This window comes from Camelina sativa, chromosome 11 (assembly GCF_030686135.1).
Source record: "Camelina sativa cultivar CO46 ecotype springtype chromosome 11, ASM3068613v1".
NCBI lineage: Eukaryota > Viridiplantae > Streptophyta > Magnoliopsida > Brassicales > Brassicaceae > Camelina > Camelina sativa.
In genome coordinates, this window is record NC_141890.1 from 40,325,587 (window position 1) to 40,395,268 (window position 69,682).

Consider the following 69,682-nt stretch of genomic DNA (forward strand, 5'->3'; position numbering starts at 1 on the left):
GGGGATTATGATCTTATTCTAACGATTTATTTGATTTGGATTAACACTCTTATGACTCTTGATTATGCTTGACAACAGAACCAAAGTTTGGAAAGACTTTGAGCCGACTCAACAATCCCCAAGTTCCTATTCGATGGATATTCAGATGATCTAACGTTGTCTCTAACTTTTATAGGACCTTAACCGGACTTGATTTTCAAGTCATGGGAATTGGTATATATTGGACTAGATCTCTACATTAAAGCCACAAAAGACATTGCACTTCTTCAAAAGTATGTTCCCCTCTCTCTTCCCTTCAATACTAAAAAAAAAAAAAAAAAAAAAAAGAGAATAAAAGATGAGATGATTTTGATAAGATTAGAGAGGTAGGTAAATTACCTGTGACCTCATTATTCTACTCTTGAGTCAAACGATCACACAAAGCTTGGAAGCGAGGAGTAGGTAAATTACCGATGACCCCAGTATTCGCCTACACCTTTGAATTAAAAAAAAAAAAAAAGAAAAGAAGTGAGAAAAGGGAGAGGAAAGGAATCATATGGAGAAAGTCTTGGCTTGAAGAGAGTCTGCAAGCCATTGATCGATTTTCCCATGGTAAGATTTCACTTTTTATTATTGCTTAATTTATGTAAAGAGATGACAATGAAGATTCTGGAGACTCTAAAGAATTGTGGGATAAAGGAGCGTTGATAATTCTCATGGTGGATTACAAATGGAAGTTCCTAATGTCAAGGCGAAGAAGAGTGCAAAGACAATATCCTCAAAGATAAGTGAATTCCCAGTATTTTCAAAACCTCTTTTCCATGATTTATTCTTTATTTGCTTGAGGACAAGCAAAGTCTAAGTCTGGGTGAGTTGATAACATCATTATTTTACTCATTTTAGCTATAGTTTTAGTATGCATTTAGGAAGAGTTTGATATGATTTCAATGCTTTAATGTCTATTATCAAGTATTTTAGGTTTTAAGAAGGTTTTACAGGTTTTATAGCAAAAATGACCAAAAGGCAAGGAAAATACGTTTTAGGAAAGATTCAGAGCTTTACAGTACGGTCAACTTTTGAAAAACTTCCAGAACTCACATTTCGACGTACGTGATATCTATGGAAAGCTGAAAGAGTCATATTTCTCCTCGAAGTGGAATCAATTCAATCCATGCACGCATCCGGAAGGTATTCCCGATTTACCGAGACGTATCATAAACCGATGTAAGGAGAACCATCAAGCCAATGGGCTTTTATTGAAGGCCTGACCAGCGACCACCACGGCGGCCCAGTCCAAGCCTTCACCACGTTCTAGAAGCTTCCTACGCCACCCCTTCCCATGCAATTAACAAGAGAAGACGTTTCTACCCTTACAAAACCCTAAACCTAGACAAAACCCTATAAATACTCTTCTAAACCCGAGGGTTTAGGGTATGCCTTCAAAGTGCCTCAAAGCAGCCCTTAGAGCCGACGACCAGAGAAGCAGCCACAATCAGAGCCCTCTCTCGTCCATCCTTGAAGCCTTGAAGTTCACCAAACTCTTTCTCTTTCTTTGTTCCATCTTTTGTTCTAGTTTTCATAAGGAAGAAGATCCTACAACTTTGTTTGACAATCATTGAAGTAATATCTAAATCTCTTTTCTCTATTTATTATTTTATGTTTATGAATTGTTTAAACCTTGCTTTGATGATTCTTTTAAACATGCTAGAGTAGTTTTCTAGTTGGGTTTAAAGGGATAATCAAAGGGGGAAGATGATCTTAGTTTAGGTGGCAATTATTAGGGTTTGTTAGATTTAAATTCTGTTTATTCTATGCTTTAATTCTAAGTCTTTTCTTAATGCTTTAAGTTAGCCTCATGAACTAACTATGATCTAAAGTGTGTGTGCTTTGCCAAAAGCTTGCATGTGTGCTTGACCTAGCTTAGATGTATGGGGAGACATAGGAAGCACATACCCCTTACCTATGGAATTCTATGGATTAGAATCGAACCTGTTTTAAATGCTTTGATCTATGTGTCGTTGCCTGCGACAGTTGAGTAACAGAGTGTAGAGATCTTAGACGGTTAGCTTGAGAACTTTAAGTTAACGGTTCATTAGTGTTTCGTAGTCCGAGTTTTAGATAAACAAACTAACCCTAAGCTTTCCTAGATAGATAGATCATTGAACCCCTGCGATTTCCCTTGATGCCCAGCGCTTGTTTTATTATTTTTACTTGCATTTTTTTTACGTTTATTTGCTTGCTACAACCGTGACACCCAAAACCCCCATTTTATATTAGTCCTAGCCTTACTTACTTCCGTTGGATTCCGTTAAACAATAACTCTCTCTCTGTGGGATTGATCCTTAAATGCTACTACAGATTAGCTGTGCACTTGCAGCCATTGTATGGTCTTTTTGAGGTAAAAGATTGAAGTGATAAAAACCACGCAGATCAACAGCGAAGGCGTGGCTCGAATGAGTGCAGAGTGACGAACCTCTCAGGATGGGTCGAGTCTGATTCCACGCTGTCGGTTGAACCTTGCTTGAGTCGACGATGGTTGAGAACGCAGGGTGGTGGTTGAACTCTCTAGGTTGCGTTGCAGCGCCTTCGTTTGACTTATAATTTCACTTTTTTTTGTTGCCCATACTCTCTTCTGCAGATTCCTGAACACCAGAAAACTAAAAACAAAAAATCAAAAACACAAGAATCCTAAAAAAAAAAATATTTACAGTGATACCTTTGGGACTTCCTCCCAAGTGAGCTTGTTTAAAGTCTCTGAGCTTGACTTTGCATACTCCTTATGCTTTGGGAGGTTCATAGAGAGGCTTCAGAGACCCCTCTAGAATGTGTTGTCTAGCCAGATACTCTTTAACATTCTGCCCAGGTTCAACAACAAATGAACTGCTCTTCTTCATTATCCCAAACCTCTTCCTTAATTTCCTTGGAGGAGAACTTCTCATTGTACCTTGGAGCTTCTTGATTTGCCCACTCATCTCCTTCACTATAGCTGTTAACTCTTTCACTGAATCCCTTAGAATCTGAGTATTTTGGAGTTCATACAAACTGTCAAGCGCGGGAGGACTTGACTCTTGCGGTTGGTGAGGTTTAGGAAGCAGGTCTTGACGCTTAAGGAGGGTAATGACTGCACTCGAGTTAGAGAATGGTCGAGTTACACTTTGAGTTTTCTCTTTGGTTACCAAAACCTCAGTTTATGCCTCATTCACACTCTCAAAGATGTCAAACCCGGCTTTATGATCTGTCTCTTCAATCATGAAGGTCTGCCTATCAATAGTTGGTTTCTTCTTAGAATCCTTGATGTCAAACTTCATCTTGATGTTTTTATTTAGATTGAGATCAATCATCCCTTTCTTGACATCAACGGCTGCTCCAGCTGTAGCTAAGAAAGGTCTTCCCAGGATTAGTGGATCTTTAGGCTCTTCATCCATTCCCATCACCACAAAGTCAGTAGGAATCTCAGCTTGTCCAATTTTGATGGTCAGGTTCTCTAGTAGACCATGAGGCAATCTAGTAGTCCTATCAGCCAATATTAACCGGAGGTTGCATGACTTGTATTCGTTGAATCCTAGCCTCTGAGCTATAGATAGTGGCAGGAGGCTTACTGAAGCACCAAGGTCACATAGGTACTTTTTGAAGGCTAGTGGACCTAGAGAACAAGGCAGGGTGAAAGAACCAGAGTCCTCTAGCTTCTTTGGGATAACCCCACATATTTCATGCACTACCCTCTCATCTTCTAGAGCCTTAGCTTGAGCTCCTTTAGCTATCTCCTCCTTCTCTTTGGTCCTTTCTGTTACCAAATCAGTTAGAAAATTTTGATATTGAGGCACAAGTGCAAATGCATCAAGCAAAGGCATCTTAAGTTCAATCTCCTTGACTTGGTTTTCGAACAAAGCTTTATACTTCTCAGTAAGCTGCTTCTTAAACCTCACTGGAAATGGTAGAGGTGGCTTGTATGGTGGAGGAACGAATCTCACAGGTTTATCCTTGGGAGCAGTGGGTTGTTTAGTAGCTTCAGGATCAGATTGCTTGGCTGACTTAATTGGATCCTTGAGCACCTCGACAGGATCCTTAATCTGAACTTCATATTGAAGAAAATCCTCCCCATCTAAACTCTCATTGTCCTCAGTGAGCTGTACATCTACAGCTTGGGTGGTGATGGCATGGATTGTAGCATAGTCCGTGGGGTTTTGAACTGATTTTCTAGGTAGTTGGCCAGTTATTGGGGTAAAAGGATAAATAGTCTTGCCTTCCATAAACTTCATCTTGGAGTTAAGAGCTTCAAACTTGACATTCAGATCATTGTAAGAACATTCCATCCACTGAATGAGTTCAGCAAACTTCTTGGTAGTATCCAGAGAACCACTAGCTTGACCTTGAAGAAGTTGTTGCATCATGTGCTTCATTTCTTGATTTGGAGCTTGAGTAGGTATAACCCTTGTTGTATCCACCTTGATTTTGGACGTAGTTGACTGCTTCAGACTGCTCACCCTTCCCATCCAGAACTTGAAAAGGGTCATCCTCAAATACGAAATGGACAGTCTGCTGCTGGCTTAGCAAGAGGCGGTCAAGCTTGTCATTGACATTTTTAAGGTACCTCTTGTACTTCTCCTCAGACCCCTCGTCGCCTCTAACTGTGCGGTCATATTCTTCATTGTAGTTGCCGTTAGACTGGGCGAGATTCTCAACCAGTTGCCATCCTTCATCAACGTCTTTGTTCACGAAGTTACCGTTAGAAGCAGTGTCAAGCAACATGCGAATTTTTGGAAGTACTCCATGGTAGAGAGTGCTTAGCAGTGACTCGTTTCTCCATGGTGTGGATGCTGACAGTGATAACCCTTGAAATGGTCCCAGGCTTCACAGAATGATTCTGAGCTCTTCTGAGTAAAGCTAGAAATGTCATTCCTGAGACGTGTTGTTCTGGAGTTGGAGAAAAACTTGGCCAAGAAGACTTTCTTGCAGGCGTCCCAAGTGGTGATTGATCCCTTGGGAAGGTTTTTCTCCCATTGATGAGCTTTGTCTCCCAGGGAGAATGGGAAGAGGCACTACTTGTAGCCATCCTCACTCACGTCTTTGATCTTGGTGAGACTGCACACATAGTCGAACTCGTCCAAATGGTCTAGTGGATCCTCCATAGGCAACCCATGAAACTTGTTTCCCTGGATCATGGAGATCAGACTGCCTTTGATTTCGAAATTGTTGTTCTGCACGGCGGGAGGGACGATTCCAGCACACTGAGTATGAGTGTTCGGTGCATTGCCAGCACCAATGTTTCGCGGTCTCGGATTTGGTTCATTCTGTTGTTCCATAGTGACTGGTGCGGGATGATCAGTGAGATGACGAGCTAGTCGTGGTCGTTGTAACCGATTGATGTCGTCGATAGCAGGAAGAAGGTTCTGATGACCTCTTGATCTGTTGTGCATGCAATGTTGCAATCAACACGTTCCCTGAGATGCAAAACAAACAAGCAGACAACCAAAACAAGTTAGTACTCATAATGATAAGTGTAATAGAACTTAATCTTGCAAAACTTGAAATCTTAAATGTAGCAAAACGATTCCCAAATGGTAACGACGTCCAAATTGATACTAGGCTTTTTGTATGTCCTAGCAGGTTCAATTAACCTTATGCAGTTGTAATACTTAAGGTGTCAATCCAGTTGGGAAACTTTACTAACAATTAAGATGCAATCAAGAAATCACAAGTCAATTGTGATCAAGTCTGGCACTAGTTGGTCAGACATTTCATCGAACACTTTTTGGATGCGGAAATGTCTAAAACCCAGTTCCAATTGATCAGAGAGAAACTAGTATTTCTAACTCTAGTCCAGAAGGAAATCATACAATCAAAGCTTAAACACTCTACATCCTAAGATCCTCCACCTAATCTATCCCATCCTCAAGAACTACTACACTACTCAGATCCGAAAATCATCATCAACAATACAAACTCAGAAAATATTGAAACAAGCATTCTTAGATAGATTAAAAAGTGAAGAACAAAGTGTAAAAGATATCAAATGAAAATACTGAACAAACTCAAAGGTGTGGGAATAAAAAGTTTGAGAACGTTTTTTTGTGGCTAGGGTAAACCTATTCGGAAAGAAAACAATATGAGATCAAAGATAAGATGTCCCAGCAAAGACTTACCAAAATGTATATATAGTAGTCCAACATGGAAAGCCCTAAAACTTAAAACGACAAGGTAAAGCGTCGGTTCGGTAATCTCCTGAAGTGTGTGAAAACAAACGTCTTTCTTCCTGACATGTGCGATCGAGTCCATGCGCGTCGAATGGAATGCAATGTCATCATGGCTCGGACGGACGGCTGAAGAGCGTGGCTCGAACGGACGCTGGGGACATGGCTCGGACGGACGTTGGGGAGCATGGCTCAGACGGACGCTGGGGAGCATGGCTCGGACGGATGTTGGGGAGCATGGCTCAGACGGACGCTGGGGAGCATGGCTCTGACGGATGCGCTTCCAACGTCTCCTCAATACCTGAAATACTCTGAAATGCACAATGTATGCAAGGATGATGCAAGAACTACCTAGACATGCAAAGTTATAGAAAAGACTTAGAAAATGATGTAAAACAATCAGTTATCCTAGCTAAATGCATGATAAATATATGTTGAGGAGAGACAAAATATAGACATATCACCAGCACCACCGGCCGCACAGTCCTGGCGTAACAGCCACACATTCATAACCGCTCCGGTCATAATAACCTGACCCATTGGTCAACACATCCAAAAATCGAGATTAAACCACCAACATTCTCTCGAGTCCTACATTTGTCGTTATGTTTATACTCACGTCCTAGGCATTGCTTGATCCCAACTCTTCCACCCTTAGGTCGCAACCTTCGAGCCATACCGATCTCACTCTCAGACCACCGTCTTCGAGTTATACCGTCTCACTCTTGGACCATAATCCTCAAGATCTCGGTATCAGAGGAACTAATCATCCCCTCATGAGAACATCATCTCCTCTGCCACTCTCGGAGCCCACAGCCCCTGGAGCTATCGGTATTCTGGGAAAACCACCATCCCCTCAGGAGCAACAATCCTTAAAGACTATAAACATCTTTCGACCAAAGATACTTCCCGTGGTACGAGTATAACATTACAATGTTACACCTACCCACTCAACTTCTAATATCCAACTAGATTACCCACATAGAAATATCTGCTCCAACTGCATATGACCACCTATCCACCTCTCTAGGCTCGATACCTCTCGAGATGGATCTAGTACCGGTCATTTACAACTGCTCCATCCTCCTAACATAAGATGGAAAATCCTCAACATACGCAGCCCTCGACTACACCCCGCCACATGCGGCACAACTAGAGCCAGCACTGGTACCCCTCTCGGTAACCACTCCAATAGCACGTCAACAGATCCGCCAAGCGATCATCTCGACCCTGGGCTTCACCCGCTGCAACCCCACATCTGGGTTTCCAGCACATCTGGCACGCTCAGCGACTGAAACCAGCAACTCAACCACCTTTAACCACTGATCTTCCAAGAATAGAGGTTAACAAGCATAGAACAAAACAAAACCACACAAAGAAACATAACAATAACTCACCGTGGAATCTCATTGAAGACTCGAAGAGGATGTTCTAGGACTCCATGCCATACACAATTGACTAACTCACATAATGAATCAAGACATGCAATCCCAACATCAACAACAGAATCCTAGTGAACCAAACCTAGAACCATAAGGGCTCTGATACCAAACTGAAACGACCTGATCCATTTTTTTTAATAATAAATAATAAATAATAATTAAACTACAACTAGTGGTCTCATACCCACTAGCCATCTAACCACAATCACAACCAACAGCGAAAATAACAAATACCAATATCCAATAAATATCTAATAATAAATAACCAATATTCAAAGCATAACCGATATCCAATAACCAAACAACGTTTCTAATGACCCAACTCTAGCAACCTAGCAATGCCAGACAACAACCAATCAAGTCCCTAGAACACTCTCCTCTTCATTTCCTTGATTCCACGATCACACTTTGTCTTTACCTGCACCACAAACACAAATTGAGATGCATGAGTACTTGATAAACACTCAGTGAGGCAATCCTCCCATCTACTGGGCTATACACACAAGCAACTGCAATTCCAATGTTCCAAACAATCAACAAACAAAGCATACAAACCAGGAAAACAAACATCATCTCGCTGGAAGGGAGGTGTCGACCGACACTGGCTCTTGGTGTCGACTAACACTACCCCACAGTGTCGATTGATGCCGCTTACCTGGTGTCAATCGACACTACCTCTGCAACTGCGTTCCGCACGAAGCCGAGAGTCGAATCTCGCTCCCAAATCTCCACCGAATCGTGCAATACTCAAAACCCAAGCCAAGTACGTCCTTAGGAACCTGTAGCAATCAATCCCCAACAAGAAAACACACAAAAACAGCAACAAACAAGCAAGAACAAGGAATCATAGGCTTAGATCAACCATGGTCATGTACTCACCTCTTTGCAGGAAGTTTATGAACCACAGCAACAAATCCAACCCTCCTAGCAAGCTTCTAGCACCTTCCTATCCTTGCATCTCTCAAGAAACAGCAAGGAATCTCACCAATCTCTCTCACAAGCTCAAGAACCAAGTTTTCTCCCTTTTCTCTCCAAGACAACAAAGCGGTGACAAAACAAACTCTCAAACTCTTCTTGTCGTCTAAACCCACTTAAGTAACCCGGTTCAACGGTTTCCTAAAACCAACCTGAACCAAATCGATCAAAAACTCAATCTGGTCGAACCAGAAACCTTGGTGTCAACCGACACCACCATGAGTGTCGATCGACACCCACGCCCAAAACGCAGAGTTTTGGTTCGCGGGCGTTACACATACTAACAAACCAAACAACACATAAACAAGCAGATCAGAGAAATCTCCAGCTTAGATAAGCCATGGTCATGCACTTACCTTTGCCAAGAAGTTTCTGAACCTTAAACAAGCAAGAACACGCTCCTAGGAAGCTCCTACAACGATCTCAGCTACAGATCTCTATAGGAAACGCCTCCAATCACCCGAAATCAACAAGAACACTCAAGAACACTAAGGGAGCTTATTCTCTCTTTCTTTTCTCTTTAAAACGGCTAAACACGACTAATGAGACATAAACTCGTGTTAAGGGTTTTCCTAACCCCAAAACGCACCGTATAACTTGAAACTCGTCTGTGAAAACCAACCTTGCATCGACCGATGCACTATGTGCATCAACCGATGCACTATGTGCATCAACCGATGCAATCCCCCAAACCGGGATTTCGGTTCACGGATGTTACACCGTTTCACTGGTGTCGATCGACACTACCTCTGAAACCGTAATCCGTACGAAGCCGAGAGTCGAATCTCGCTCCCAATACTCCACCAAATCGCCCAATACTCAAAACCCAAACCAAATACGTCCTTAGTAACCTGTAGCAATCAATCCCAGCAAGAAAAACGCACAAAACAGCAACAAAACAAGCAAGAACAAGGAATCACAAGCTTAGATCAGCCATGGTCATGCACTCACCTCTTTGCAGGAAGATTCTGACCAACATCAACGAATCCAACCCTCTTAGGAAGCTTCTAACTCCTTCTTAGCCTTGGATCTCTCAAGAAACAGCAAGGAATCTCACCAATCTCTCTCAAAAGCTCAAGAACAATGTTTTCTCCCTTCTTCTCTCAAAAACGTTAAACGGCGACAAAGACAAATGCCCAAAACCCTTCTTTTCGTCGACAAACACTTAATATCTTGGTTTAATGGTTTTCTCTAAACCAAACCAACCAAAAATCGACAATTAAGTCAATATGGTCGAACCACAAATAAGTGGTGTCAACCGACACCACCTTAGTGTCGATCGACACCCTCCCCCAAAACGCACAGTTCTGATTTGCGGGTGTTACAAATAGAAGAGGCGAGGTTAAAAATTAGGATAGGGAAGAAATTTTAAAAGATAGACTAGAGAGAGAGAAAAGGAGAAAGGAGAGAGAGAGAGAAACGCATAGTGATATGAAGAAGAATCAAGAAGAGAAGAGAGACATAGAGATATCAATTCCTCAGGTAATCCCTTCCCTAACCACACAATTGACGTCTGATATAAAAAAGATAAAATAATTCACAAAAGAGCAACTTGGGCATGACAAAGTTCATTAATTTCTTTTAGAATTGCAGGTCCAATCGAGGTTAAGATGCCATTTTTTTTAAAGCTTTTAGGGTTGATTCAAGAAGAAACATTAATGTTTGTGTAAATTGACTCACCTATTCTTTGTTGACTTAGTTCTTAAATGAAGATGATATTGAGCAGATTGCTGTTTTGGATAATAACATTTTCTTTTTTTCAAGGTTTAGTACAATAAATATTACTTACTACTACTTTTAGAACTTTCTATGTGAAAATTATCATTTTTTATTTTCCTTTCGATCTTAATAAATTTCAAAAGTTTCATCTTATTTATGTTAGATTTATGAGACAAAAGATTGAAGTGGCTAAACTTAAAGTACTCTAAAAGATCCATTAAGAACATTTAAAATGTAGACATCAAAGAATAATATGCCTTACTGTTCTAGAAGATTTGTGAGTAAGAAACAAATCAAGAACTAATGGTTTGTAATCCTTAAACTTATTTGGTAATAAATTTTAAAATCTATTCAGAAACTAAATTTATGAAATAAAAAAAAGGGAGATTTACTCAGATGTTATACATTTTAGGTAATATTACCAGAATCTACAAAAAAAAGATTTTAATACTAGAATATTTCGGGTATTTTCAAAATACCCAAGCATGCCCTTGTTTTATGTTACCGGAAAAAATGTAATTACAAAAATACCATTGCCACGTCAGACGCCACGTCAGAAATTGCTGACGTGTATTAAATAACTCAGTCGTAACACGTTACAGAAGTAATGACGGCTGAGTTATAGGTATGTTGCAGCTGATTTATGCGAAAAACATTTGAGTAAGAGCGGACAGCTGACTTAAAGCATAACTCAGCCAAGAGTTACGGCTGACTTATTAAAATCTGGCTGAGTTATGCTGTAACTTAGCCGTTCTTACGGCTGAGTTTTCACCCGATAGTTGAGTTGTCAAAATTTTGGCTGAGTTATCACTACGACACGGCTGAATTAACTTTTTCCGGGTGGCTGAGTTATGAAAAATGACTGACTTATGAGATGTAGTTACGGCTGAGTTATGGTTAAAACCTATAACTCTGCCATGATAGGCTGACTTATCGTACAACTCGGCCATTTCACGGCTGATTTAGTAGCAAAAGATTAATTACTAGAATATTATTCAGTTACGGCTGACTTATTAAACGATACAGCTGAGTTAAATATTTTCAGTTGATGAAGCGGCTGAATTTGGCTGCCACTTTTTTGCTTTTTAATTACTGTAATGTTATTCATGTTGTGACTGAGTTATAATTTGTTTGATGGCTGAGTTTTATTTAGGCTGAGTTATAATTTGTTTGATGGCTGACTTGCCACGTCAGACACATCATCCATGTCAGCATTCCATGTCATCATCTTTCTTCTCCGGAAATACGAAACTTCGTTCCTTCGACTCTTGTTCTTACATGGTTTTTACCTTCTTCTTCACCTTGTTCTTCTACTTCTTCTTCACTTTCTTCTTCACCTTGTTCTTCTACTTCTTCTTCACCTTGTTCTTCATTTTCTTTCATGGATCCAGTTCCGGTACTAGTTGTTTCCGGTAATTGGGTAAAGAAACAAAGTTATGTATTTAACACCGACAATAGAGGGTGTATAATTGTGCAGATAGATGGAGGCACAACACACGACAAGCTTGTGGAGCTTGTTCTTGAAGACTACGGATTGGACGCGTTTAGCCATGAGCTAAACGCATGCTCTCGATGTAAACAAGTTGGGCACAATGCGAAACCTTGTCCGATGCAGTATTATTGTAATACATTTCTTTTATTTTGTGCAATAACTCAGGCGTCAAACATTATAACTCAGTCGTCATATTAATCGACGAGACCTTTCATTTTCCGCCTTCAGACTATTCCTTGTGATAACTCAGCCACAAAGCATTATAACTCAGCCGTCATATGAATTGACGAGACCTTTCGTTTTCCCGTAAATACTATAACTCAGCCGTCAAGTAATATAAATCAATTGTTTGCTTTCAGATTATTTCTTGTGATAACTCAGCCACAAAACATTATAACTCAGCCGTCATATAAATCGAGGAGACCTTTCGTCTTCCCGTAAATACTATAACTTAGCCGTTAAGTTTTTTTTTCGAGTTGTGATGTGGAAAATCGAAAATGATGTGTATTTTAATTTGCTGATGTGTATTTTTTTTTTTAATCAATATCGAAAAACTAAACCAAGGGATAAGTTTTAATTACACCAAAGACACTAAACATTTGAGCAATTTTTAGAAGATTGTTAGATATAAGGAATAAACCAACTTTTAAATAACATTTGAGTAATTTTTTCTAAAAAAAATTCAAGTATCATATGATGTAAATAATAATAATAAAAAAATAATATTAAAATTATCAAAAACTTATGAATTGATTCCAAATAACATATATTAAATTATGAATCGAGAAAGACAAAGCAGGAAAATATAAAAAAAAAATAATATAAAAAAATTAATTCTGCGGCATAGTGCGGATACCAACCTAGTTAGTTATAAATTTTCGTTTTTTTCCAGATTTTCTATTAATGCAGAGAAATTAAAATACAAAAACATACTTTCAGGCCCAGCTTTTTCAATGAAAAACTCCGTAGATTGGAGGTGAAGTACCAAGTGATTTTTCCAAAAATGTGCAGATAACATTGCATGGAATCATAAGCGGGTTCGTAAAAGTGAAGCATTTGAAAAAATGAAAGCTTTTTATAAAATGAATAAAGAAACGGTCTGTGTTGGACCGTTTTTATAAAAAGTCATTTGACTTGACTAAGACTAGATGTGTCAAAATGCGTTAAGCCGATTCATGTCATTGCTATTTTTCTAAACATGATTTAAAAGAACAACAAAGACCAAAATTATAAATAATAAATAGTTATATTTGGGGGTTTTTTGTATAAGGATAAATTGTTGAAATCATATCCTTTTATTTATTTATTTGCAATATCAAATATGTTCCGAACCAGATATTTTGGTAACGCCATTTAAGCTACATTCCCATTCTAATATAAAGCGGGAAGCAGACCTCCAATATAACGTCCGTGCTTGTACTCATTTCCTCGAAGAGAGTCTAGGGTTCCCTGATGTAACAGAGGTATAGTGTTACTGTCTAGTGGTCGTAGCAAATCACATATGTATGAACTATGAAATACATTTAATATCTAGTCATATTAATTGTAATTATATATATTGTTAAACAGCAAAAGTTCCGGAGCCGGTTTTTATTCCATTCCGATATAAATAGTGCCTCCCCATCCCAAAGAGGAATTGAACTCAGGACACAAGGGAACCAACCCCTTTTTAGTACCACTAGGTCACCACCTACTGTATTTAGTAAAATTTTAAATATATTTAGTTTGATATTTTCAGTTTATTTTATGTGTTAAGATAAGTTTGGTTTTTGGTTTTAGAATAATCATAATATAGATTATGGTGTTACCAAAAAAGTTCGTGACCAAAAAAAATTACAAGTAAATAAACATAGTCAACAAAGTGTTTACTAAAATCAAAAATTAGGAAAATATAATACTCTCAATAATCAGATTTTTGCATTCAATGAAAATGAAAGAAAATAAAATTCTAGTCAATATAAAAACGAAAAATAAAGATGGCAACAAAACTATGAGTAAGTATGCGTATATATATACTTGAAAGGTATATAAACTATAATCAGAACATCAAAAAGTAAATCCAAAACTTGAATCTTTACAGTAGAGGGTTGAGATAAATAAAACGCCTTGGGAGATAGAAAGAAATGGCTTCTTCCTCTCATTGTTTCTTCGTCTTTTCAATGGCACTTTTGTTACAATTTCTCGTAGCCCCTGCTGCTTCGGCCTTGCCTTTAAACTCCACACAATACATCGACAAATTATGTCAGATGTCATCTATTGACGACAAACCATTCTGCTGGCAAACGTTGACTGGTTTTCGTTGGGCGAAGTATGCCGGAAGCTCGGTAATATCTAACCCATAATGCAAACATATCTTTTCTTATTTATTTGGTATGAAATTTAAAACAATTTTCTTTTATAATCTAAAGGTCACACTTGCAGAAGTCGTGATCAGCGGCCTTCTCGTATCCCATGTCCAGAAGACAATGCGTTTTGCACTACTCACAGCACAAAAGGAGCCGAGTTTGAAGGCACAGTTCGGGACGTTCCACGATACCTATAGAACTATGGGATACTCTCTCGGAAAAGCCTTTCAAGAACTCAGAGTCTCTCCACGTACCGCAAACCATGATGTTATGACTTGTACCGACCAAATCACCCAAGTGATGAATTTGATCGGTAAAAACCAAGACGTGTCTTCGAAGACTCTCATTGACATGACAATGCAAATGAAGAAGCTCCTTCCTCTTGGTGTTACAGCCACACAAGCTATCGGCGGGTGAAGACAGAACGCGAAGATGAGAACATGTACCATTCGGCTTGTCTTTATAATTGCAAAAGGTTGAAAGTATTTAACATATGATATCATTTCCAAAAGCTCATTTTTGCAAATGACTTATATATATCTTTATTAACTGAGAAGCGTTTATACCAAAAGGAGATCTCTTGGATTAAAAAAAAAAAGATCAAAGGAAATTCATCATGAAGAAGAATTCTATTGGATATAGTATATAAATAATTACTTGGCTGCAAATACAATATTAAACTTTAATGTTTAATTTTTTTGTTCTTTCCAGAAAATGGTTTTCTATTAATGCATTAGAAAATAAAATACAAAAACACAGTACATATTTAAAACCTAATCTTAATTATCCATCCCATTACAAAGAAGACATAGATGAAAGAAGCCCATAGTTGGGACTTGGGAGGTGATGCGAATCAGTACCAACTGAGTTTTCCGAAAACATGCAGACTACGTTACAATAGTGACAGAAGAAAGTACGTAAAAGCAAAACATTTAGAACCTTGCAAGCGGTTTTTATTAAAGAATAAAGAAGCGGATTTATATATGATAATAATAAAACATTAAACAGTAGTTCAATTTAAAAAATATAATGAACCACATAAAATGACTTAAGTAGCTTTCGTGCTAATGCTACTTAAAAAAAAAATCAAAGACCAAAATTATAAATCATAAAATTAGTTCTTCAAGATTCTTTGTTAAGAAAACTTTTGAAAATGAAGGTATCTTTTTTTTTTTTTTTTTGTAATATCAAATATTGAAACTGGAAGCGCAAGCTTAAAAACGGAACTGTAAACTTCCAAAACAGATTTTTTGAAATATCACAGAAATAAGATTCTAAAAGCTTTTGAAAGCTTCCGATTCCAAAGCGTGAAGCGGAGCTCCAAAATTAAGCTTCCGAGCTAGTGCTCATTTTCCTCGAAGAAAGTCTAGGCCTCTAGGGTTTCCCTTATGTAGCAGAGGTTCTCTAGGGTTTCCCTTATGTAGCAGAGGTTTAGTGTTATGGTCTAGTGGTCGTAGCGAACCACATATGAAAATAATGTAATATTTAGTTAAATGTTAATTCAATTTCAGAATTTTCTTTTTTATATTGTTAAATCGTGGGAGTTCCGGAGCCGGTCTTTAGTATATTCTGATTTAATTAATGCTTCGACGTCCCATAGAGAAATTAAATTCGAGACACACAATGGATCCAACCCCATTGTACTACAACTTGGTCACCACTCCTTTGATATTTTTTCTATATATTTAGTTTGGTACTTTTAGAAATAATAGAGATTGTCTTGCAAATAGTATGGGAGAAAAATCTGTCTTTGTAATGTACACGAAGACGTTTACTTTGCTTTGGAACTAATTAAATGATAACATTTCGAAAAGAGAAAAAAGGGGAAAGAAGCGATTCTTATATATAATATTACTATAGCCAGGTAGAAAAAATTGCACGTTACAATATTACAATATATTTGGTGTAACATATGGTATCGTCTTTACAAGATATACTCAAGACTAATTGGCCACAGTAGATCCACTATATATTTTAGTTTCTATGTAAGAGAATGTAAATCAAGAATTTACAGAGCAAGTAAATCGAACATTAATAACATGTAATAAATTATTTTAGTACTTACCAGTTGTGAAGCAGATGAATAAGGCAATAATAGTAGGTAGGGTTTATCTTAATTATATTCGTTCAAGATATATATAAATACCCATAGCCACGATTCACGAACAAAACAAAGGTTAAACAAAAATCTGAATACTTAAGAGAGATGGCTTCTTCTTCCTATTGTTTTGCCTTCGTTTCTGTAGCACTTCTGTTACAACTTGTCTTAGGCTCTGCTTTGGCCTCAAATTCCACAAAATACATCGACGACATATGCGACCATGTCAGCAACAAAACCTTCTGCGTTGAAACTTTGAAAGCCTATCCTCCGGCGGTTTCTGCCACCGGCAAGGTACTAATATCTAGTACACAACTATATATTTTAATTACTTTCACCATTGCATTAGTTTTCTTCTAAATTTCAAAAGTTAAAGGAAAAATTTAATATTATATTTTCGAAATTTAAGTTTTTAATTTGGTCTTTGTCATATATGTTGGAAAGAAATTTAAGTATTGTACTAGCTGTCATTAAATCTATGTTTTTTTTGTATGATTGCGATTATGTTCACGTCGCATGCTCAATAATAGACACTTATTTTACTTTTTTTTTTCTTTCTAATCTGTAGTTTGAACTAGCTAAGGTCGTGCTCCGCCTCGGCACATCCTACGCCCTTAAATCAGCTAGTTTCATTGAAAATGCGGCAAAGTATAACCCGAACTTGAAGAAGCAGTTCAAGGCGTGTCAAGATGCCTACTTGAACGTTGTAAATTCTCTCAAGATCGTTTCCTCGGAACTCAAGGAATCACCGGAAACTGCAAACTATGATGTCATGGTTTGTACCGACAGCACGAGTTTGGTGAAGGATTTGGTCGGGAATAATACACATGTGGTAGCCAAGAAAGTCATGGCGATGACATTCAAGATGGAGAACCTTCTTGCCATTGCCGTTGGAGCCACCGAAGCTGTTGGTGGGTGAAGACGACGATGAGAACACATACCGTCGTTTAATTTTCCATATTTAGTTTACTTTTGTTAGAGATTGTTTTATTGGTTCAATTTTTCTGGAAGATTGGAATGCAATATTTAATTTTTTACTTTATATAATCAATACATTTCGTTATGGATATGTACCTTTATCAATTTATGATCTAATATTCTAATTACAGCATGCACTATCTAGTTTAAATCAATATGTTTCTCAAAAAATATTGTATGTCATCGTTTTTCTGAATTTCTTTAATTATTAGTAACCTTGTCGAAAAGAAAAAGAGATGTCAGTATCTCTATTCCTAAAATAACGTGAATTTGTCTAGCTAGTATCCTACTATCCTACTATATTAATTAGGAAATAGAGATATGAAACTAACCTTAAAGCGTGTAAAAATTAGATTCAATTACCATAGAAAAAATTTAATTAAGATTATTAATTAATTAATTAAATATAATTAATTAATTTAAAAATAAAAAACGATGACAGATCAAAAATAAAAAAATATATAGAAAAGTAAAAAAAATCTATTCAAATCAAAACTTATTTGTACTTTAAAAAAATAAAAAATTAATAGCTAAGATTTTTTAAAAAACACATATAACTATTAGTTAAAATAAGGGAGATTCTCAAAATAGCACAAAAATAAGTTTTTATTCCAACATCTCTAAAATTCCAAAAATAACACCAATTAATCTATGAAAATTAAATCCTAAATTCAAAATACTAAACCCTACCTCTTAAAACTATACCCTAAATGTAAAATTGAGAACCCAAACCTAAAAAACAAAATTCTAAAAATTAATTTTAAATATTTTAATGTGTTAAATAGTGCTATTTTTGGAAAATTATGGAATGTGTGCTAAGTTTGGAAAAAAAAACTTGTTTTAGTGCTATTTTAGGGTATTTCTCTTAAAATAATTATGTTTTCTCTCTAATAAAATTATGGATGAAAATTACTAAGTATTTTTTTAAAACATGTTGACCCGTGCTTTAAGTAGGAGATATCTCCTCCTAGCAAGCAATTAATTGCAACCCCGATAAGATGTTTTGTTGAATTAATTTATATTTTGAGACAATGGAAATAACTTCTATTAGAATGGATTTCAATATTCTTCTTGAAATATTTTGTTAATAACATGCATTATACGGTGTAAGCAGAAAAGTAAAGTAGTAACATTGACACTGTCACAAACCATTAATGAATAATGATGCTATATCATATTTATAAATTCATAGCTTTAATCTAAAAAATGTGTAAACATATTACTTTTTTTTTTACAATTCTTCTTTTACCAACACCCAACAAATATAATTTTAAACCAAGGGGAGTAATCTAAAAAAAATCCGTGGTAGAAAATAATGAGAGGGGAATATGTCAAGAACTCCTCTCGAAAAGATCTATACTCTTGGGCAATGGGGTCCTTAAGGAGGAGGCCCAAATAATTTCTCTACCCATTAGTTTCTCACTCAAATAATCACACAAATTATATAACTTACGTATTAACAAAATTAATTTAAATGTGTATTTTAGGACATAGCTATGTGGTTTGTGCGAAAGTTATTTCCATATATAAATGAGCTAAGCCTCCAAAGAGTGACCACATTCGGAAAAATAAAAGTAGTTTTATTTGTCGCTTCTCAAGGTGGCAAACCAAGGAGAACAAGAAGAGTCCAGGGCCACTGAGCCTGTGGTTGATGACGTCTACAATTTTGAAGACGACCCTGCGGTTGATAGGTTCAATAGGTTTGGCACAGAGATGTCTGCCATGGTCTCCGCCTTGACACAGGTTGTTTCTGGTCGCTCTCAGACTGAGGCTGAAAGGGCACACTCTTCCTCCTCTTCGGCTGGACATAAGAGAGGATGGCTTGGAATCGGTTCTTCTTCACTTGGTCCGATCGGTGAGTCTACGTGTTATATTTCCATGAACCGTTCTTAACATCTCAAATACAATTTTTATTTGGTTAGATGTTTCTCTTTGACGTTTGTCAACTTGAAAGCATTAAAAACAATCGCTGTTCTGTACAGAAGAATTCACAAGCAAGGCATTACCAGACGAAATAGGGGGAAAAAGAAGGAGATACAGGGGAGTAAGGCAGAGACCATGGGGAAAATGGGCGGCTGAGATACGCGATCCACATAAAGCCGCTAGGGTGTGGCTCGGGACGTTTGATACAGCGGAGGCCGCTGCTAGAGCCTATGACGAGGCTGCACTCAGGTTCCGTGGAAGTAAAGCAAAGCTTAATTTCCCCGAGGATGTAAGGCTTCTTCTTCCTCCCCCTCCCCCTCCTCTTCCCTTACCCACTGACACGGTGGTGAATAAAGCAGAAGAGGATCTTATGAATTATAGGAGTTATTCAAAGTTGTTGCAAAGTTCAGGCCAACGGTCTTTTTATGGGCATGGACAAGAAGAGAGTAGCAACATATTAGAACATTCACCGATGAAACAACCTCTGCCTCCTTCAAGTTCTGGTCAAAGATCCTCTGATTTTTCTGGACCTTCCTCTACCTAATACATTTTTATGTTATAATAAGGATTTTTCTTGTCTTTATACAATGTTAAGTGCGAAACAATATATATATTTTACTCTGTTATTTCAACTAAGCTCTCTATGTTTGAGTTCACTGTAGAGTCTTTCTTAATCATCAAAAATATTAGTTCCTACGTAATAGTTTTTAGTATCTCAGTACTTACGTCAATCGGTCAAATGCTCTCTTGATGTCATCCCGGAATTTCTCAAATCGACTTTATATTGGTTAAACACTTAAAATAATATGTCCTCTACACGATTAGTATCGAAACGGTTCTGTATTGTGACCCGAATAGTATTTGTCGGAAAGAAAAATAAAGCAACTTGAAAAACAAGCAGAGTTAGGCCAGTGACAAAAGTTAGGCAAGATGCAGCATCGGAGTAAGCAATAGGTTAGCTCCATGTCACGTACATGATCCATTTTAAGCTATATTGACAAATTCCTTTCCATGATTCTTGTCTTGGACCATAATTCATTTAATTTTACGAATTTTTTTTGAAATTATATTCATGATTCATATGAATGTCAAAGAGAAATTAAAAAGGTTAGGTCGTCGAGAAGACGTAACTCGACTTATGCACTCTCTAGTTTTAAATCAATACCTTTATAACTGATATCTTGAGAATATTTATTTATTATATTATTTTTTGGTTAAAATCTTGAGAATATTTTTAGCAGAAAATTAAAAATCATGCTGGCAAGATAGAATCACATATACAGAGTAAAGCCATGCATGCGTATGCAACTTATTCTACCGCTGACTTACCCAAAAGTTTTAGCAGAAAACTCTGCAACTCGGTTGGTTTTTTTCTCTGAAGGACGCATCGTTCTTCTTATTATTCTGGATTATAACACAGACACCTACACAACATTTTTTTTCTCCCAAAACTTGCATTAGGCGGCATAATCTTTTATATTATCGGATTTACAGTTTTTTAGATTTATAATTTATTTCCTAGAAGTATATTTAGCACAAAGTAATTAAAAGAGATCGCATAATCGATGTATATATATGAGCTTCTATTTGTAAATTAAATGACACAAAAATAAATTCTAGTAAGATAATAAAACAAAAGAGGGTAAGCAAATGGAGAGCATAAAACAACAAACTTGACATAATACAAAACAATTTACTTTATCACATGAAACAAGTGTGGACTATTCGTAATATACGTAAGTCAATAATTTTTTTGTGAGAAATTATATATACTGATCAACCAAAAGGTTCAAAAAGTGTGGATGGTTATAAGTCACGGCAAACGAGATCTTGATGGTCGAGGGGGGCGTGATACTAAATTTAGAAACTAGTGACAATCATCAATATTTCTCTCCTTCTCTATTCTTTAGTCATTCTAATGCAAATAACTTTAGTTGTATGCCTCGTAACCACACTGCTTTTCAATAAGTGGTGAAGCGATCTTTAGACACTTTCTCATTCGGGGTAAGAGAACAAAAAGAAAAAGAAGTGACAAAAACACACTCGCTCATAGAAAATGAGGGACATAGGAGTATAGGACAACCATTGAGCGTGTGTCATGGTCCTCGGGGACTGTTGAGAACGGTTGGGTCCCATATCAGCTTGACGTGCCGTTATTCTCTTCTCTTTGTTAGCATAGCAATGATCAGACTTATAAGTTAGACAATGCATGTAATTTTTTTTTTTTCAACCAAACATTAATAAATTAAAAAAGTAGTTATAAGTTAGTAGTCCAAATAGAAGTAAAAGAGTTTACGGAAGAAATTTCAAAAATTAAAGTTTTTGAAAAACGACAATGCATGTAACTTTATAAAAATTATACCTAAAAAATATTTTTAAAATTGTTTTCGAGAAGTTAGAAAATCAAACATACACATATTTCTATATCAAAAACTCTTTTACGCAAGTTTTGACAAGCTTCGAGTGAAGTTTACAGAAGATAGACAATTGCGGTTAGTAAAGAAGATATATAAGGGTTATAAATATTCGTTTTGACAGATAATGCAATTAGTATTTTTATTTAAAAATACTTCTATTTCCATGTCCTTTTAAAAAATATCTCTCCATCTTGATAATTTTCAAAACTACATTTTTTATGTACAAAATAATTAAATTATTCTTTTTTGAGTGATGGTATATATTCAGTCACAAAAATCGAAAACATTTCCGCAAAAAAATGAAAAAAAGATTCCCGCAAAAATTACGAAACTGGGTTTTTTCGTCAAAAAATTTAAAATTTATACCTTATAAAATCTTTGTAAACGCTTTTAAAATTTTTTTAAAAATCTTGCAAACGCTTTTACAATTTTTTTACAAGGTTTTTAAAAGATTTCTAAAAAGTTTTTAAAAAGTCTTTAAAAGGTTTTAAAAGGTTTTATAAGGCATTTACTAAGTTTTTATAAGACTTCTACATATAAAAACTTTATAAATGTCATATAAATATTTTTTAATTAAAACTTTATAAAAGCCTTATAAATATTTTTGTCGAAATTTTTTTGATGGGAAAATATGTCGAAATTTTTTTGCGAAAAAGTTTTGTTTTCAATTTTATTGATTAAAATATTTTCATGTAAAAGTAAAATAGTCATAAAAAATTAAAGGAGAGCAAATATGAAAATGACCAAAAAATATATTAACAAAAATGATATTTCTAACTAATTCTCTTTTAATTATAAACTACAAAAAATCTATGTATAATTTATATGAAAATAGGATAAAAACATTAATAAAAAGTACGACTTTTTACAAAAGTCAACAAAACATTTGCGTATATAAGTTATATTGGAGCCCATTGTCATAATTGTGATAGTAGTATTTGTCTATACTTTTACTCTATAAATTTGAATGTATTGTTTCAATTGTATGGTACACTTCTTCTCGATAATAAACGTAAACTCTCTTTCTCCTCTGGCTTCTCATATACACTTCTTAGATTAGTTTTAGATAACTCATATTTTAGAACTGTGGAAGTCCCTCTGATGCGGACATCGATCCTACAAACCAAACCGTTGAACCAGATCCTGTACCACATCCTGTACCAGAAGTACGAGAAGACCCTATGACACGATCAAAGGCTAAACAGCTAAGGACGAAGTTTAACCTAACCGTTCAAGAAATTGTAAGCTCCCTAGAGCTAAAGGACGTCAACTGGTCGGTACCACCATCATGCCACCATAATGGACATGATCACATTACCGAGGAAGAGCTTGCTGAAGCCTTCACCCAAATGAGCTTTGATCAGACCAGTTCCCCAGGTATGAAACCTCTTTTGGCAGGTCAAGGAACCTCAAGAATCCAAGAGAAGACATTGGAGCTGAAAGAGACGTGTGATACAAGCTACACCTCCGAAAGCAATCAAGAGAGTGAAGATCAAGACCAAGACATAGAGGACATGTACGAGCATCAAGAGACTGATCAAGATACTCTAGAGGAACTCCAAGAAGACCCCTAATTCAATAAACAAGCCAACAATCAAGCACAAGACAAGAACCCTGAAGTAGCACATCGAGTAGTACAAGAAGTGATTCAGAGAACATCAATTGGGCCTAGATCGCATCCAGGTAAGTCTTATTCAATATTTTCGATCCTTGCAGGTCCCACCAACCCCAACAACGGCTAGAAGACTTGCTCATCAAGAGAGATCACCCTGAAGGATCGATTTGATCATCAAAGGGACATAACTCTTCCACTTGCTCGGGATGAATGGCAAAATCTAAGATTCCAAGACTTTGACAAGGTGATGAATTACAATGCAGCCATGTTGGGGATTGTCGCCAAGCTAAGATATTGTGGTGAAACCATCACGGAATCTCAGATGCTTGAGAAAACGTACACCACGTTTCACAAGAATCACATCACTCTGCAGCAACAATATAGGTTGCGTGGATACACCAAATTCTCATATTTGATTGTGGCGCTCTTAACAGCTGAAAAGAATAATGAGCTCCTTATCAAGAATCACATGTCTCGACCCACCGGATCAAAATCATTCCCTAAGGTTAATGCATTGGATGTTAAAAATCTAGTGAGAAATAATAGAGCTTTTCGAGGACGCGGTCGTCGAAACTATCGCGGAAGCGGGAGAAGCTATAACTCTCAAAGCAGGAAGTCATACTAATGGATTCGCTCTAAACAGAGTCCGAAAGGAAAAGAAATCCAAGAAAACACTACCCAGAAACGTGAGAGTTCTTGTTTCATATGTGGCACTAAGGGACATTGGTCTCAGGTATGCCGAACCCCTGCACATATTTGTGCTCTGTACAAAGAATTCGCTAAGGGCAAAGGAAAGGAAGTGAACCTTGCGGAACATTCTGAGGGTACAACCCACCTTGAGGCTGCTGATTTCGCAAACAATCCTGATGAGGATGTCCTTGCAGAAAACTAAAATGCCTATCTTATGAAACTCGAATTTCCGACAACTATGCCATAAATAAGTCGATGTTTGTTTGAAAATTCCTATATTTGTGTGCTTCTATTACCTCTCTTGTATAATTATTGTGTGCTTTATGAATAAATTTATTTTCAATTTCTATTAACCGATTATATTTATTTCACACATAACCAAATGGATCACATTACAAGTGGAACATTATTTAAGACAAATCATGGAGACATTTGCATACCAGATAGTGGAACAACGCACACTATTCTGAAACATAGAAAATATTTCTCCGATCTGAAACAACAAAAGTTATTGTTAATAGAATATCAGGTCCCACCGACTTAATTGAAGGGACTGGTAAAGGAAATTTTGCATTACCTAACGGGACAAATTTTTTGATAAAAAATGCATTTTTTTCTCCAAATTCTAAAAAAAAATTGTTGAGTTTTAAAGACATATACCTTCAGGGATATGACACTCAGTCTGCAACTGAGAATGGAAAGAAATACATGTACATTACTTCTGAAAAATCAGGAAAAAGACATGTATTGGAAAAATTACCAAGACTCCCGTCAGGTTTACACCATACATACATAAATTTCAATAGAATCACACCTTGTGATCAAAAGAAATCATGATGATTTCACATTGTGGCATGATCGCCTTGGTCACCCATGCACCACAATGATGCGAAAAATTATAGAGAGTTCACATGGACATTCACTAAAACCCAAGAGATTTCTCAGGGGAATAAAATGACATGTGTTGCATGTTCTCTAGGAAAATTGATTATAAGACCATCGCCAACCAAAATCGGTAAAGAATTACCAAAATTTATTGAACGAATTCAAGGTGACGTTTGTGGACCTATACACCCACCATGTGGACCATTCTATTATTTCATGGTAATGATAGACGCATCTAGTAGATGGTCACATGTTTGTTTGTTATCATCTCGAAATATGGCATTTGCGAGATTTCTGACTCAGATAATCAAACTAAGAGCTCAGTTTCCTGATTATCCAATTAAAGGAGTTAGATTAGATAACACTGGTGAATTCACGTCCCAAGCATTCAATGATTATTGTATGGTAACAGGAATCAATGTTGAACACCTTGTAGCCCATGTGCATACACAAAATGGATTGGTAGAATCTTTAATTAAACATATGCAATTAATTGCAAGACCATTGATCATGAGATCAAAACTACCAACCTCAATATGGGGACATGATATTTTGCATGCTGAATCACTTATATGCATAAGGCCAAGTGCATATCATAATTTTTCCCCATTACAGTTAGCATTTGGTCGATAACCAAATATTTCTCATCTAAAAATATTTGGTTGTGCGGTATATATACCGATTGCACGCCCACAACGTACTAAAATGGGACCACAGAGAAGGTTGGGAATATATGTTGGTTGTGATTCTCCATCAATTATATGATACCTAGAACCTCAAATTGGTGACATATTTACTGCATGTTTTGCAGATTGTCATTTTGATGAATAAGAATTTCCGGTTCTAGGGGAGAAAATAAAAAGATGGAAAAGGATATCAAATGGTGTGTAACATCATTATTACACCTTGATCCTCCCATAAAGCAGTCAGAACTGGAAGTTCGATGAATTATGCATTTACAGAGTATATGGAAAAATTGATGAAACACATGAGTCTAGAATACGCTTAAAGCGCGGTAGACCAATTGGTGCGAAGGATAAAAATCCTAGAAAAACAAAGGAAGTCGAGAAACATGACGCTCCCAAAATGACAGAAAATATTATGGAAAAAACAAATCATGACTTTTCCACCAATATAGAGCATCATGAATCTGAAGAAAATCATGAGATATCTATCAACTATATCCATAGTGGAAAGATATGGAATCGAAAGAAAATGGATGATGTTTTTTCTTATATTGTTTCAAAGGAAATAAAAGAAAAAATCGAGGATCCAGAGCCAAGGTCAGTATATGAATGTGAAAAGAGACATGACTGGATAAAATGGAAAGATGCAATACAAGTCAAACTTGATTCTCTTAATAAAAGAAATGTATTCGGACCAATTGTGGCCACACCTAAGGGTGTAAAACCTGTTGGTTATAAATGGATTTTCATCCGAAAACGTAATGAAGAAAACGAGATAACAAGGTATAAAGCTCGTCTTGTGGCACAAAGTTTTTCTCAAAGACCTGGTATTGATTACGAGGAAACATATTCTCCCGTTATGGATGCTATCACGTTTAGATTTTTAATGAGTCTAGCAATGATAAAAATCTAGAGATGCGTCTCATGGATGTTGTAACGGCATATTTATATGGATCATTAGATAATGATATCTATATGAAAATTCCTGATGGATTTAATATGCCTAAAATGTTAACTTCTAAACCAAAAGAATTATGCGCAATAAAATGACAAAGATCATTATGTGGTTTAAAGCAATCTGGGCGTATGTGGTATAATCACCTTAGTGAGCACCTAAATAAAGAAGGATATGTGAATAATCCTCTATGCCCTTGTGTTTTTATCAAGAAAACAATATCCGGATTTGTAATTATCGCGGTCTATGTTGATGATCTAAATATCATTGGAACTCAAGAGGAAATACAGAAAGCAACAAACTATTTAAAAGGAGAGTTTGATATGAAAGATTTCGGACGAACAAAGTTTTGTCTTGATTTACAAATTGAACTTTCTTATAAGGGAATATTTGTACACCAATAAAAGAGTTTTAAAACGCTTTCATATGGATAAAGCAAATCCTCTCAGCACACCAATGGTCGTTAGATCACTTAATATTGAAAAGGATCCGTTCCGACCACATGAAAAAAATGAGGAGATATTTGGTCCTGATGTACCGTATCTAAGTGCAATTGGAGTACTAATGTACCTTGCAAATTGCACTCGGCCAGATATATCATTTGCAGTTAACATTTTGGCAAGATTCAGCTCATCCCCTACACAAAGACATTGGAATGGGATAAAACATGTCTTTAGTTATCTTCAAGGGACTATTGATTTAGGATTATTTTATCTTAAAAACTCAAAAGGTCAAATGGTGGGTTTTGCAGATACAAGATATTTATCAGATCCACACAAAGCTCGATCACAAACTGGATATGTTTTTACTGTTGGGGGCAATGCTATATCTTGGTGCTCTCAAAAACAGAGTTTAGTAGCGACTTCCTCAAATCATGCTGAAATCATCGCACTCCACGAGGCAAGTAAAGACTCTGTATGGCTTAGGTCAATAAGTCAACACATTATGTCAAGCAGTGAAATCAACGTAAATATAGAGCCAACTGTCTTATATGAAGATAATGCCGCATGTGTTGCTCAGACGAAAGAAGGATATATCAAAAGTGATAGAACTAAACACATCCCTCCAAAGTTCTTCGCATATACCCAAGAGCTTGAGAAGAATAAGGTAATTGAAGTAAGATATGTTAGGTCATCTGACAATGCAGCAAATATTTTCACAAAGTCATTGCCTACTTCAATATTCAGAAAACATGTCCATAACATTGGGATGCGTCATCAATGGGATTTCTAAAGTGTTACACTAAGTCATTCGAGGGGGAGCAAATGTGATTGTACTCTTTTACCTTACTATGGTTTTTCTCAACAAGTTTCCTAGAAATGTTTTTAATGAGACAACCAGATCCATCACAAAGGCACAAACGACAATGAACTCTAAGGGGGAGTGTTACAAAAGTCAACCAAACATTTGCCTATACAAGTTATATTGGAGCCCATTGTCATAATTGTTACAATAGTAATTGTCTATACTTTTAATCTATAAACTAGGAGATATCCCGTGCTGAAAGCACGGGTCAATATTTTTAAAAAGAATTATAATATAATAATAAAAGTTATTGTTATATTTTTGTAAAAAAAATATTTTGTTTGAAATAATATTTATTTTTAATTATTCTTTAAATCTATTAGTCTATTTGAATACTAATTATTTTAGAATATTATAGTATTTTATTTTTGACGTATTATTACATTTTTATATTGTTTGCTTGTTGTATTTGCATCATTATTTTGTGAAATATAAAATAGTAATTTTAATATTATATATTTTGAGCAAATAAAAAATATTAATTTATCATCTATTTAAATTTAGTTTTATCAACCCGCCAATGTGGAAATTAAATCACACATTTTTCATAGATTGTTGATAATATATTCGTTTTTAAAAATTCAAATCACAATATATGCAGCAAAAATTTTGCATTTTATTAATCATAAGTATTATATAAAAATTCCAAACAACTTGTAAATAAAATAAGATAAAGATGATAGGAGAATCATAATTTGAAATCTTAACAAAATTTTGGAATTTAGTTATTAAAAATAATTATATTGTATACTTGGATATAAAATCTTAGTTTTTAAAATTCTGGTTGGTTTATATTTTTCTAAAAATAATATTTACTAATTTCGTCCATAATTTATTAGAGAAAAAAATTTTTAATTATTTTTTAGATTTTTTAATATTTGATCTGTGAGTATTTTTATTTTTAATTAATTATATTTATTTAAATTAATTAATTAAGCTTAATTAAAATTTTCTAATGGTAATTAATTATAATTTTTATATATTTTAAAGTTAGTTTCATATCTGTACCTCCCAATTAATATTGTAGGATAGAAACATATTGTTTCAATGTATGGTACGCTTCTTCTCGATAATAAACGTAAATTCTCTTTCTCCTCTGAATTAAAACACGACTATAATAACTGTTTTTTTTTCAGAGATCTTTTACTGTCGAAACTATAGTTGGTTTTGTTATTTTCAATTTCATATTTCTTAGTACTATATCGAGTAATATCATAATTAAGTATTCAGATGTCATTTCATTGAGTTCTTCCATTAACTATTTACTATGATCGAAACTTAGGATTTGTTCTTTTTGAAGATATTGGTTGAAATTTAGTATATTTCAATAACGATCATATTCAACCTCATAAAGAAATTTCAGTTTATGTTTCTTATATTTTAAAATTTGTTAGAACGTAAAAAATAACGTAATATAATTAGGACAGCTAACTCTTGGTCATACATAACTTATAATTAACATTACGATTAAATCAATGATATATATATATATATATATATATATATCAATGAAATATGTAGGGTAAGAGTAAGACATGTAAATTTGTTATATATCATTGAAAACAATATTTAGAGTGATTGTCGTAAACCGGAATACTCATTTGGCCTGCGGTGACAGTAATTATTTTGACTCCACCGCCAAAGACAAAGACCGCACTCATTCTCTCTCTCGTGGTCGAGTCAAAACACATTTAAAGACTGTTACTACCTTTCACGCTCTTCTTGTGTTTTGCTTCGGTTACAGATTCTTCATTCCAATCTTTTTCCAAATCTCCATTAATTCCTTCACTTCAAGATAAAAAGAATCATTTCTGCTTTCTCTACAAAATAAACAAAACAAGAAAGAGATGGGAAACTGTCAAGCAGTGGATACAGCTAGAATCGTGATACAACACCCAAATGGGAAAGAAGAGAAGTTATGTTGTCCAGTTTCAGCTAGTTATGTGATGAAGATGAACCCTGGCCACTGTGTTTCTCTTCTCATTTCTACCACAGCTCTCTCCGCCACATCTACTGGTCATGGAGGCCCTCTTAGGCTCACGAAGATCAAGCTCCTTCGTCCAACGGATACGCTTGTTCTTGGCCACGTCTATAGACTCATCACTACCAAAGGTATAACAGATTAGGACTATAATTAAGATGCCTAAATTTACTCCAACTCTATATTAATTGTTAAGTTGTGTCCTATTTGATATTAAATTTGTATTTCCTAATTTCAAAAGAACTATTTGCTTTTGTCCGTTTCATTTTTTGTTGTTGTTGATAAGTTGATATAAATTAAATACGTTACTCTCTTCTCAGCTGTAACCCTAGGATATGAAGGAGCTTAGAGCTTTAGAGAATATACAATTTCTAGACTCTCCAAAGTGTCTCAAATTAGTTGTATTAAATATTACATCAAAAAAATATTCATGCCTTTTTTTTTTGTAGAATACATACCCATATGCCATATCAAAGAAATGAAATTTAATAATTTCGAAGTGATCAGAAGAACAGTATGAATTTTGAATGTTGTACTGCCTCACTCTTTGTTATATTTTTTGGATGGGGTCTAATCTACAAGTTTTGAAACTTCTTTTTGGGTGCAATCAGAGGTTATGAAGGGTTTAATGGCGAGGAAGGGTTCAAAGTTGAGGAAAGAAAGTAAGGGATCAGAAGATAAGCAAGAGATGGTGAAAGCAATAAGCTCTAGTACGAAGCTTGACAATGAAGATCAGGTAAAGTGTGATTACTAAGATCAAAATTAAGCAAACGACTAATTTAGTAACTGGTTTTAAATGAGATGCAACAATGTCTATGGCTACAGATCATGAAGAAGCAAGAGAAAGAAAGGTCAAGAATCTCAAGATCATGGCAGCCCTCTTTGCAAAGCATATCAGAAGGAGGCTCAAGCTGAGAAAATTCTAAAACTATTGGGACATTGACGAGAAGCTTCGGAACTTGAGGATCTAGTTTGGAAAATAGGAAAGGCATGTGAGAGACAAACGACAAAAGCTGGTCCATCGGAGTGTGTGATATTAAAGTTACAAAAATTGAAAGCAATCATTCAGTTTTTTTGACTGGAAGACTCATGAGTTCTCCGAGTAGAATAATACATAGATATTGTCAAAAGTTAAGCGTTACAAACGTAACCGAAAGCATATCAAGCGTGCTTGAGCTGATCATTAGATAATTGATCATCTCTATTAAATCATCTGCTACTCATATATTTGAGACAAACATGATGTAAATGTTAGGTTCTATTTACAAGTGGTTTGAAAGAAATTTAACCGGTAAAAACAAAATTTAGTCAGTTTATATTAGAGATAATTTGGTGTGCAAGATGTGTATCTTGCGGACCAAATATCATGGATTGTCAAAGCCCATCTACAAAGTGAAATCTATGAAGCTTAAAACAAAGAATATTCTAAATCTTTATATTGTTTCTTGAAGTATTTCCATTATATATTAGAGTTGATTTAGGAAAGTTTACATTATATTGGTGTTAGTATGTTAATGTTACAATATGCGATGACCTCATATTAAACATAACTTCAAAAAAATAAAATATTCTATATTATTTGACAATTTTGGGGCATAGATTAATCTAGCAAACAAATAAAATAGACGTTTAAATAGTACTTAAAACTCTAATATTTGACTTTACGAAGGGAACCTCCAAGTTATATTAAGAAACATTCGTTGTCAATTGGTCCTTCATGTCTCAGTTAATGATGTTTATCAGTTGATTTTCTATGTTTAACTTTTGAATTTTTAATTGATGTTTTATCAGCTGATTATCTATAATCCTATGTTGATTATGTATTATATATGTTGGGTGTGACATCCTGATTTATAGAGAAGTTTAAAAGAATTTATTTGATCATCTATATCACTAAAGTGCAATTATCTTTTCGTTCAAAGTTCCTAAGAGAACTCCGCGATTAAGCGTGCTTATGCTGGATTAGTTTCAAAATGGATGACTTTTCGAGAGGTGATTGTCGGAACCATGCTAGTGAGGACCAAACACAGGAAAAAATCATGTGATGATTTAAAGACAATAAACAAGTGTTTAAAACCTCCCGGACGTAACAAACCGACCGTTGAATATGAGTGTATCCATGGGAAATGAATGGACGTAGGGTCTATTTAGGAAGGTGAATCCATGGACCAGGAGTGTACATAGGGTCCACTAAGAGTATAGACGGTTGGAGCGTTTGAGTTTGGTATCAGAGCCAAACCTAGACAGTGTGGAGTCGAGTGGGCTCACATCATCGAGGGTCTTGAGAGAACTGTAGAGTAAAGCGTGCTTATGCTCCAGTATTTCAGGTTGAGTGTCCTTCCAATAAGTGATATCGATTGTCGGAACTGTGCGAGAGAGGATAAAACACAAAGAAATATTATGTGGTCATTTTTAGAGAGGGTAAATAAATTCAGACTGACATATAATCTCGTTTAATTGTAAGATTTAAACCTTAAAATTTCATTTACAAACTCAAATTTCCATATAATATTATTTAATTATAAAAACTAAATACTAAATCCTCATTTATAAACTCAAAACCGATATATAACCTTGTAAAATATTGGTTATTTTTTATATGGGTATTATTCATATTTTATCTTATTTAATTTTATTAGTTAGCCAATTCCGATTGACCAAAACAAAGAGGTGAATTTAAAAGTTCACCACTAGGAGTGAACCCAAATATATATTTTTTTTATATATTATATAAAAACCTATAAATTACAATAAAGTAATTAAGAGATCGGAGTGATATGATCAATATGAAGATATGTATATGATTTGATTGTGATTGGTACAAAATACCAATAACTTACTCAAACTTGTTTATGACAACTATCCAAGCAAACATATGAAGTGGGTGAGGGTGTTAAAGAAGAGTGAATGATAACAACTAGTATAGGTCAAGTTTTACCTTTGATTTGCAACACATTCAAAGCTTGTATTTAGAGTTATATTGCACAACTTAAATATACATAATTTACTTTACCAGACTATATTTATAACTATCAAAAATATCAAATACAAAAAAAAAATGAAAGAAATGAGCAAACATTGTTGAGTAATCTTGAAGTAGATTGGGGCTCAAGCAAAGTATATTTAGGAGTAATCTAAATATACATTTATAAGAAGAATAGGAAGTTACGAGTTATGTTAAATTTCCTTTTGTTAGAATTCTTCTATTTCTATGTCTTGAGCAAAGTATATATATATCGAGTTGTGTTAATACTTGAAGGATGTAAGGTTTGAGTTATTTTACCTAAAGAGAGTTTAATAAGAAGATATATTCTTGTTAAGTTTGTGTGTCAATATTTGGTATCAGAGCTTAGAAGAAACCTTAGAAGCTCACCATGGTCGACGTGAAGACAACTGTCGAAGGTGAGTTGAAGTCCAAGGAGATCTCACCTTCTTCTATCGAGTGTCCGATGCTGAAAATGAAGATTGCCTTAAAGGTTAATAAGGTATGGGAGACAATTGATCCAGGTTCGAAGGACAAAGAGAAGAATAACAGGGCACTAGGCATGCACACCAAAAAAAAAAAAAATTGAGTTACCTTTCTTCCTCGACGAAGCTGGTATTTTCCTTGGACGACCTTTCTTCAACTCGGTACCCGGCCAGACGTAGGGACAAAGGAGCTTGATCGCGTTAACCTCAACTTGAAGAGTAGGAGGATATGGAAGAAGACACCTTGAGACGACAACTACAAAAAGATGATGAACCAAGGGGGGTTAGGTAAAACCAAAGCCCGGCCAACAACAGAAAGATAGTTAAACAAGAACGGTCGGCTATCGGGTGAAGGGTTCCACCCAGAAAACCAAGGAATGGACGGGTCCTCTAGAACCCCAGGAGTAACTTCCAGAAAAAAATACGAGCCTTTCCAATTATACGTTTTTCCCTTGGCACCTTCGACGAGGGTCGTATTCTTTGCCGAACCCAGGTAATAAATTCCGGGAGATTTAGTCCGATTCGACGGATTCAGAATTGTCAACTCTTCCAAATGGTCGCAAGTCAGCTTGACTCCTGCAGCCTTGGCCAAAATATGAGACCCACGGCGTTCCGAAAAGTTGCTGGGGTAAATTGAGAAATGGCCGCCTTACGCCGAGCAAAGTACGTCATCAAGAAAGAGGGAAGAGGAAAAGTGAGTCCACACTCAGTAAATAATTTCTCCGAGAGACATATGAAGCCAGGAGGAGCATCCCAGGGACGTTGAGCCGGAGATGGAATTAGAATGTTTGGCCTAGTGCCCAACTTCCCAATGCGAACCGCGTCAATCGCCGAATCAATCTTCAGCGTCGATCTACCAACATGTGCAAAGGCGCCTTCAACCGGCGGAGGAAAATCAATCTCCTCGGGAAAGAATGGGTCATCGGTTAACGTCTTGTCAACCAAGGAAGGGATCCTGTAAGGAAGTCCCGACGAGCTTGAAACGGCTGGGTCGGAAGAAAGGCAGTGTTGAATCGTTGCAAGTCGAGCGATATCTGAATCCGTCGACGATGAATCGGAAGAAACCGGAGACCGAACCTTGCGACGAATAGATCTGGCCGAACCACCAGATTCGGAAGAGGTAGCTTGTCGAAGGTGACTAGCGGCGGAAGGATCGGAGGATACCGATTGGGAGGATGTCATAATGAAAAATACGAAGTACGAACGAACTGACAAAAAGAGACGAGATAATAGAAAGGAAGAATACTTGAGTGAGGGAAGCAAAGCTCGAGAATATGAAATAAGAAGGGTGGAGAAGCGGTATTTATAGGGAAGGAAGGAAGATTCTAGAGACGTAATCATTGCAGTACGCGTTCGGCGACGGTACAGTTTCCGGATCTCACGCGCGTCAAGAACCGCATACAATGATTCGACCCCAGAACATCGAAAACCGCGTAATCACACGCGCGACCTTTCGCTTCCTCGAACCTTGTCCGTTCATCTCAACAACCAAGAGTGAAGGCCCACGCCCGTTCAGGCAAGTTGGGTTTCCGCGACGGACTCCAATGGAAAAGAAAGGTCGTAGGTTCGACCCCCAACATAGTTCTTCGCTTAAAAACTACGAATTAGGGGTGAGGGGGGCTACTGTTAGGGGTAGGCCCGTAACCTAACAAAAGGCCCAGCCCATAAGAAGGCCCAAATAAACCTTCAGGAAGGGAAGGGGTATTTTGGTCTTTGTAATGGACGAACCGACACAGTTCCCTATAAAAGCGGGTGCACGGCGTTCGACCAAAGGGAGGGAGGAAAGAGGAGAGACAAGGCTGTTTACCCATTAAAGGTTAAAAGCGAAGGATTCGAAGAGTCGTCCGTCTAACTCGTCCATTCTAAACTCGTTCATTACTTGCTAACTCGTCTAAGTTGTATTGTAACCCGTCTTTTGTGCTTCGACACCGATTAATAGAAGAAAACTTCGATCATCCTTTTACCGAACTTAAACATTCTAATTGTGACCGATTTAGACATTAACAGTTTCTCATGAGCGACCGACCTTGACACGCTCGATGAAACCATTCTCCACGGTTGTCCCAAACGGGCATACAAATAAAAAATTAAAGGAGACAATAATGCCACGTGCACCGCTCCGCACCGTAAAACTTAACGCCTCCGATTGAAATTACCACAACATAACCAAAAAAAAAAAAAAAAAAAGCAAAATCAAATTCCATTGAAGAAAAAAAAAATATGGCAACGAGAGGAGCTGCTGTTGCTGCTGCATCTACAATATGGAAGCACCGAAGAAACCCTTCTCTTCGATCATTATCAAACCATTTCAGTCCCAGTTTCAATCCTCGGATCATCCCTACAGGTACATATTATTACATGTACTGTCCTAAGATATTTAACATATATATAGGGTTCTTTCGGATACAGAACAATTTGCATTGATCACGGAAATTTTTGTTGTTACTTGTAGGGTTTAAATACCAAGTTAGGGCGATACAAGGAGGAGCAAGTACTGATCCTGTTATTACAACACCATTGAAGAACAGAGATGATCCCCCAAAACCTCAAAACTGGAAAATCAAAATGCTTTACGATGGAGATTGTCCTCTCTGTATGCGTGAGGTCTCTAATAATATATATATATATATATATATATATATATATATAAACTATGTTCCTTGTTTATGCTGTTATGTTCATTCATTTGAAGAGTTCTTAAAACTGAATTATTTTTCTTGTTTATTTTGGCAAATTTAAAGGTCAATATGCTTCTGGAAAGGAATGAAAAATATGGAACTATTAAGTTTGTGGACATAAGTTCCATCGATTATTCACCGGAAGATAACCAAGGGCTTGATTACAAAACAGTAAAATTGTTGATCTATTAATCTGTTTCAATTTGTTTCATTCTCTGTTTTGGTGTTCTGAGCTTTCCGATTTAATCGAGATCTTTATTAGGTAATGGGGCAAATACATGCCATTCAGTCTGATGGTAACGTGGTTAAGGGTGTGGAGGTAAGTATATTGCATCATTGTTAAGTTTAGGCCAAATTTTTGATGTTTTTTTTACCGTATTCACGATTTGGTGTAACGTTTTCAGGCATTTAGGAGACTGTATGAAGAGGTTGGGCTTGGATGGGTTTACTCTATCACCAAATATGAACCAGTAAGCTTCTCTCTCTCTCTTGCAATATTGAATCCAAGAGAATCTTTCTCGCTCTGGTTAACGGGATAACGCGTGATTTACTCGCAGATAGGGAAGTTAGCTGATGCTGTGTATGATGTTTGGGCTAAATATCGTCTTCAGGTCACAGGTGCAATATGTTTAGATCTTTTTTCAAGGTTATTTGATTATTTATGCGTTGAAAACTCGATATCTTTGTTAATTAGGGAGGCCATCTTTAGAAGCTATTCTTGAAGCAAGAAAGAAAGATAAGGTAGTGACAAAGTAAAACATTCATTTCTATCAATTTCCCAATTGCAATATCTTACTTGGAGAAACCGGTCGACGATGTAATTGTGTTTGCAGGTAGAGACATGTGGTGAAAGCAAGTCGTGCAAGATGTGAATTCTCTTCACATTGATACTCATTGAATTGTTTACAATCATATACCAAAACCAGTTTGGAGTTGCATATTCTTCTTTACCTTACCAGCTTTATGTGAGTGTGAGCGTTTGTATGTATTTGATACAAAGCCCCTTACATAAATCAGGATACATCATATATGAACATTTCACAGCAAATTTGAAACTGTAGAGGTTTCTCCTATATGGTATTGTTTTTTTGTAAAGGTTAGCCAAGTTTTTTTACTAATGTTATAAAAATACATTTTAGAATATAAGATTGTAGTATTTATTCCCCCAGAGCCATATAATAATGTCTTAAACTTAAACAATTGTTTTCATTTTTTTTTTGTATAATTAATCAAATCTTATCAACTGGATAAATTAAAACATTACGCATCTCCATCATTCCCGCAAGTTTGTGGGAAAACCAAAAACAAAAGAAATGCAGTGCGTCTCACATGTTCTCTCTCTGGGGCATTTAATCAAACACCTTCCATGCACCAAATCGCACACTTTTCTTCGGAGGAGGTTTCACTCCAACGCCTTCACTAATGTTGCCGTCAGCACAACAACTTCATGTTTCAAAAGCCTCAGTCCTAGCCAACAAGACCAAATCCATCTCTACGTCGACACCCTTCTCCAATGGAACCAGGTCTATCTCTACCTCTCTCTCTTGACCTTTTTGCTGAATTAACTTGTTGGGATCTTTGGAATCATTCTCGAGCATCACTTGTCTGCAAAAGATTCGTGCTTTTCTAATCAAATTGAAAGCTTTTAAGCTTATTGCCCACCAAGTGTTCGTTGTAAGTCCTTATGTCAATGGTGCTCTGTGGGTTTGAATTGGCATTGTGAATGTGCAGAAGATGAATCTTACAGCAACTAAAGAAGCTGAAGAAGTAATGGAGAGACATATCGAAGATTCTCTTGCGATATTGCCTCCTATAAAGACGTCTTACAACTTGCATTCCAATGACTTGTTTGATCAAATCAATTTAATTGATGTTGGAAGCGGGGCTGGTCTTCCTGGGTTGGTTCTAGCTATTGCTTGTCCAGGTGCTGCTCATTAGCTTCAGATATGTTTATGCAAATTTTTGTCAGATTATGCTTGTTATGGTGTTCCAGATTAGTAATAAGCTAAGTTCTTGTATTTTAGATTGGAGAGTTACTCTACTGGAGTCGATAAACAAGCGTTGTGTTTTCTTGGAGCACGTTGTGAATGTCACCGGGCTTACAAATGTGAATATTGTTAGGGGCAGAGCAGAGGTATAGTTTTATCCTCTTTCAATTTTTGGATGAGTTTCTGTAATAGTTGGTTCACTAGTTTAGTTGGCTACTCCTACTCTTGGATTCGCTAGTATCTATGGTATCTCAATTTAGATGCAGTTTCTGACGTTCTGGAGTAACTCTGTTTTTTGTATGTTTAGCTGACAACTTAACTTAATCCTCTACATGCAAGAAACAGCTGAGAGACTTTCCTGAGATGATAATTTGTTAATGGTTCAATCAAATCCTTGGATTAGACTGTAAAATTGGAGTATATTTGATGTTGATCTGTTAATGAATGTTATTTTCTCGAACTACACTTTTATATAAAGCTTCTGTTGGAAATTATGATTCATGATTGAGAAAACACTTCTCGTAATCCGGGACTGCTAAATAAATCTCACTCCCTAGCTGTGCTCCTATTTGTGTAATTCTTTTGTGACATAATCGCCAGTAAGGTGACTCTGAATTATATTGTCTTACTTTTGTTATAGAACAGAGTTGTGGGCACGATGTTATGTATAGAGAGAAGTTTGATGTGGCTATTGCAAGAGCTGTTGCGGAGATGAGAGTTTTAGGTATTTTTGTTACAAGTTCAAGCATGGTAGTGCTAGTGGTCAGAGTGAATCTAAGTTGTTTGTTATGATTTTTTCAGCTGAATACTGTCTTCCTCTGGTTCGGGTTGGTGGATTGTTTGTAGCTGCTAAGGGTCATGACCCTAAGGTAGGAGTTCTCATTTGTGACATATTGTTTTCGATTTATGTTTTTGAAGCCGTTATGTTTTCTGCATCCGTTCTTTTAACCTAAATGTTTCATGGTTTTGTCAAAAAAACAGGAGGAAGTTCAAAATGCAGAAAATGCAGTTCGTATGTTGGGTGGTTCCATATTACAAATTAGTCCAGGTATGTTTTCTTTTGGCTTATATATATGTTAACAAGTTTAGCTGAAGACACTTACATGTCTGGCATTATATCATAGGAGGGAATAAATACGTTATTGTACTTTATTGAAAGTGAACGTTATAACAATGCTACAGAAGAGGATAACCCTTGTTATCTTGGTTACTCCTGATGCATCTCTTGCTAAGCTGGGAAATGTTTGATTTCATATAATTATATGCTAAAATAAAACTTTTATTAATAATATAAGCCTACGAAATTCGGGGAAAATAGAAAGCTGTGATTTTTGGATGAATTAGTAGACATAAGGTAGAAAAGTGTGGTAAGAGTTTGGAACTACCAGGAAACCTGCAGCGCAATTGTGGATAAAATGATTTACATTTCTTGTTTATAGTTTTCGATAATCGGACTTGTCAAATATGCTTGCTTGGAATAAATTTTGCTGTGTCACAATGCGCTGCAGTGGATTCACATAGCCCATACGGACAGAGGACAACGGTTGTTTGTCGTAAAGATCACTCCACCCCAAAAAAATATCCACGTGAAGCAGGTACTCCGTCTAAATTACCATTGTAAATTGTACTCAATCATTTCCTTTAACCTTGATTTGTAAAAAATTAAAAGCAACATTTATATCACTTCACTTGGAGTTCGTTTTCTGCTGCCAGCTTAATATCTGTCTAGCTTATTTGTTTCGAAGAGTTAATGTAGTAGACCTCACCTCTGAATGAATTAGCTTTTCTTTTTCTAGAATTAGTATTGATTCTTCTTCTTTCTTTTCTTATACGATAATGCCATTTGTTGAGAATCTTTAGTGATGAAATGGGTGCTCAAACTAAAGTTGATAGGTGACCAAACTTGAATGTCATGTGGAGCATAGAGTCAACATTGTACCCATTTTTTTTTTGCATCTTCATTCTTTGGTTAGCCTAAAGAATTGTAGTTGGCATGCAGTCATTTTATTTCGTTCTGAATTTGAGCCGTTGAAAAAGTGTACACAGCAAACAATTCTCGTCTCTTTTTGGTGAGTGCGCTGCTTGTTAACATTGGTGTTGATGTGTTTCATTTTTAGTGGTAATCTGGGAAATGGTAATGTTGAAAATGACTTGGATACCTAACTTATCCATCATGTCTTAGTTATTCAAATTAGGTCAAAATTTAGAGAATATTAAAAAGAAAACAGAATGTTGTAAGTTGTAACCAAAGGAGAGTAGGATCCAGTCATATTTGTGGATGACATCATACATTGTAGCCATGTGCTTTCTTCTTTTTTATTCCTTTCCTGCTCTTCAGTGTTGTTCCCCAATTATTTACTCCATTTGTCTATCGTGTTTTCATAAACCTTTTTTTTTATTTTGTCTTTTTAGTGGATAGTGTCACGTATTTAAAATCTTAGTATCCGATACTAAAATCAAATTTCGTACCCGTATCTACTGTCACACATCACGTGTACTTCAGTCTTATGGTCGTTATTTTGGTCTTTGGATGCTATTGTTGTCTACGGTCATATATATGTTTGTTGTAGTCATGTGGACCAACTAGAGCCATTTATATCCGTTAGTAATATCCATTAACATATATTACCTGAAAAAAGAATAAAAGCAAAAAAGCTTGAGTTCTCTACTTTGTAGTAGTAGCCTGGTATGGGGTTAAATGATCCACAAGGAACGAATAAGGGGAATAATATATATGTAAACCCTGCTTTTGTCTAAAGCAAATCCTGTAAAGAGATGCTTTTTCTCTTAATTATTCTTTAATATACTTTTTGATAGAAATAATACAAGATTAGACAAACTACTTGTCCTACTTTGCATATATTTTATATGCTATTTGCTCCAATATAATATACTTCTTTAACAAAGATATTTACCTACTTGGTTTTGATAGATTCTGACTATCATAAGAACGCAGGACTCGTTGTCAAATCAAATATTATAGTGTGAGTCCTCTTCTTATCCAACTAACATAGTACAACATCACACATTACACACTTGTTCACCTATTATCCCAAAAGATAAACTCACACAAAAACCCGTCAACTTATCAATATAGGAAAAAGAAACAAACCAAAATTGAATGATAAAGTAACTCTTTTATGAGGTTGGCACCAAAATCTGCCAAACCTTAACTTGAGAGTCAAGTCCTCCACTATAAATATGATAAGAAGTCTCTGATGGTTTACCGGAATCACGAATTGCTCCGGTCAAGCACTTAACTGGTCCTCTGTGTCCCTCTAACACAGCCAAGCACGAATAATCAGTCGCAGAACATTTCCATAGCGTCACCGTCTTATCTGCAGACCCACTACAAAGTATGTCCGAAACAACCGTGAGGCATAGAACAGCCTCTGTGTGACCTCTTAGCATTCCAGCAACGCCATTGTTTCCACCTTCGTCTCTTTCCCAAAACAATATTGATCCATTGGATCCACCCGAATGTAAAAGAGAGCCATTGTTACCGCTTAGTGCCAATGCGTTTATACCCGAATTATGCTCCAACAATGTTGCTACCAAAGAATGTTTCTTCTTTTTCTTCTTCTCATTCTCCTCATAGACGTTCTTCCTCCACACTTTGATTCTCTGGTCAGAAGATCCTGTGTATATATCTCCGTTTTTGGATAATGCCACCGCATTGATTGCATCATCGTGGGCGTTAGTGAAAGACTCTAGGCATTTAAAATCGGTGGTTCGCCAGATTTTAAGTGTCCGGTCCCATGAAACAGAATAGAGTAGCGTTCCATCTCTTGATAAGGCTAAACCCGAAACGGCGTCTACATGGTGAACCCATGAAGCTTTCTTGTGCCTCCTTATTTCAACTTGGTTCTTTGGCATCAAACACTTTGCGAAACGGTCGCTCATAGTTGGCATCGTCGCTAAATGCATGTACTTTTTACCACCCACGTCTTCTTCTTCAACGACGTCGTTTATCTTCCACACACGTATTTTTTTATCTTGGTGTGCTGTGAAGAGTTTATCAACCAAGATTACCAAAGATTTCACTGCTCCTCCACCCCCTCTTTCTCCTGTTATTACATCACCCGTGCTTGATGCTTCCGCTAACGTTTCTAACGTCTTTGCATTCCACAATCTGACAACTCCGTCGTTGGAGCCTGTGTAAAGTCTCTTTCCTGTAAGGGTTAGAGATGAAATGTAGGATGATGTATGACATGCAAGAGTGGCAATACATCGATGAAGTTGTAGAGAAGAAGAATTGATGATATTCATGAGAAAAATCTTCTTCTTCTTCTTCGGATTCGTGGCGTCGTATCATTATTGCTTGTGAAGGAAGATGGAACCAATGAGCAAAACTTGGAGGTGTAATATAAAGAAAAAAAGGATTGGTGAATAGAAAGGATGAAGTTTGAGGGAAAAGTAGTCGTGGAAACAACGATTGGCTCCCAAGACTAGGACTATTCTAATATATTTTCAATTTGGACCCTTTACATTGTAAGCAAATCTGACCGAAAACGAAAAGAATATATAATGTGATGGGATGCAATATATAGTTTAAAATGTTATATTTTATTGACACAATCTTGTTCGGTAGATTTCTCTGTCACAGAAGTGGAGAAAAAGGTTAAAGGATGGCCCTAGATTAGTATTTTACTACATTTGCTTAACTTCGGATTTGTGTTTCATGTGTTGAATTTTTACACAATTTGGATGTGTTTGATTCTACAATTTTTCCACCGTCATGGAAACTGAAATTAGCCACAAACTGGTAGCCGAAAAGACTAAGTACCTTTGTGGCCAATCGGAGACTAAATAATCATATATGTTCATCTTGTGGTAAGTACGTGGTTAACTTTTGAAATATTCAACTTGGCCACAAAAATATTTATGACTATTCTTCGCAATGTTGAATGATTGTATCAAATTAATAAAAAAATAAAAAAAAATAATGATTATTTAGTGAAAAGGAAGATGAATAAAAAAAATTACTAATGAAAAAAAAAACTTGTATTATAACTAACAACATCGTCATGAAATTCCTCATCCTCATCATTTTTATCATCACAATATTATATTGTAATACACCAAAATTTAGATAAAATAATAGGTGTAGGTAGAGAGGCTTATTAGCTTTAAAATAACTGATTTTGTTAAATTAATATTTCATCAATTTTTTTTTTTAACGGCTTCTTTATTACGAAAACTTAGTAGTTATTACATCTTAGATCATGCAGAAGAAAAGTAGGAATACATGAATAAACATTATAAGAACTATTATCTGGTAAAGAAGTTTTTGCCAATAAATCAGCTGGTCGGTTGTTTTGTCTTGGTGTCCAAGTGAAGTCAACTTCTTCAAATCTGGTTTTCCAATAGTTGATTTCCTTTATCCAGTTGTAGCACCCGAAGTTAAGAGTTTTGTTATTGAGAATCTCTGAAATGCTTTTGCAATCTCCTTCAAAAATTAGTTTTCGGAAACCTTTACACCAACTGTGTTGCATTGCGATGAGGAGAGCTTGTAGTTCACTATCTAAAGGAGATGTAGTCATAATTCCAGTAGCTTGTCCTGCATCATTGAATACTCCTCTTTCATTCCTCAAAATCCATCCTGCCTTTGATTGTCTTGTAACTGTATTGTAAGCGCCATCATAATTGCATTTTATCCAACCTATCGAAGGTTGCTGCCATATCGTGGTAGTTGTTGCAGTCCTATTTATAGGACCAGGAGTAACTATCTCACAGTTCAAACTTTGAATATACTCTTGTGCTTGTATCCATTCCTCAGCATCCTGCCTTGCTTTAACCAGTGTTGAAAACCATGAATAACTCCACTACTGAAAGACTAGATAGTTTCGACTCGTCCATAATCTCCAAAGGATTCAAATAGCCAGTTGATGTAGGAGATGATCACTTTGTGCAATAAAACCAGATAGAATAGCCTCCATCTTATCCTCTAGAGAATTTGTTGGCATAAGAATAATATTCAGAGGTAAACCTGAAGCTCGCCAGACCATTTGCGCATATGGACATTCAAACAAAATGTGTTGTGTGGATTCCTCTGCTTGACAACATCTCTGACAGGTAGAATGAGTACTAATGTGTCTTAGTCGTAGATTCTCACCACTTGCTAGAGACTTTGACAGTATTTTCCAAAGGAAATGTTTGATATTTGGTGTTGTATCTTGTTTCCAGACTTTGTTCTTTAGAGCCGGGTTGCCTGGTGGTGGCCGGACGTGTGGATCAGAGTACAACTGATTTGCCAACCAATACGCAGACTTAACAGTGTATATCCCATTCTTCGTATAATGCCAGCCTAAAATGTCTTGATGATTCTGATTGCAAAGTTTAAGCGAGAGAATTAGATTTGCATCTTCTTCAACAACCTGTTCCCGGATAATTTCTTCATTCCATTGGCCAGTATCTGCGTGAATCCAATCCTTAACCAGAATAAACTCCGTTTGTTGACTAACTGCTTGAGGTGGTCGGAGTGGATGTAAAGGAAGCCATGGATCAATCCAAGCATTGATCGTTGAGCCATCTCCGACAATGAATCGCATACCTTGTTTGAGAAGATCTCTACCTTGAATAAGTGATTTCCAAACGAAAGATTCTTTTCGTTTTTTGGTTGCATTCAGTATTGATGTATCACTGAAATATCTTGCTTTAAGCATTCGAGCCATTAAGCAGGTTGGATGTTGAAGTATTCTCCAAAATTGCTTACCTAGCAAAGCGAGGTTGAAATGCTCAATGTCTCTGAATCCCATGCCTCCTTCTGATTTGGATCTTGCCATATGATTCCATGCAAACCAATGCATGTTCTTTTTAGTATCGTTGTCTCCCCCACCAGAATTTTGATAGGACAGAGTTGATTTCTTCACATGTATCTTTTGGAAGCTTGAAAATATTCATAGAATAGACTAGGAGTGCTATAGCAACGGACTTGAGACGAACCTCTTTTCCACCTGCTGATAGAAATCTTTTGTTCCATCCTTGTGTTCTTGCTTTGACTCTATCAGTTAAAAACTGGAACATTTCTGCTTTTTTCTGTGTTACCTCTTCTGGTAGACCAAGGTATTTACCTCCACCTCCCTCGTTATGAATACCCAAAGTGCCTCGCATTCTTGTCTTTACTGCTGGTTTAACTCTTGATCCAAAAGTTATTGCCGACTTGTTTAGATTGATTGTTTGCCCTGAAACCTCTTCATACTTACTTAAGATCTATTTTATTGCTTTGCAAGACTTATCATTGGCCAACATGAAGAAAAATGAGTCATCATCAAAGAGAAGATGAGTAATGGATGGCCCATGATCACTTATCTTCATGCCTTGCAATTGTCTCGATGTCGCTGCACTTTTAACCATATGGGATAATACCTCTGCACAGAGAATAAATAGATAGGGAGACAGAGGATCTCCCTGCCGAATCCCTCTTTCTGGAGTTATGGAGCCATGAGGTGTACCATTTATCATCACAGAAAAACTAACCGTAGAAACACATTCCATTATCCATTGGATCCACCGTCTATCAAAACCCATATACTGCATAACTCGTTCTAAAAAACTCCATTCCAGTCGGTCATATGCCTTCATTATGTCTGTCTTTATCGCCATGTAGGATTTAGACTGCCTCTTTCTCACCTTCAATGCATGAAAAATCTCATGTGCTATGATATTGTTGTCTGTGATCATCCTTCCCGGAGTAAAGGCTGCTTGATTCTCAGATATGATTCCCGAGAGATGTTTTTTGAGCCGATTTACCAGAATCTTGGATATGATTTTATAACTGACATTACAAAGAGCGATTGGTCTGAACTCCTTCATGGTTGTTGGTGCTTCTGATTTTGGGATAAGACAAATATTGGTGTGATTTTGATGTGGTGCCATTCTTCCTTCGTCAAAGAATCTTCGAACTTCATGTATAATGGTGTGTTGAATATCTCCCCAAAATTGATGATAAAAAGCTCCAGTAAAACCATCCGGTCCAGGAGCTTTATGTTTCCCTATACTAAAAACTGCTCTTTTGATTTCAGCAATGCTGACTTCTTTAGTTAGATCCTCATTTATGTCAGCCGTTACTCTACTTTCAAAATTCTGGAGAACATCATCTTGGTTAGTTGATGAAGGTCTTGATGATTGAAAAAGCTCTCCAAAATAATGAACAACAACTTCTGCAATTTCAGTATCACCTCGACGATAAACCCCATTTTTATCTGTGATGGAGAGAATTTTGTTTCGGGCATGTCGCTCTTTAACAACTGTATGGAAGAATTTGGTATTCTTGTCACCTACATGAGTCCACGTATTCCTGCTTTTAATTTTCCAGAAGATCTCTTCATCAATGTATGCTTGATTGAGTTCACGTTTAAGTCGTTGCCTTTCTGTATGTGTAGATTTTCCTGATGTGATTGCTTTTTCCAACTGAGCTCGTATTTGTGCGATCCTATCCTCAGCATTAGTTCTGTTTCGTCGCTTCCATCTAGAAATTTGTGTCCGGAAATTCTTCACCCGATCAGAGAGTGTTGTTGTACCCGAATCCTGATTTTGATTTCCAATCCAGCCTGCTAAAACTGCATCTCTGAAGCCATCTCTATTCACTAGACGACTATCATACCGAAACCATCCTTTTCTCTCTTCCTTTTTGTCTGAAATGTTTGTCACCAAAGGTCGATGGTCTGATTCCCCATACTCAAGAAATAGAGTTTCTGAAGAGGAAAATAAAGCATGCCATTCTGCCGTGGCCATAGTTCTGTCTAAGCAACAGGTAACAAAGTGTTTCCCTCTTTTTCCAGCCCAAGAAAATCTATCACCATCTGACTTAAGATCAGTGAAGCCACAATTTCTAACCATGTTCCTGAAACCTTGAAAGCTAGCTTCTGGTCTTAAACGACCCCCTTTCTTTTCATTATTGTTGAGAAGATCATTGAAATCCCCCATTATAAGCCAAGGTAAGTTCCTTCTATTAATTCCTATTCTCTCTATCCTTTCCCAAACATCATTCCTATAACTTGGATTGGGATGCCCATAGACAAAAGAAAAATGGAAATCACCTTCATTACTTTTAACAAAGCAATCTACAAGATTAGGGGATTGAAAAACTGCCAAAGAACAACTAAACCTCCACTAAGACCTAGAGGTGGAACTGTTACATAATTGGGAAATCCTAATTCACAGGCTTTGTCACGAATGTAATCATCCTGCTGCTTTGTTTCGGATAGGCAAATGATGTCCGGGAGATACATCCGAGATATCTCCTTAAGGCGTCGAACCGTCAGGTCTATGCCAAAACCGTGACAGTTCCAGCAGGTTGTCCTCATGGTGGAAGTGGTGGTTCTGGGCCCACCGCGCCTCCCACTGGTGTTGTTCTCGTTGGGACTGTTAGGTGCAATTGAATCTTCGATCTTGTCTGGTACTGCATTGCTTGGTCCAGCTTCATCCGAATCATCATGCTTCCGCTTGCGAGATGGTGGAGTGTCGTCATTCTGATCTGGTTCTGAGACCGTGAAATCACCTTCGTATGCAATGGGGTTGCTAATACAGGAAGGGATGTGTTCCACACCTAGAATGTCACCACAAGAATTTGGGAAAATTGGATAAGGATTGAACAATTCGTTGTTGTCCATTTCCCTCGCCCACATACTGGGGTTACCCATTTCCTCGAAGACATAATCATCTTCATCATCTTGATCAACAGGACCATTATTCTCCTGAGCTGCTGCATGATCCATGTCTTCGTCCGAGTGTTCTTCAACATTTATCTCTCGGATCTTGACCCCTCGGTTGGCTTGGCCTCGTGGGAGAGGTCTGTTGTCATCATCACTATCTCCATCCGAAGAGTCATTACCGCCTCCATTTTGGACCAGACAGTTGCCAGAATCATGGGTGAGCATCCCACAGACTTCACAGAACCCCCGAAGTCGCTCAAAACGGAACCGTAAGAGCGTATTAGTACCAGGAGTAAATTGGAAATGACGCTGAAAGCGTAATGGGTCATGGATATCCCAATTGATGCGAACCCGAACATACTCCACTTGAGCTGCAGCATGTTCGATGTAATCAACATCCATTAGTTGCCCCAAAGCCCGACCAATGTGAGCGACCACCTCTTGATTGAGGAATTCGAGAGGTATACCTCGGATTTGAATCCAAAAAGGTATGTAGTTGAGCATCACCATTGGCATGAGCGGCGTCCATCTTTGGAGTACCAACATTCGTTCCGCAAAAGCCTATGGACCACGACGTAGGACCATTTCCATGGATTCTTTAGAAGGAAAGACAAACTGGAACCGCCGCCCTTCAACAATACGACCGTGAACTAAACCACCCTGTCCCCAAAGACGGGGTAGCGCAGCAACAATTGAGCGAAGGTTCTGTCGCCTTGGGATCACCGGACGACCCATCAATATGAACCGATTCGCCGCAGCGGCTTGATTGACCACTTCAATTGGTAAAGCAATCGGAACATCATCAGCACCCAAGTCGATATCTTGCATTGCTTTGCGGATATTGTCAGCCATGATTTGGAGAGCTTTGTAATTAGACAGAAAGAGAAATTTGATAGAAATCGAGAAGGAAGTTGATGGATTGAGATTTGGGTTAAGATCCAATTTATACTGCTCGCTTAGAGCGGTTGAGAAGATAACTGGCACATATTGAGACGTGGTACTCAATATGGAACTAATCGCCAGGGAGTGGGAGAGAACCTCCACGAAACCCACTCCACCGCGCCACCAAAACTCAACCGTTTTCACGACAGCGAGAACAAAGCAGAGAAGATAACCGCCAGGAAATCGCCTTTACTGTCGCCATTATAAAAAGTTTTTTTTTTTTTTGTAAAAATATTTCATCAAATTATATTTATTTTTTCATATCATGAGAAAAATCCTATAGTTAAATGTGTTTTAAGATCGATCAGTTTAAGTATGAACGACTTGTTGGCAATAAATAATTTACAGTATTATGCTAAGTGCGGACCAAACAACAAAAGAAACATTGTGGTGATATGCATGCTTAGTCATCAACTTTGCCGAGTTTCTAGGATTAATAGCACAGCGTGATGTAGCGCATCTCGACTCTTTCATATCTTTTATTTATTTTGTGGGCTGCGCTCGCTGTCAAATAAAGGTGGATCTCACGGCATGGGAACCCTCTAGTTAAGAGCGGCATGAAAGGCCACATACAACGGGAGTGTGATGTTAACTCACATTATCGGGGTATAACGATTTTAGTTCACACCAATGACATTGTGTTTTCTGTGAGTTGTACGTAGGTGATTACTGATTGTAATACTCATATTATTGAAAGACAGGTGATTTATGTAGAGAAAATTAAGTTAAGATAACTAATATGATTACCCATAAGATAACTCCGTATATTTAAGTCATTTTTCTTGTTGATACGATATCATAATAGGTTACCGTACGTGTAAGCTATAACAAAAGTAAAGGATGCGCCAAGTTATTTTTTATTAAGTGCGACATGGTCACAGACAATGACTTGCGGTAATTTCCACCGTTAACAAGCTGGTCATATAGATCAGATCAATTCGGTGGGTCTAATTAAGTATACTTTTATAAATAATAAAGAGTTAAGGGTAGGTTAATGATGATATAAATATATAATGTTTATTATGATATGCGACACAAGGTGGTGGACTTTTTTTTATAGACTGATTGAATTTATAAGTATCAATATATGTTAAAACACACAAAAAGTAATCCAACATAAGAAGAAGCAAAGCATTAGTGTTTATCATCTCTCCATGTGCTCTCGCATATATAATCTGATTTTAACAGATTGGTTTGAGACTACAAATCATATTATTTTTTTCGCAGGCCGTGTAGAAGGTGAACAACTTGGTCTTCTTCACATGTGTACATCTAGATTAGCTAAGTCCGCAACCTGCTTTAGGAACACATCCAAATTTTCATCTAAGCTTTTGTGGTCCTCTATTTTGAAGTTCTTGTTAGATAGGGACACAGTCTTGTTTTCTTTCGTATGCATGCAAGTGCAATTGGTTCAAAACCCTGCTAAGTACTTGATCCTCAAGACTCATGCTCAACATATTAGAAGGGTGTAGTCTGAAGATCAGAAGGTTAATGTGGAATTAACCAAGTGTTCGAAACATTCCGAGAGAAACAAAGGGTTTCTGGAAGCTGGTTCAGCTTGAGAATCGTTGGTTTAAATGAGTCCGGTTTAGGCTCAATCATTCACTGGTACGTTGACACGTTCCGATCTCTCACTTGTCACACGTTTGCACGTGTGAAGGTTTGTTAGACGACTTATGAGTGTCTAAGCTCTTCTTCTTTTTTGTGTCGATTCAGTTGTAGAGAGAAGTGACAAGTTGTAGAAAGATAGAGATCTGAGCGATTGTAACAAACGTGTGTAAGCTCAAGTTTAGGGCATTCTCAATGGAGGTTGCTCTGGAAGTTGCTAATGTAAATATATTTATTAAAAAATAATAAAAAGAAAAAAGAGAAGAGAAAAAAAGGAGTACCATTTTTTGTTAGAGAACTTTGAAAAACGTTTCTCAACAGGTGTTATTTATTTAGTGGTACAGATATTGAAAAATAAATAAATAATGAAAAAGTGTAATAAAAATATATTTTTTTAGGTTTTTAAGAAAGTTTTACCATTCCTCTATTGTAGATAGTCTTAGAGCTGAAGTATAGTGAATTCCGGTGTATCATCGCCTCACATCGAACCCTAAACTCGTTAAATCTGTTTGTGTCGTTTCGTTTCCGTTCTCTTTTTTCTTGTTTCTGATTTTCTTCTAGTTGATTGGAGTTCGTTCTTATATTAGGGTTCACTATATTTTTAAACCTCTTGTCCTAGTATCTCTAGTTGACACAAAATATTGTGTTTTGAAAAAAATAAAAAATAAATAAATAAATAAATCTTTTCCAGCAAAATTTATTACTTCATATATGCATGAGTTGATTCCACTCTTTAATTGACGTCCTTGTGTTTCCTCTAAATATATTCCAGCTTAACCAATCTCTTTCAGAACACGATACTACAAGAATGAACACAAACGACTTGTAAAGCCCCGACCGCCACCTCTTAGTAGGCCCCATGTCCAATCCTAGTCCATGGGCTCACCTTCCTTAATGGACCTCACGTCCTCTCACTAGGTCCGTGAGCCCATCCATATCCGACGGTCGGTTTTCTACGTCAGGGAGGTTTTAAGTACTTGTTACTGTCCCTACAAATCACCACATGATATTTTCCTGTGTTTTGTCCTCACTCGCACAGTTCCGACAGTCACTTCAGGGAAGGTCACCCATCCTGAGACTACTCCAGCTCAAGCATGCTTAACACTGGAGTTCTCTCAGGACCCTTGACTGAAAAGATAAGTGCACTTTGGTAACATAGGTGGCCAAATATTTATTTTAGACCTCTCCGCAAGTCCCTGAAACCGGGGTGTCACAATTAACCCCCACTAACAGATCGCAGGACGTTGCGCACCAAGACCGTCACCCCCGACGGTGTGAGCCCACTCGACTCCACACTCATCTGGGTCCAGCTCTGATACCACTTGTAACGCCCCGACCGCCACCTCTTAGTGGGTCCCATGTCTAATCCTAGTCCATGGGCTCACCTTCCTTAATGGGCCTCACGTCCTCTCACTAGGCCCGTGATACTAGGCTTTTTGTATGTCCTAGCAGGTTCAATTAACCTTATGCAGTTGTAATACTTAAGGTGTCAATCCAGTTTGGAAACTTTACTAACAATTAAGATGCAATCAAGAAATCACAAGTCAAGCCAATTCAAAGAGAGTGTTTGTCTAACAGTTCTAAAATGATGACAATAAAAAATGATAATGAGTCACAGAACTAGAAACGAGAATGCATGACAAGAAGCGAAAATGAATAAAAACATAAACGAGTCTAAGCATGAACTAAAAAGGCAAGAAACGAAACAGTCTCAGGAATGTAATAAAAATCAGAAAGAAATAGGTCCATAGAGTATTTAACATGCCACAAGCAAACCATCCCTAAACAATGAATATCACTTCTTAGCTAATCCAATCTCGCTAGAGAAACATGATCAAGCATGGCATGAAAAAACAAGTTCATTCACTTCAATAAACATCCTAGACAACTAATCTCTTAGGCTAGGAACGTAAGTCTCTGGCAATAGTTGGTCAGACATTTCATCGAACATCTTTTGGGTGCGGAAATGTCTAAAACCTAGTTCAAATTGATCAGAGAGAAACAATTATTTCTAACTCTAGTCCAGAAGGGAATCATACAAATCAAAGCTTAAACACTCTACATCCTAAGATCCTCCACCTAATCTATCCCATCCTCAAGAACTACCACACTACTCAGATCCGAAAATCATCATCAAAGATGCAAACATAGAAAACATTGAAACAAACATTCTTAGGTAGATAAAAATAAGATGAACAACTTTGTAGAAGGAATCCAATACAAAAACTGAATAATCTCAATGAAATCGGAATACAAAGTCTCAGAACGTATTTGGTGGCTAGGTTAACCTTAAGGAAAACAAAACAATACGATATATCCGATTTCCCCAGCCAAGACTTAACAAAACTTATTTATAGTAAAAACATGTAAATCCCTAAAACTTAAAACGACAAGGTGAAGCGTCGGTTTGGGAATCTCCTGAAGCGTGCAAGACAGAACGTCTTCCTGACATGTGCATCGAGTCGGAGTGGGAGACAGTGGCTCGATTGCTTGGGTGAGAGTGGCTCGATTGGTACCGTTGAGAGTGGCTCAATTGGCGTCGCTGAGAGTGGCTCGATTGCGTGACTCGATTGCGTGGCTGAGAGTGGCTCGATTGCTTGATGGAGAGTGGCTCGATTGCTTGGCGGAGAGTGGCTCGATTGCGTGCTCGATCTTCCGCGTTTCCAACGTCTCCTAGACACCTGAAATACTCCGAAATGCACAATGTATGCCAGGATGATGCAAAAACTTCCTAAACATGCAAAGTCTATAAAAGATGTTCTAAAATGATGCAAAAAGACTAGTTATCATAGCTAAATGTATGACAAATGCATGTTAAGGATATTTAAAATATAGACATATCAACCTGTGAGCCCATCCATATATGACGGTCGGTTTGCTACGTTCGAGAGGCTTTAAAGACTTGTTACCATCCCTACAAATCACAACATGATCTTTCTATGTGTTTTGTCCTCACTCGCACAGTTCCGACAGTCACTTCCCGGAAGGTCATCCATCCTGAGACTACTCCAGCATAAGCACGCTTAACTCTGGAGTTCTCTCAAAACCCTTGACCGAAAAGATAAGTGCATTTTGATAACATAGATGACGAAATCAATTCTTTTAAACCTCTCCGCAAGTCCCTGTCACTGGGGTGTCACACGACTCCTCTCAACGGAAACAGTCGCAGTCTCGCGCAGAGCCACAAAACAAAAGATCCTTCATAGTAAACTCAACTAAAATATTTTACCCATTTATATGTAGTTGTTCTTAATTACCTTGTTTTCTTTGATACTTTGGACGCTAGAACTTTGGTAAGAATTGACATGGGCCAGCTTTAACAATATCTGAAGCCCATTCTTTTAGAGCTTAATTAACTGCAAAACAAGTCTTCTAAACCGAGATTGAATATGGATAAAAATTCTAAGAACCACAGTTTTCACACCGGTGCTTAAAATTTAAGTTTTGATCTCAGTTAAATTATTTTAATGTTGGTGAACTCTAGATATAAATCATTTATAATGTGAAAACAAAACTACAAAGAGAATTTCTAACCATATAGGTCATACAAAGGTAGAAAACATATTGGAAAGAAATATGAGAGAGGATGAGATTGTAAAAGTGGGGGAAACACGAGAGGAGAAAATGTTTAGAAGAAGTAAGAAACATTGTGATGAAAGTGTGCAAACAAGATGGGGAACAAAGAATTAATGGGACCCTTTTTTACATCTTTTGCCGAGATTAAAGCATTTTGATCGTTGATGAGTCAACTTCACTGTCTCCTTTCTTTCTTTTTATTCATCAAGTAATTTTGAAATTCCAAACTCGTAATTTACACGAAAAGTAACATTTCCGCAAAACATCTCGCAAATAATCACGTCAGTAATTTACATATCACTTTCGTGATTAGCTTGTTACCAATGTCCCACAAGTTAATTAGGAATAATTAAGATATGTCTAAGACTCTAACTAGTTTACACACAATGAATGATCGTGTCTAATAGTAATGTACGTTTTTTGTTTTAATTGTTATTTTGAATTCTTGATACTACTTTTTTTTTCCTTAAAGACAGCCAACTTGTTTTGGTTTTTAATATCTAGGAATACTAATATTGGTATGTCTGGTTAGTTACTTAGGTTATCCCAACGCAGGATTCTAAGAGGGGTTTTAGTGGAGAAGAGAAAAAAATATATATCAGAATAAAGAAAAAAATGTAAAAGAGGCAAAAATATTGCATACTCGATTATGGTTTAAGAGCTCGTACGTGTCGAGTGTTCGTTGGCTGGACAAAAAAATAGAAGAACCAAAAAAATATTTGTTTCTTCGACCAAAAAAAAAACATTTGTTCGACGATTACAATTTTTTCTCTCTCGATCTCTCTCTCGCTGTTTCTCTCTCGATCGAAGGCCATTCTTGACAAAAGGAAGGAGAAGGATATGTTATAGCTATGGAATCAGAGGCGAAGGTGGAGAAGAAAGAGAAAGCCGAAGGGATTTAATCTCGGAGGTGAATCGGATGATATTGATTTGAGTTTGGAGTCGAGTCATTCAGATGAGGTTGAAGCAATTGGAAGCAAGGGTAAGTTTCTCTGTGTAGTAGGTTGAATTCTCGAATAGTTAGTAGGGATTTAGGTTTATTCGATTTGTTCGTAAATTTGGAATTAGGGTTGGTTGTTCTCATTTCTTTGTTTCTGAATTTGTACTTTGGTTCATTTGATTCTTACCTCTTGGAGGATGTTTTGCTGGTCAGTGATGGTTCTGATGGATCGTTTTCTTCTCTGCCCTACATCTTCAGGTAGTGTTCTTTCCCTTAACCGATTTTTTCTGTCTTTCTATATAAGTGAAATTAAATACCTTTGTCTCTTTGATGCAGGCAGTCAAGGTACAAGGATTAATGTGTGGGAGGGTTTGAAGAGAGAAACATCAGGTTACTAACTGGTCTCTTGCCCTATATCTCTGTTGGTTTCTCATGATCCATCGTATTTGTGATGTGTTTTTCAGATTCTCTTGATGTGTTTGTTGATCTTGTGCATGTGGTTTGGTGTTTGTAATCGGCTTCAGCTCTATTAAAGTTTGGCCATGTTTATAAAGCAAGAGAGAGACGGGTTAGTGTGTGTCTCTTTTTACAATCAATGTTGTTGTTTTTGAGTTATTCACATAATGATTTGTCGGAGATGCTGTTGATTTGATGTCTTTCTTCTTGTTGGGTTGTGAGAATTTTAGGTGTTGTGTTGTGTTGTGTTGTGTTGTGTTGTGATGTCTTTCAACTTGGCTAATCAGGTGTTGTGTTGTGAGAATTTTAACTTGAAGTCTTGCTTTGTTGTTGTCATTGATAGTTTCGTTTGTGACACTTAAACACAAATGCTTGGTAGGTAGTTGTAATAGTTAAACACTTATTGTGAATGGTTTAGTGAATCGCTTTACAACATGGTTCTGTTCTTATAACATGGTTCTGTTCTGTTTTAAATGTTTATCTCATGTGTTGTTTGCTTATCCTCGGCAGGTTTACGTTCTGCTCTTCCCGTGAACCTTGTGATCTCACGTCGACACAAGAGAACAAAACTGGTCTGTGGTTCTGCTCTTCCCGTGAAACTGCAGCTGTCACGTCGGCACAGGAGAACATAAGTCTTTGTGTTTTTTCTTCCCGTGAACACGTTTTGTGTTTTTTTTCCACAATTGTTGTTCAATAAACTTGTATATATAGCAAACTAGAATCGGCTACTCTTGATTGTAAGCACTCTCATATTCAGTCTGCTTTATTCTCAAGTTTCAAATATTTTCTCATCCCAACTCACTCTCAAACAAGTACAGATTTTGTTTTTATCTCACCAAACCACAAACTTTTTTACGATTTTAAACCACAAATTTTTAGAGATATAAGTCTATAAAACAATTGTTCGGACTTATCAAACACTCACCAATTCATTCTCTATCTTATCAAACACTCTATATCTTTTATTTCACTTTTCTTCTAAAATGGCATCTTCTTCGCACAATAATTTTGATGACACCATTGATGAATGCTTAAATCAAGTTTGTGACTAAATTTCCAATCAATTTTGGCAATCTCTTCTCATCCACCTGTTCAACATCAACAACCACCCAAACCAATTTGGTTTGGTTGAGAATATTTGGGCAAAATTTGGAGAATACAATTAAACATTTCTTTTTTTAATGAATTTTACATCTCTTTTATTATGTTTTAATGTTTTCCTATGTTTAAAATTTTATGAAATACAATAATTTTATAAACATATTTGACTTATTCAAATTTTTTATTTTCAAAAAATTAAATAAATTAAGAGACTCAAAATAAGAACCCACCATTGAGGGGAAACTTTTAATTAACAAACCCAAAATTCTTAATCATCTCAAACTACAAAATATATGAATAAACAATTTAAGAGCCCCTAAAATATATCTCCTCGTTGGGATTGCCCTTACTACTCCGTTAGGATATTTACAAGTAATAGCGTTGAAAATTGAACGTGCGGAAGACAAAAAAATAAACTTTAATTATGGCAAAAAAGGTTCTCAAATGGGTGGTTCGATTAAAAGAAAAAAAGAAGCCAAACGTTGAGGTTGATTCAACGGTGCAAAGATGAGTGGTTCTGTTTGTTAAAATGGAAGAACGCACGAGTCTCATCATGCTTTTTTCCTTCGTCTTCTTTCGTTTTGTCTTCTTATTGAGACATTCCTCCAATATCTTCAAGATCGCTATGAGTAACATATATGTTCCCCTTTTTCCTCGATTTCACGTGTGGATTACTTCATATTTTCTCCACTACCTTTGTAAGCTGGCTCGTTGATACTATCTAATTTCTCAAAATTCTAGTTATTTTATCTCATTTAAACGTTTTGAAGTTAGTTCTCAATCAAATTCTACTCGACTTAACATATATTTTTAAAATGCTTATAGTCTTATATATGATTTTGTTTGATAATAGAAATAAATATTTACTACTATGTTTTTTTTATTATTATTTAGGACGGATTTTCGGAATTCCATCGAATAATTAAAGTCGTGGGGATTGTTCATGGGAGCATATACACACATATGGATTTATCATGATGTGATATAGTGATCCCATTAGCCTCAGAGATCCAAAGTCACCGAAAGTTGTTTCTTTTTCTTAATTGGTAAATTGAAGAGATGTTTGTGCAATGGTGGTAACTGGTAAGAAATGTGACCCACATGTTTTAAATTATTAAGTTAGTTGTGTATATTCGCACTGTTTGGATGATTTAAATTCAAAATTGTAATGGAAGACTGTAAATATAAATTTTAGAATATATGCATTAGAGGAAGATGACCATATATAGTCACTTATTTAGAAAACGATGGATGACAAGATTGTAAATAAGTTGGATTATTTAGTTCTTATGTTCTCTTCTTTTTCGTTTTCTTTTTCTTTTTTATTAAAAAGTTAGAACTATTACGATTTTCTCACGAATCATATGCTTTTCTTTTCCAACAAACAAGTCTCTTCGAATGGTCATTTAGCAAACTAATCAAAATTTTATTTTAGTATTACATATCATCTCTATATTTTCAGAAAATGTTTCATTAACCATTGCATGTTGCCAGAGGAAAGAGGGTAAATAAGATCTTACCACTTTTATGTTGGTCGCTCCGTAGCACGCGTGGTAGGGCCTTTGATAACCTGGCATACAACGGTATATCATTACCAGAAGGGAATGCTTGTAGCTTCTAAAGTAGTCCAGAACTTGATCGACCAGACCAATTCCTCCACCCAAACCTATGATATTGCGCCATTTACTTATGCTTGTTTTAATGTAGCAAATTATGTAACTAACACCATAAGAGAGATTATGAGAGATAATAATAATATTAAAAAGGTCAAAAAATTTACATCATTTTCTATATATCTAATTATTTATTAGATCATAACTTACCATAATTTTTTGTAGAAAATACAAATATACAACACTCTTTAAACTTCTACTTCGACAATCATATGGTGGATTGGATAATCACTCCCTTCACTCTTTTAGAATCCGCGGAACACTCTTACAGCAACCACCGAAATTCAGCTTTGTCCACAATTGATCGATTGATGTTATGATATTTAGGGGAAGTTTGGATCGGTTTCTAGCTTGTAGATGCTTAAAACCTATGAGAGATCTTCACCTTGAAGATGGGAGGCTTGTTACTCATTACGTACTGAGCTGATAGGGATAGTATTAGGCGAATTCTAAAGCTGGCTCATACTCGTATAGATTCGCTGTCGTTTGTTGATTAAACTTTGTCTTTTCCTCGAAGAACACTTAAATGACTGAAAACCTATACATAGAACGTCCTAAGACACCTAAATACGCAAATACACATAATGACACAACAAGGAAACAAAGCCGAAGTAAGGCGAGACTCTAAAATCAAGACTTGTAAGAACTGAAGTATAGTTTAACTATAACTAAACAAAATACTCTTGACGTACGCACCATGTAGGATTACAAAAATCAAATCCAAATTAAACTGAAGTTCTAATGATTTGTGACATATTCCAAAAGATTTGAGACTTTAGAAATTTGACAATCTATATTTAAAGTGTAGATACTAAATGTTTAAATTTATTTTTTGCTTTTGTAGGTAAATTAAGACCTTAAGTTAATTAGCAAGTGAAGAACAAATATATTGTGTCTAGTACATTTATCTTACTGATTTGTGTATAATCAAATCATCGATGTATCAAATTTATTTTTTGCTTTTGTAGGTAAATTAAGACCTTAAGTTAATTAGCAAGTGAAGAACAAATATATTGTGTCTAGTACATTTATCTTACTGATTTGTGTATAATCAAATCATCGATGTATCAAATTTATTTTCATGTAACTTATATTATATATCATAATCTAGATAAGGATCATGATGAGTATTTAAATTAAAGAATACGAGTTAATCCGTTCATTATTAATGGAATATTATTACCAGTATAATTACTGGTGACAAAAAACTATCATATGGCATAAATATCTCTATGTGTATCATTTATTTTTGAACGAAGAGACAAAGTAAAAAAAAAAAAAAAAAATGAACGAGACAAGTAATAATGAAGAGAAAAGACAAAATTGGCGGGTGATCGTTGTCAAAGAATGCATGCGTGTGGAGGAAGCTGGTCCAATGTTCCCCACCGGAAAAGTAATTCTCTCCGTCTATAACCACTATCTTGTATTTACACTCATCTTCCATTTTCCTTTACTTTCATAATATATCTTAAAACACTTAAACCAAAAAGCAATCAAATTAGCAACCCCAGACTTTACGGAAAAAATCATTCTTCCACAACTATTAATCAACAAACTTAATTCACAGATGACCTTAAGTATGTATCCTAGTCACTTGTTTATTGCATGATTGATATTGGTATTTTTTAGGAAAAAACTTGATTACATGCTTACTCAGATTGAAAAGAAAACAGTATCCCAAAAGCTTTAAGTGACTAGAAATATAAATGACACCAGATGGTTAATCATAAGTGGAATATAACAGGTAGGGCTACGCGTAAATCTCTCTAGGATTTGGAATCCACTATCTATTATATTTTACACTAAAATTACCAAACAAATTAAAACCTAAGCCTTAGAAAAAACACTCACCAACAAACCAATTTCATTCATTTGAAAATGACCTTTTTCTATCTGCTTCGATGCCTCAAAAAAAAAAAAAGCAACATAAAAAAACTCTGCATCACAGTGAGTAAACATTATATCATGTAAGATTCAATTCCCATATTTATTTCAACTTTATTTCACTATTTCAATATTTTAAATACTATTCTAATATATATCATGCTAAATTGATATTTAGTAAGTAAATTTTTTGTTGATAATACAAAACGACACATTTTGTAAAACAAAACTATGATCTTAAAATAATATTTTTTTTGTGAAATGGAGAGAGTATCAGGTAAAAAGTTTAATACTCCCTCTGTTATATTATAATTCAAGGTTTTCAGACATATTAAAAGAATAATTAAATTATATGTTTTAATCTTCATCAATATATTATACAAAAAATTTCATTGGTTAATGCATTAAAATAATAGATTAAAAAAATTGAAAATTTTACCAAATAGTTACATTAAAATTACGAAATGACATCGACTATTTTGAAATTAATTTAAGTGTAAAATAACATTTAATATAAAACAGAGAGAGTATTCTGTATATGTAATACTAATTAAATACGTTAATAAAATTAAAATTTACATACTGTTGACTTTAATTAACAAGTTAACGAATTTCAAAAGTAACGTGTCAAAAGAAAATTAAGATTTTAAAATTCAAAAACATCCACGAGACAAAGCTTTTTCATATAAACAATATATATTTTTTAAATATCTAATTCTTTTGTTTTTATCAGTAGATACAAACTCTGTGAAAGTAAAAGGTTGGTGATCAAAAGTAAAAGAAACTTGGGCGAGTACTCGTGTGAGGTGTTACCATCGAGCAATCAAGTAATTACTTATTTTAATTCCAATTGTTTCTTTTTCTTTTTGAAAAATGACAACAAACAAATAAAAGTATATGTGTATATATAGATACGTGTGTGCATGGGCCTCCTCTATATGAGTGATCAAAATTGTGTTGGAGTGATCAGCCACAAATTCTTCTCATTCGATTCTCTCTCTTTCTTTCCTCACTCTCAAATGAAGGGAACTCTAAAATACTTAGCAGGAATCGCAGGACCAAATGGGTTTGGCTCAAGATCTACAGCTGAACAGGTTACACAACATAGCGCCTTGTTTCCTCGTTCACATCTCACTGCTATAATCACGGGTTTGTCTCCCCTTTATCACTTAAAATATCATTTACTATTTCAGTCTTTATAATAGTTTTTATAGAGTAGATATTCGTGTGTCTTTCCAATCTTATGTCCGCATTCGTGTCCATCTCCTAACTACACAAGGAGGGTTTCAAATTAAAGGTCCTAAATAAAATAAAAGAATAGATTCAAATATGGTAAAACCCAATAGTTGCGAACTTACGAGACCAAAGTACATCGTTGATAATTCCAAAAAAGCTTTATTTTTACACAAGGAAGAGCAAGTACGATAATAAACTCCTCAAACCTAATGTTTTGAATCTTTATTTATATCAACAGCTTCTGATACTCACCTACTAGAGAGCATATCTTATGTAAAATAGTTCACTTATTGTCATTACTAGTTATTGTTACTATTTTCATAACAAACAAAGTATATAATTAATTTTCCAAATAAGAAACTTGTTATAAATTGTGTCTTATACCACAACTTGTAAAATAAATTTTCCTGGAAAAGACACGATCATATTAAATTATTATGATATGAGATATGTGTTTTGTGTATGCCGGCGACAATATATGATTTTTGTCTCCATTGAATTGAAACATTAGGTATGGTTGGTTATAGTATATTGCCTTTATACAATTAATTGATTAACCTTTTGACTTTAACCTTTGAAACATGTCTCATCGTTGCAAAACATTACTTTATGTAATTTTCTTTAGCGATCAGCCTGCCCAAAACGTACTTTATGCCATCTTTATGTCCCCTAATTTGTCGGTTGAAACTTTATACAATGAGGGTCAATGAATAAGTTTTAAAGTAGTCTCTCTTTACTCTTTCTTTTTTTGTTGGAAAGAAAAACAAAAAGGTTAGTATTAGAGACATGAAAGGTAGATAAACTAATTATGCTATACATACCAAATTACAATCTGAATTTGATGAGTATTATTTTTACTTGTGATAAGTTGCATATGTTAGAATGATATATGTGAAAATTCAGGACCGTCCATTTAGAAACTAATTGATAAGATGTGAAATTGTTCATGTACTTCATTTTTTTTTTGAACAAACGTTCATGTACTTCATATATACTAAAGTTTCATCATAATGATATGCAACAGGAGGAACGTCTGGGATCGGTGCGGAAACAGCGAGAGTATTAGCAAAAAGAGGGGTGAGAGTAGTGATGGCAGTAAGAGATATGAAGAAAGCAGAAATGGTGAAGGAGAGAATAGTGAGAGAGAATCCAGAAGCTGACATTAGATTATTTGAGATTGATCTCAGCTCTCTCTCTTCCGTTGACAGATTCTGCTCACAGTTTCTTTCCCAAGATCTTCCCCTCAACATTCTCATGTACGTAAAAAGATTCACTCTACTCGCTACTGCATGCACCCATGCACGTACCAATATATATTTATATACACAACACAATGATATATTAATATTTCCAATCTTCATCTAAAACTTTAAAATGAAATTTTGCAGAAACAACGCAGGAGTTTTCTCTCCAAATCTTGAATTTTCCGAAGAAAAGATTGAGCTAACGTTTGCTACAAACTTTTTAGGTAATCTTGTGAATCATGTGACACATGAATATATTTACGTGGAGTGAGAAAAATTTAATGATGGTTAGTATAACTTTTCAGGACATTACTTATTAACTGAGATGCTGATAAAGAAAATGATAGATACGGCAGAGAAGAGTGGAATTGAAGGACGAATCATTAACCTTTCCTCTGTGATTCACAATTGGGTCAAGCCTGATTGTTTCTCCTTCCCTAAATTACTCCATCCTATAAGGTAATTTACATTCATATTCCCTATTTTTACGATAAAACTAAACTATCTAAAAAATATGTTTATGATTAGATATATGTTGTGGAATGTGGTTAATAGTTTTTGTTGAGTAATCGTAGGTATAACGGGACAAGGGCTTATGCTCAGTCAAAGATGGCCACAATTTTACATGCCAAAGCGTTGAGCAAGCAATTAAAGGTACATTTGAAAATACTAATATTACATCACTCTTATTTTTTTTAACCTTTTCACTGTAATAATAACTAGAAATTTTTACAACTAAAACGTGGTTACAGGACAGGAATGCAAACGTGACGATAAATGCAGTCCATCCAGGGATCGTTAAAACCGGAATTATCAGAGCACACAAGGGTCTTTTGACAGGTAAATAGAACTTTTAACTATGCATATATATAGAAGTGCAAAAGGAATCTAATATGTAAAACTTTTATTAAAAAATCTAAACAATATGATGTGGTGTGTGCATGCAGATTCTCTGTTTTTGATAGCTTCGAAGCTGCTAAAATCTATAAGCCAGGTAGGTGTGAACATATATGCTTTTCTTTTTGTCTAAATAGTACAGTGCCAACAAGCTAACTCTCTTTTTCTGACACTAGAGATTCCTTTTTTAATATAATTTTTGTCTTTCGCATACCAATAAAAGTTTTGTCATCATCAATATTCATGCATACACTCATATTTGTATTATTGACAATAGTACATATACATATAGACATGGCACTAACTGAAATAAAATACACCTTTGAATAAATATACTACTAACTCTTGAATTTTTGTGCTATGGGATTAGGGCGCAGCGACAACATGTTATGTGGCATTGAGCAACGAAGCCAAAGGGTCAAGTGGAAAGTATTTTGCAGACTGCAATGAGACTAATTGCTCGGATTTGGCGAATGATGAGTCTGTGGCTTTCAAGCTCTGCACCCAAAGCCGTGCTTTAATCCATGATTACTTGCATGAATCTCAAATACATTCATTTCCTAATTTATGTCCCCTGTAAATCATCTTAATAACTCCTAGTTTTTTTTTTTTTTTTTTTTTGTGTGTGCTAAAGACCATTTATTATTGTATTTTTGTAAAGCAGCGTTTTATTAACAAGACCGATCTCGTTTTGTGTTCAAGAAACATATATATACGTAAATAAACTATGATTTCTATTAAGTCTAATCTTGGCCAATTAATACAGCTTATATGTCATTTCTTTACCCGTGGATAAATAGCGTTAGAGCATTTGCAGTGAGGAGAGATTCTCACCGTTTCTCAAATATATTATTTTAATATCAATTATTTAGTTTAGTTATTTATTTAAATTAAAAAGAAAAATAAAAGTTTAAACCAATCATATGTTGTCATGTGTACAATTAATCTTTCATAAGATTCTCAAAAGTTATCATTTGAGAATCGATTCTTAGTTATTATTTCTACTTTTTAATCTTTCTATATTTTTTTATTGGTGGGGATTCTTTTGAGAATCCACCACTGTACATGCCCTTAGATATGCCGCTAGTATCCATCACCACCAAAACCTACTTAAACGAATTTTCCATGCCATTTAACTACTTAACGCTACCAATGGTCATTTCGTATGTAATTAATCGTATACTAGTTTTAAGAGTTTTTATTATTATATATAATAAATGATAAAATATCTAATTTTTATGTTTATATAGAAGTTTTACTAAGACATTACCAAAATGTTTGACGGTTCAATTGGTTGAAGATATGTTGAGAATTGCTGATGTGATGCGTTCGATTCCCTAGTTTATGGTAGCCAACTTTTTTTTAACTCAATTTTTACAGATTTCATCATATTTTCTTTTGGATATGACATTGAAATAGTAAATTTCCACTTAACATCATATTTAAATGAAAAATCAAAGTTTTTTTTTTCTTTTTAGCTGATTTTTTTTTCCGATTTGAGTATAATCACGGCGGCTCCTTACTGCCTAGCGATTACACGGCATAGAATCAGTCAAATCAGCCGATTTTTTGAACAGGGTCTTGACTATTTCATGTATACGACCATACATATCCAAATCATTAAGAATTCCCCTTTCCTTTAAAAATGTATTTTTCTTTTCCTTGTTTATACTATATAAAATTAAGCTAAAGCCACATTGATGTATACACCCTTACATATATAGATCGCACATAAAAGCTTACATCCATGTGGATATTACATTATATCATTGATATATAATACATACATACATACATATTATAGTTGTTATTAAAAATTTTGAAAAGATTAGGTTAAGAAATTGTATGGAAAAGAAGAAGTAGATTACGTTTTTGTATGCGTTTTAAATATTTTGTATATGAAGGATATTTCTTTTAGATAAATAAATACACTTAAATTATTATCCCAAATTGAAATAATATTGAGGCTGAGATGAAACTCAAGTTGACTTGATAGTAAAATACAGTACCATTTATGAGTCAAAAGTGTAATGTGATTGATTTAGATTTTAGAGATGAATAAAGAGACAAAAACTCAATAAATGGTAAGAATATGAGTAGCTAGTCTATGTGCGTGGGATGTTTGAGAAATATATTTATGATACTTTTGTTTACATTATCGACATGTACATAGTAACATACAATCAAATTAGATTTACGAGAATACTATAAATTGTAACACCCGCAAACTAGAAATGTTGTTTGGGGTGGATGTCGAGTGACACTAAAGAGTGTCAAGCGATACTAAAGGGTGTTGGTCGACAACAACAATTTTGGTGTGGCAATTTATGTTTTAAATCGCTGGTTTAGTTTGATTTGGGTTAGGGAAACCCTAGGACTCGAGTATATAAGGGATATCTCGATGTCTTTGTTAGGGGGTTGGCTGTCTTGTCGTTGGAAGGAAGATAGAAGTGAGGAGAGATGTGCTTTGGTCTCTTTGGGAGAAAGAGAGAATGAGATTATTTAACGATGGACAGAAAAAGGAAGGAGGTATTTGTGTGAAGGAGAAGAGGGGATCGAGCAGTGGGCTTGAGGGAAGCTTCTCCTCCGTCGTGCATCAAGGATGCTGGAGGAAGAGACCTTATGTTTGGAGAATAAGAGGAGGAGAATGGAGATCCATCTTCTTATGTATCAGGGGAAGAATGAGATCTTGGATGGTGGATTGGGAAAGACAAGGAGGCTCTTTCATGGCTGTTATCGAAGTAAGTCGTGTTGTTTGATGTTTAATCGATTAGGGAATCGATAGTTGTTAAGGATTAGGGTTTTGTCGCGAAAGGGAGGATATGTTTGTAATTTCTGGGTTGGTGTCGTTCAACACCAACACTTACGTACAGACAGCGCGGACTAGTCCAGGATGGCTACTTCGGCGAAACGTTTGGGGATGAAACGGAGTACGATTTGGCTAAAATTTAGTTGGGAGCTTTGTGGTGCTACAGGCTCCATATCCAACGGTGGATTTGTGGAATGAACGGTTAGTTTGTGTTTTAAAACGGAAGTTAATATGAATGTTTTTCATGGTTGTGTTGTGGCAATTTTGGGGTGTCGAGCGACACAAAGGTGGTGTCGATCAGCACCAGCATGTTCTTGTGGGTTTGGGTAATAGAAAAACGACTGGAATAAGGACTTGTGGAGGAAGGATCGACGGAGGTGATTCCATAGGTGTTGGTATCGACCGACACTAGAAGAGTCTCGATCGACACCATGTGTGTTGGTTTGTAAGTGGTGCGATGTGTGACGATCGACACCAGATGGAGGTGCAGATCGACACTGGAAGAGTTGATAGTGAATTGGAGTATTCGTGGGGAAGTGTTGTCTGTGGCTAGATGGAATCAAATATTCTAACCCTCCTCTCTTGTTACTCGGTCGCTAGGGATAGTTGGTTGTGCGACTCAGTAACTAGATGAGGTGGGGTTTGGTGTATTTGTAAGAGTTTTTGTAAGGTGCGATTTCTACGCTGGTTGTTTCTTCAGAATTATGAGGTCCCGATAAGATCGTTTTCTATAAATCCTATGTGAGGATTGGGAATCCGGGTGCGGTCGTCACACGTATATATAGACGAAAAAACATTAATATTTCTTCTTTTAAAAGTGGGAAAATAAGTTGACTTTTACTAACATGTTAAACCTTTAACAACAATTCATTATGATGTGGAAAACGGATATGAATGGTTGTAGTCAAAATCTAAAGATGTTTTTTCTTTTGTTAATTAGTGAGTTGAGAACACTTTTTTTTTTTTTTTAAACTCTAGATTCGGCAACTACTAAAAAATCCTAACTTCTTCTTTACGAAAATTAGCAATTCTTGTATACAAACTGTTAGATCTAATCCTTGAATCAATAAAGATCTTATTTAACTTATTGAGCTTGTGTTAACCGTTAGGTTTACAGTCTGCGCGGATTACCCTTGCAAAATTACAATGTGATATGTCTTATGATGTTTTAATCTTAAGTTCAAGTTCGTTATGATCCATTTTAGCTACTACTGTTTCATTGTTTGATGTAAATTTAAACATGATATAATATTAATATCTTTATTTGAATTGATTTCACATAATTGTGTTTACTTTTTTTGTTATGCAGTTATGCTTTGGTCTTGTTGTTGAAAAGAAATTTCAAAACATTTGTACGATATATCGTATATCTGTTATTATTAAAAAATATTTTAAGAGGTAAAGCGTTTGGTGCGTCTTAATTTAAAAACATGGATATACATATTAGCTTGTAACTGTATTCATCCGTCCCTATTTTAAAGTCAAAATTTTAATGTTTTATAATTTTAAATAAATAGAAAATATAAATAAAATTATCAAATAAGATTTAGAGAAATACTCATCAATAGCACTAATCTAAATTTTTATTCCAAAGTTAGCATTCACTCTCAGATATTCTAAATTTAGCACAAATTAATATGAATAAATAATTTTAACTTTATGAAAAATAGAGAATATATCTTCATCTCTCTAGTTGTCGCCAAAGATCACCTTCTCCACTGTTTCTTGTCGTCGGATTCCCCATTTATACAATCTCCATGGATCTAAGATCTTGATGGCTGCTTATGCCATTTACTTTCTGAATCTCTGTGGCGATGTACTCATTAATAACACATACCCAGATAACGTCGGGTGAGAAAAGCTTCTCTTTTTCTTCACCTTCGATCTGTTAAATTTCTGAATTCATTTCATTTCCAGCTGAGTGTGTGTGTTTGTGTGGGTTTGTGTGGGTTAGGGTTCTTTTTTTTGTGGATTCGTGGTGGGTGAGGAAGGTTCAGTGTTTTGCATGGGTAATGAATTATCGGGAGATGATTGTGACAATACTTTTAAGTTCGAGGATGATGACAAGACTATTGATATTGTAAAGATTTATCGGATTCCAGATGAGAAACATGATTTTGTTGAGGTAGCTTTGAGAATTTCCGAATTTACATAATTTGTTTGCAATTGTTTGAATGAGCGTGGCTTTGATTAGCGGCGTTCAAGATTAGAATTTGGAATCGAGGATGTGTGTGTGTATAAAACATTGATTTTAATCCTCCTGCTTAAGATACATAGATTTGTTTATTGTATGTGTGATTCAGAAATCTGTTGCTATACTCACTACTAACGACACTTAAGTTTTGGATTGTTTTGTTAATTTATTACTCCATCCGTTTCATAATATAGGATGTTTTAGAGGTTTTTCTTTGTTTCATAATATAAGATGTTTTCAACTTTTTAAGTAATTTTTAGATTACTTTTATATTTTTTTATTATTTATTTTATGTAGTCTTATTTATGATTGGTTTAACTTTTTTAAAGAAGTTATTTCTTAATCTGCGTGCTTTCACTCAAAACATCTTATATTTTGAAACGGAGAGTATTATTGAACCTTGAGAGTTACTACTTTTAGGTGGCTAGCCAAGATAATTCATCACCGGCTAGTTCATCATCAAGCTATGTGATGTATATGTCCATGACAGAAGATGCAAGTATGGTTTGGATATCTTGAAGGAGTGTCTTAACATTTCATAAGAGTATGTTCCTTTATCCAGCTTTACTTTATTTTTTGTTTAGACATATATGATGCTTGTGAAACCTTTTTAGATTATTTTGGTACTTTTATGATGTTTAGCAGTGTCACATGTTTTTATTACCACTTTGCTTTAACTATTATTGAACTTCACAAAGGAATATATGAAATTAAGGAAGGAGTCTATGAAAATTTAGGAAGGATTTCTTGAATTTTATGATAACTTTCATAAAAAATTTTGAGTTTCTTAACATTAGGATGTGCACAGAAATGAAACAATTTCTCCTCACTAATGGGGTAATCTTCTAATATTTGATACATTGAAGCAAAACACACATAAAGGAGATTTAGAAACACATTTATTTTAATTTAGTAAGAATTCATATATATTCAGGAATGAATATTTGATTTCATGATGGTATTCATAAAAATAATAGTTGAAATATTTACATCTTTAAAGTGTTCATGTAAGTCTCACAATGGTTGAAAACAATTAAATGCCTAAAATTTGACACACCAAAGCAAAACACACAAATAAAAGATTTAGAAACACATTTACTTAAATTTATGAAGGATTCAATAATATTCATAAAAATAAGAGTTGAAAGATTTACATCTTTTAAGTGTTCATGCATAAGTCTTATAATGGTTTTGAAAATAACTCAATGCATAAATTTAATCATACTGGAGTAATCTGTGAGTCGGATGCTCCGTCGTGGAAAATGTTGTTCATCATCAACTTAATATGAAACACATTAAAGATAGTACAAATTTCTCCAGCCAACACTAAGACACAAGATACTACTATCTTATAAAGAAATTTCAAAGATATCACAAACATAATACTGGTTATTTTAGATTATTAAACCACAAAAATACTTCATAAAATCCATTTAAGAAGATCTTTCTGTATTTCTTCCTAAATTTTCAACAATGCTTCATAAATTGAACTCATGGCTCATACCAATACCAATAATCGAAATCAAACACTTCAGAATTTGTTTCTATGAAATCTAGGCATGCAACTAGCAACATATCTCGATGGAAAGGAGACAAAAAATTTGAGGTGAACAACAAATGAATCAAAATCATAAGAAATTTCAGGAAGCAAAACAA

At 35.7% G+C, this 69,682-nt stretch overlaps 9 protein-coding genes, 2 long non-coding RNA genes, 1 other non-coding gene and 3 pseudogenes across 15 annotated transcripts in view; 12 read left to right on the top strand and 3 right to left on the bottom strand.

Annotated features, from left to right (window-relative positions):
* The first annotated feature begins 4,779 nt into the window (after window positions 1–4,779).
* Window positions 4,780–4,886, top strand: LOC147935205 (small nucleolar RNA R71). The gene has a single exon (XR_015573413.1). It is a non-coding gene; the product is annotated as a small nucleolar RNA R71 (small nucleolar RNA).
* An 8,958-nt stretch (window positions 4,887–13,844) lies between these two features.
* LOC104725516 (uncharacterized) lies at window positions 13,845–14,654 on the top strand. The gene is made up of 2 exons (XM_010444185.2): window positions 13,845–14,122; window positions 14,207–14,654. Exons 1-2 carry the CDS (start codon window positions 13,922–13,924, stop codon window positions 14,558–14,560), a joined length of 555 nt encoding a protein of 184 aa, XP_010442487.1. The 5' UTR covers window positions 13,845–13,921; the 3' UTR covers window positions 14,561–14,654.
* A 1,695-nt stretch (window positions 14,655–16,349) lies between these two features.
* Window positions 16,350–17,160, top strand: LOC147935206 (cell wall / vacuolar inhibitor of fructosidase 2-like). Its single transcript, XM_087472903.1, has 2 exons — window positions 16,350–16,535; window positions 16,810–17,160. The coding sequence occupies exons 1-2, from the start codon at window positions 16,350–16,352 to the stop codon at window positions 17,158–17,160; spliced, it is 537 nt and encodes a 178-aa protein (XP_087329029.1).
* A 1,514-nt stretch (window positions 17,161–18,674) lies between these two features.
* LOC104725517 (ethylene-responsive transcription factor ERF110) lies at window positions 18,675–19,778 on the top strand. Of its 2 annotated transcripts, none has more exons than XM_010444186.2 (2): window positions 18,675–19,074; window positions 19,202–19,778. In XM_010444186.2, exons 1-2 carry the CDS (start codon window positions 18,933–18,935, stop codon window positions 19,684–19,686), a joined length of 627 nt encoding a protein of 208 aa, XP_010442488.1. In that variant the 5' UTR covers window positions 18,675–18,932; the 3' UTR covers window positions 19,687–19,778. The 2 variants fall into 2 exon arrangements, with proteins under 2 accessions (XP_010442488.1, XP_010442489.1); XM_010444187.2 differs by having other exon boundaries at window positions 18,725–19,074; window positions 19,205–19,778.
* Window positions 19,779–22,740: 2,962 nt separating this feature from the next.
* On the top strand, window positions 22,741–23,301 carry LOC147935207 (uncharacterized; annotated as a pseudogene). Its single transcript, XR_015571150.1, has 2 exons — window positions 22,741–23,180; window positions 23,274–23,301. The product of XR_015571150.1 is annotated as an uncharacterized LOC147935207 (transcript).
* Window positions 23,302–23,307: 6 nt separating this feature from the next.
* LOC147935208 (uncharacterized) lies at window positions 23,308–24,066 on the top strand (annotated as a pseudogene).
* Window positions 24,067–29,262: 5,196 nt separating this feature from the next.
* On the top strand, window positions 29,263–30,806 carry LOC104725518 (uncharacterized). The gene is made up of 3 exons (XM_010444188.3): window positions 29,263–29,807; window positions 30,288–30,412; window positions 30,502–30,806. The coding sequence occupies exons 1-3, from the start codon at window positions 29,543–29,545 to the stop codon at window positions 30,589–30,591; spliced, it is 480 nt and encodes a 159-aa protein (XP_010442490.1). The 5' UTR covers window positions 29,263–29,542; the 3' UTR covers window positions 30,592–30,806.
* A 4,403-nt stretch (window positions 30,807–35,209) lies between these two features.
* LOC104725519 (uncharacterized protein At5g50100, chloroplastic) lies at window positions 35,210–36,963 on the top strand. The gene is made up of 8 exons (XM_010444189.2): window positions 35,210–35,488; window positions 35,597–35,748; window positions 35,886–35,993; window positions 36,085–36,141; window positions 36,227–36,292; window positions 36,380–36,440; window positions 36,517–36,563; window positions 36,656–36,963. Exons 1-8 carry the CDS (start codon window positions 35,365–35,367, stop codon window positions 36,692–36,694), a joined length of 654 nt encoding a protein of 217 aa, XP_010442491.1. The 5' UTR covers window positions 35,210–35,364; the 3' UTR covers window positions 36,695–36,963.
* A 52-nt stretch (window positions 36,964–37,015) lies between these two features.
* Window positions 37,016–39,528, top strand: LOC104725520 (uncharacterized). 2 transcript variants are annotated; one of them, XM_010444190.3, is made up of 7 exons: window positions 37,016–37,345; window positions 37,554–37,746; window positions 37,847–37,956; window positions 38,456–38,534; window positions 38,612–38,679; window positions 38,792–38,858; window positions 39,319–39,528. In XM_010444190.3, exons 1-7 carry the CDS (start codon window positions 37,136–37,138, stop codon window positions 39,429–39,431), a joined length of 840 nt encoding a protein of 279 aa, XP_010442492.2. In that variant the 5' UTR covers window positions 37,016–37,135; the 3' UTR covers window positions 39,432–39,528. The 2 variants fall into 2 exon arrangements, 1 of the variants encoding a protein (XP_010442492.2); XR_015572609.1 differs by having other exon boundaries at window positions 37,049–37,345; window positions 38,451–38,534.
* A 1,247-nt stretch (window positions 39,529–40,775) lies between these two features.
* On the bottom strand, window positions 40,776–42,256 carry LOC104728755 (protein JINGUBANG). Its single transcript, XM_019232432.2, is given in 2 exon segments — window positions 40,776–42,065; window positions 42,067–42,256. Coding segments are annotated over 2 exon segments (1,176 nt in total). The 5' UTR covers window positions 42,126–42,256; the 3' UTR covers window positions 40,776–40,948.
* A 755-nt stretch (window positions 42,257–43,011) lies between these two features.
* Window positions 43,012–44,595, bottom strand: LOC147935209 (uncharacterized). Its single transcript, XM_087472905.1, has 2 exons — window positions 43,716–44,595; window positions 43,012–43,601 (listed from the first exon to the last, which is right to left on the bottom strand). The coding sequence occupies exons 1-2, from the start codon at window positions 44,593–44,595 to the stop codon at window positions 43,012–43,014; spliced, it is 1,470 nt and encodes a 489-aa protein (XP_087329031.1).
* A 2,280-nt stretch (window positions 44,596–46,875) lies between these two features.
* Window positions 46,876–48,321, bottom strand: LOC147935210 (uncharacterized; annotated as a pseudogene).
* Window positions 48,322–56,666: 8,345 nt separating this feature from the next.
* Window positions 56,667–57,914, top strand: LOC147935211 (uncharacterized). The gene is made up of 3 exons (XR_015570487.1): window positions 56,667–56,787; window positions 56,984–57,172; window positions 57,584–57,914. It is a non-coding gene; the product is annotated as an uncharacterized LOC147935211 (long non-coding RNA).
* A 2,585-nt stretch (window positions 57,915–60,499) lies between these two features.
* LOC104725521 (short-chain dehydrogenase TIC 32 B, chloroplastic) lies at window positions 60,500–63,764 on the top strand. The gene is made up of 8 exons (XM_010444191.2): window positions 60,500–60,795; window positions 61,907–62,138; window positions 62,271–62,350; window positions 62,432–62,585; window positions 62,702–62,780; window positions 62,879–62,966; window positions 63,074–63,120; window positions 63,394–63,764. The coding sequence occupies exons 1-8, from the start codon at window positions 60,570–60,572 to the stop codon at window positions 63,601–63,603; spliced, it is 1,116 nt and encodes a 371-aa protein (XP_010442493.1). The 5' UTR covers window positions 60,500–60,569; the 3' UTR covers window positions 63,604–63,764.
* Window positions 63,765–67,539: 3,775 nt separating this feature from the next.
* Window positions 67,540–69,682, top strand: part of LOC147935212 (uncharacterized) — a 6,517-nt gene continuing 4,374 nt past the window's right edge. Inside the window, exons 1-3 of the long non-coding RNA XR_015573072.1 lie at window positions 67,540–67,683; window positions 67,787–67,957; window positions 68,447–68,570. This is a non-coding gene — a long non-coding RNA (uncharacterized LOC147935212). The remainder of the gene's footprint in view (window positions 67,684–67,786; window positions 67,958–68,446; window positions 68,571–69,682) is intronic.

Coding starts and splice junctions, on each gene's coding strand:
- LOC104725521 (XM_010444191.2), top strand. CDS start 60,570: ATGGGCCTCCTCTATATGAGTGATCAAAATTGTGTTGGAGTGATCAGC. Junction 62,139..62,270: donor CTTCCCCTCAACATTCTCAT/GTACGTAAAAAG, acceptor GAAATTTTGCAG/AAACAACGCAGGAGTTTTCT. Junction 63,121..63,393: donor TGCTAAAATCTATAAGCCAG/GTAGGTGTGAAC, acceptor CTATGGGATTAG/GGCGCAGCGACAACATGTTA.
- LOC147935209 (XM_087472905.1), bottom strand. CDS start 44,595: ATGGCAAGATCCAAATCAGAAGGAGGCATGGGATTCAGAGACATTGAG. Junction 43,602..43,715: donor ATCTGGTTTTATTGCACAAA/GTGATCATCTCC, acceptor CACTGGTTAAAG/CAAGGCAGGATGCTGAGGAA.
- LOC147935206 (XM_087472903.1), top strand. CDS start 16,350: ATGGCTTCTTCTTCCTATTGTTTTGCCTTCGTTTCTGTAGCACTTCTG. Junction 16,536..16,809: donor CGGTTTCTGCCACCGGCAAG/GTACTAATATCT, acceptor TCTAATCTGTAG/TTTGAACTAGCTAAGGTCGT.
- LOC104725519 (XM_010444189.2), top strand. CDS start 35,365: ATGGCAACGAGAGGAGCTGCTGTTGCTGCTGCATCTACAATATGGAAG. Junction 35,749..35,885: donor GTCCTCTCTGTATGCGTGAG/GTCTCTAATAAT, acceptor GCAAATTTAAAG/GTCAATATGCTTCTGGAAAG. Junction 35,994..36,084: donor AAGGGCTTGATTACAAAACA/GTAAAATTGTTG, acceptor GATCTTTATTAG/GTAATGGGGCAAATACATGC.
- LOC104725517 (XM_010444186.2), top strand. CDS start 18,933: ATGTCTGCCATGGTCTCCGCCTTGACACAGGTTGTTTCTGGTCGCTCT. Junction 19,075..19,201: donor TTCTTCACTTGGTCCGATCG/GTGAGTCTACGT, acceptor TGTTCTGTACAG/AAGAATTCACAAGCAAGGCA.
- LOC104725520 (XM_010444190.3), top strand. CDS start 37,136: ATGCAGTGCGTCTCACATGTTCTCTCTCTGGGGCATTTAATCAAACAC. Junction 37,346..37,553: donor CCCTTCTCCAATGGAACCAG/GTCTATCTCTAC, acceptor GTGAATGTGCAG/AAGATGAATCTTACAGCAAC. Junction 38,859..39,318: donor CATATTACAAATTAGTCCAG/GTATGTTTTCTT, acceptor AATGCGCTGCAG/TGGATTCACATAGCCCATAC.
- LOC104725518 (XM_010444188.3), top strand. CDS start 29,543: ATGGGAAACTGTCAAGCAGTGGATACAGCTAGAATCGTGATACAACAC. Junction 29,808..30,287: donor TAGACTCATCACTACCAAAG/GTATAACAGATT, acceptor GGGTGCAATCAG/AGGTTATGAAGGGTTTAATG. Junction 30,413..30,501: donor AGCTTGACAATGAAGATCAG/GTAAAGTGTGAT, acceptor CTATGGCTACAG/ATCATGAAGAAGCAAGAGAA.
- LOC104725516 (XM_010444185.2), top strand. CDS start 13,922: ATGGCTTCTTCCTCTCATTGTTTCTTCGTCTTTTCAATGGCACTTTTG. Junction 14,123..14,206: donor CGAAGTATGCCGGAAGCTCG/GTAATATCTAAC, acceptor TATAATCTAAAG/GTCACACTTGCAGAAGTCGT.